At 40.7% G+C, this 72,089-nt stretch overlaps 2 protein-coding genes across 13 annotated transcripts in view; one reads left to right on the top strand and one right to left on the bottom strand.

The window, feature by feature from the left end:
* Positions 1-28,075, bottom strand: part of zranb3 (zinc finger, RAN-binding domain containing 3) — a 77,234-nt gene extending 49,159 nt beyond the window's left edge. For 4 of the 7 annotated variants that reach the window (XR_015842414.1, XM_088289116.1, XM_088289112.1 and 1 more), the window contains exons 1-8: positions 27,228-27,342; positions 26,075-26,247; positions 20,019-20,037; positions 19,605-19,783; positions 17,230-17,461; positions 14,069-14,154; positions 9,970-10,141; positions 3,095-3,229 (exon numbers count right to left, since the gene is read on the bottom strand). Coding sequence is in view for 6 of the 7 variants with exons in the window: in XM_088289116.1 (XP_088145242.1) it covers positions 3,095-3,229; positions 9,970-10,141; positions 14,069-14,154; positions 17,230-17,461; positions 19,605-19,783; positions 20,019-20,037; positions 26,075-26,223 (972 nt within the window). In the remaining variant the exon portion in view is untranslated. Of the gene's footprint in view, positions 1-3,094; positions 3,230-9,969; positions 10,142-14,068; positions 14,155-17,229; positions 17,462-19,604; positions 19,784-20,018; positions 20,038-26,074; positions 26,248-27,227; positions 27,343-27,558; positions 27,830-28,011 lie in introns of those variants that run through there. The other 3 variants (XM_088289115.1, XM_088289113.1, XM_088289114.1) reach the window with 3 other exon arrangements.
* A 1,709-nt stretch (positions 28,076-29,784) lies between these two features.
* On the top strand, positions 29,785-71,524 carry LOC148340694 (R3H domain-containing protein 1-like). Of its 6 annotated transcripts, none has more exons than XM_088289121.1 (27): positions 29,785-30,246; positions 34,146-34,302; positions 37,624-37,815; positions 41,013-41,030; positions 41,469-41,558; positions 45,694-45,817; positions 46,288-46,366; positions 46,433-46,492; positions 47,270-47,410; positions 47,565-47,673; positions 47,825-47,920; positions 48,223-48,248; positions 48,477-48,530; positions 48,991-49,223; positions 50,525-50,794; positions 55,800-55,954; positions 57,832-57,948; positions 58,568-58,918; positions 58,992-59,118; positions 60,827-60,981; positions 61,347-61,477; positions 63,034-63,122; positions 64,819-65,000; positions 65,905-66,052; positions 69,513-69,595; positions 69,721-69,792; positions 70,481-70,664. In XM_088289121.1, exons 3-27 carry the CDS (start codon positions 37,663-37,665, stop codon positions 70,490-70,492), a joined length of 3,075 nt encoding a protein of 1,024 aa, XP_088145247.1. In that variant the 5' UTR covers positions 29,785-30,246; positions 34,146-34,302; positions 37,624-37,662; the 3' UTR covers positions 70,493-70,664. The 6 variants fall into 6 exon arrangements, 5 of the variants coding, with proteins under 5 accessions (XP_088145247.1, XP_088145244.1, XP_088145248.1 ...); XM_088289118.1 differs by having other exon boundaries at positions 29,786-30,246; positions 69,721-69,805; positions 70,513-71,524; XM_088289122.1 differs by having other exon boundaries at positions 29,786-30,246; positions 70,516-70,665.
* Positions 71,525-72,089: the final 565 nt, after the last annotated feature.

Below are 72,089 nucleotides of genomic sequence, written 5' to 3'. Positions count from 1 at the left end.
TATGTTAGGAGGCTCATTAAACATTCCTTGCACCACGGACGAGGTGAGTTGGACATATTTTGGTGAGCAGAATAAAAACTAATAATTGAAGTTCCAACTAAACATTGCGCCATTAAAATGACAGTATTTCTTGTAACAGCAGGAGGTCTGTACTTTCAGAAAACTCCCAAGGCTTGATTTCAATGCCCGCAGCAGCACCATGTTTTAAGAAGAATAGCTCTTTGCAGTTGGAGGTGAAATCAAGTCAGATGGTGCTAATAAATATCACAGCTAAAATGCTGCAGTAGGTGACTCAAAGCGCCTCTTTGATCAGCAAAAAAATAAATAAAAAATACCACTTGATCGGTCTCTTCCCATATATTTGATCACTTTCTGCAAGTTGCTTACAACGTGTGGCACTGGAACAGAATTTAAATTCAAAAAGTGGAATATTGGAATTTGTAATGTTCACCGACACGCGGTTCTAGACTTACGACAGTCTCTGGAGCATGTAAGAGAAAAAGTACCCAGTGTGTGTATCTGTCATGAACGTGCAGCAATGACAGACTTAAAGTTGATGGGAGAATCTGCGCGGCCAGAAAAGTATACAACTGTATGCCTTTCTAATTTGAGCACAAGGGAGAGCATGGCTCTAAGCCACACAAAAAACACAAATAGACTATATAAACAACAATGCGGAAGCACTTGAGAGCCAACAAGCAAATTCCCTGAATCCTAAAAAAACAGGAGCGAAAAGAGCACTGGGGCAGACTCGCCACCAATGATAACAAACAGACAAGACAAAACAAAAACCATTAACTAAATACACGCAGACTAATGACATTATGAATCCCACATGGAGGATAATATATTATAATATAAAATATAAATATTTGGGCCTCGGCAGATGAAGGATGAGTCTGAGGTGAAGACACAGGTAAAACTATCGAGGGGAATGATGAGGAAAAAACACAAGAAGCAGAAGCTAAGTGAATCACGTTAGGGATAAAAAAAAAAAAATTACAGTCCAAATGAAAACAGCCCAAACAACAGATTCAACACAGTATCCTGCTTGCTTCTGCTCAATCTGTGACCTTGACTGACAGCTTGAAGTTTATAGTCTAAGGAAAGGTGTATTGCTGAGTTAACTGTAGCCTGCAGGTATCTTGTATCATTTCACTGCAAGATGCGGCCCCGCCATCACCCGTGGTGATGACTGCGGCTGTAGCTGGGATGTAGAAGTGCAGTGCAAGTGTATCATCGTCAGCATCTGGGCTCGGCTCATTTCACTGTTGCGGGGCAGGAGGCCTCTAAGAATAGTGCCAACTAGTAAGAATATTAAGCTTTTTATTTGAGTCAAACATAGCCCATACCGGACAGTTAAGAAGATGTTTCAGTGATGTAAAATCCCACCTCTGTAAGGAACCTCCTGCGACCTGACATCTTCGGCAGCCGTGACACCGGCTCTGGCAGGAGAACCTCTGCTTTGACTTGCTGATATAATTAGTTGGTGCTCCAAATAATAACTCACTTCACCAGGTCTGCTGACCCTTTTCTGATCGGGGGGTCCTCATTACTGACAGCTTATTTATGCTAGATCCTTTCCGCTGAGTTTAATTAGTGCACAAACTTCCCAACTGTCTGAAGCGGGCCGTTAGCTTGCTTTAAAGTCCGGCATCAGAGCTGTCCTCTCTAGGTAATTGGGAGCAGATGCTTGGCGGGTAAAGCAATAAAAATACCCCAAAGAGTTTTCGGCACCATCGTGGCCAGGCCGACTGGCAGGCAGGCAGGCAGGGGCCATGTTGCTCGTCAGAGTGACATAAATGTGATATTTCACTGTTCTTCCCCCACCCGAGGATAAAAAAAAATCCCCTAAAGTATAGAAAGTGTGTCACGTTGTAACAGCAATAGAGGACACCAAGATGGCACTCGGTCAAGCACAGACCGCTGCCAAAGCAAACAATCCGAATGTGGATTGGAATCAAACAGTACACCTTAATAGATACCCACCTTCTGCATATGCATATATATTCACAGATAAATTTAAAAAAAATGGAAAAAATATTTTATGGCCCTGTCAAACTAACAAACAAACAACAGCTTAAATGCATCTGCTTTGAGATGGCTTTTGTCATGTAAGGAGCACCAGCACTGGGCTAAATTGAGCAGAATCCAATCAGCAAACAACATGAGGTCCAAAACAAGATACAAACTCAGGGTCGTCGAGTAGCGACGATGATTGCATTTGGTGGTTATCTCCGGAGTTTGTAAACCTTGGGGCCATGCGTCTCACGGCTCAGGTCAATGAGCTAATTAAGAGAAACACCACTCTCAAACGTGGCAGATGCTATGCTTGCTGCAATGTTTACTTCGCAACAAGGGAGGTCGACAGGCTGCCATAGCAAGAGGATCACCACAAACCGGGAGTACAGGAATGGAACGCTGCGTGTATCCAGCCGCCCTCACCCATTGTTTATTTCCTCCTCACTTCAAACTGAAAACCATTGTTTCCATAGCAACACCATTACAGAGGTGTAATGGTGTTGGTGCAGGGTGTAATCACGCCAGGTTGGACGTGACTAAATAATCCTATAGTTAGAACCTCCGGCTTTGTCTAAGTGCTTTTCACCGGCAATCATTAAGTTCTGTTTCCATGGCGATGCTCTGTCATGAGATCTCACCAAGACGGAGCATGAAGTCACCCTTTTTCTTTAAGATATTCTTCCACTGATTTCAAGTGATATTCTTTGCAAACTCTCAGCTTTCAGATGGTTGGCATAGTTGGAAGGCGCATTTTGATGAATCTAGTTGGGGAGGTGTTGGTTTGTTGACCTCTGTGCTTCAGATGGCACTAATGATGTGATGGCGCAATTTTCACAGCATGTTCCAGTATTTAAAACCACAAGTTCTACTTTTGTGTCAGTGAAGTTTTAGCCTGATTTGATTGCACAAATAATAAAGTATTTGAAAAACAGATGCAAAGATGGTCAAAAAAAGAAAAAAGTGTAGTTCATTAACATCAATTAAAAAGCTGAAAAAAAATCTCAAGCCAATCAACACTAAAGCTCTAACCAGATAAAATGGAAGGATGTCTTCCAAGCAGGTCTCCCATTACCTTGGCAATTGCTGTTTGCTTGTACATCTGCGTGATAAGGCTCATGACCTCAATGAAGGGGTTGCTGGTGGCGACAACCTCCGACCCACATCCCTTCATCAGGCTCTCCCACTTGGCGAAGCTGGCTGTGGCCTCCTGCGAAACAAGGAGAGGGCAAATTCTTGAGTTCTTCAACATCTTTCGCTTTCTATCTTTTGGAGCGATAAAGGGCAAAACAATTAATGGTGCTGCTGGATGTCCTAGTTTTCCTGGAAGGGAAGAGAAAGACGGAGGGGGAAAAAGGCAGAGAATTCCCAAGGATGCCTCCCCCTCCCGACTGGGCTAACGTGTTAGGTGGGTCAGGAGCATCTCCCAATTATAGCGGCAATGTGACAAGCCGGGGTCGAAGATAGAGAAGCAGCCAGGCTACAATAAATCAAAGATGCCTCGTGTGCTCTCAAGGTGATTGGCGAGGAGTATTTAAAGCAAGAGAGGAGTGTGTAGCAGTGGGAGCGGCTGCCAGCAGCATATGTGACCTGCTATTCATAAACAGGTTCTGTTTATCATAACAACAGGGCAATGTGTGGTTGCTTAACAGCAGGGTGTCCTACATTATATTGTTGCACTATCTGGGATTATAATGCGCCACATGATGTAGAAGCCTGACAAAAAATTAGCATGGCGTATTGAATCACTGCAATTTCATTACATGTCTATGCAGCATAGTTTTTGTTGGGTATTGTGTTAGTAATTCTCAGTTGAATCGCAAAGATCACGCAAAACTATGAACGCGGTCCGAAAGTGCTGCATGTCAACTATAAGGCGAGCTCGGGGAGGAAGAACAAATTGGCGGTGGATAAATGCAGCACAGACTTATTAATGTGCACATCCTGTGAGATTTCGAAGCAGCATTTTTGCACTGTGTTTTCAAGACAATAAACAAGTTTTGTTTGGAACATGAAAGTATTTCCACTTAGTGAAATCATTAGCATTTCAGTAGAACTTTGTCAAAGTCAAGGACGACTGAATGAATAAATGGGATCGTGTTGCACGAGAACAAAGCAGCGTTCCGTTTATATTTTCTTGCTCAGATGATCTACTCTGCAGCACCTGCATAAACAAGGGTTTGACAGTCTGCAAATGAGTTTTTATTCTAATTATAAATGTTACATTCAAGCTTAACAACCTGCTGTTTGAAAAATGAGTGGCTAAACACTCCGCCCATGATGATAGTCACTTGACCAGCACAGACAAAAAGGCCAGGACTAAAAATGTAAAGGGCAGGCGGGGCATAAAAAGTGTCTGGCAGTGGAAGATAAAAGCCATCATTAGGGAGTAAAATGAGATAGGAGGGCCAGGGCCTGGCTCGTAAGTGGCCCTGGAGTACACATTTTTTAAAGGGTATTGGGGCCGGTGGGTGGCAGTCTTGGGTTGCGGGGTCTATCACGTATTTGTTTTTGTTTTTTTTTAATTTTTACATGCTAGTAAGCCTACGTCATCCTTTTCCATCATTAGCTGGAAAATTCTATTTTGTTATTTTTGTATTGAAAAACACGCTGAGATTCATCTAATAACCAAAGGGGGGGGGGGGGGGGTTGGCGGGGGGCAGCTGCAGCCACTGAGACAAATGATCTGCTTCAGACAATTTTCAATAAGGGAGCCGCTCAAGAAAAGCTACAAAACACAACAATAGCTTCTCAGCGTCTACCTAATTGGCACCTCTATGGAGAAGCATTGACCACATTTAGCCACAAAATAAGCATTCAGGGAGATTCAGGAGTAAAAATGCAGCATAGTCACTTTTATGGGTAGCGTTCTTATTGTTGTGTCACTCCAAGAAAAGGGGCTGAGCACATAATTGGCACCAAAAGCGCTCATTTTGTGTTTCTGTACACTACTGCAGAGGGGATGTGAAAAAACTAAGAACGCTGGTGGGAATTCAATCGCCGGCCTCCAATATACAAAATTCAAAACTGATCTCAAATAATGACATTAAATTCAGTCAGGGTGTGATTCATCTCTTAATTCATACTGAAAACTTTGATGTCATCTACCATGATATTAAAAGTAGGGATGTCCCAAAACAATCACGGAATTCAAGTCAGATTATGTGGTTTTCACCTGATGCTGGCAAAACCATCAGTTTTCTTTTCCTGTCTTTTTCATTTTCTGAAATGTTATAGGTAAAAAAATAACCACCTCACCAAAATATATAAATATCTTGTCAAATCAGATGAGTAAAATTTTACATTACACAATGTGAGGTTTTGTTTTGTTTTTTTTTGCTGGGGAGGTAGTGGTCAGGATGACAGGAAAAGCCACACGCACACGCACACACGCACCCCCGCACGCGGACTCTCACACTCATGCACACGCACTCGCACGCACACAAAGAAACAGGCACACACACATATCCATGTGCACAGCTCTCCCTCTGCGCTACATCAAAATGGTGTTTAGAGCAACAAGGAGACACAATCAATGTTTAAAGACTGAGAGTAAGACAAAATCTACTTCTAAAATAGCCTTAAGTCTGCCTTGCCTGCTAAAGCTGCCTCTAAGAGGTCAGAGAGCGATGTACAGGTAGGTTAGCAATTGTGGCACGTCCAAACGCCGAAACTTCAAATAATAGTTCAACAAGTGTAAACGGTTGACAAGAAAGTTTGTTCTCCACTGGTTGAATTTAATGAGGTCATGAATAGTGACAGAAATATCGGCCCAGATAATTTTAGTGTCCTTTGGCATCGGCTTGATTTATTAATCCAAGGGCCGATACACGATCAACTGACATTTGGCTGCGTAGACTTAACAATAAATAACCATTCTGATGTTTTGTTAAAGGAACATGCATAGGAATTAGTGCCTTTTAGTGGTGAACCAATAGAATGCAACGACCTAAGTTCAAAGTGTATGCATTTTGAAGCATGCACACTAGAGTGCCTCAGTGACTGCTAAGTTCTTCAGTAGAGATGAAAGCAAAATAGCGTCACAAACAACTTCTAGTATTCTCTCAAGTGACAAAGTAAGTGCATTGCATTTGTTACACATGCTGTAGACAATGATCCAGCAAATTTGTTATCGGGTTATTGTCTCCTGCTCGTCTCCGTAGCAGAAAAATGGCGCCGTCCCGTACGGGGAGCTGCAAGATTATTTAAAAACGTGTACGTTGATGTGGACATATATTATTATTATTTTTTACTTTTGGGTGGGAGTGCAGCGTGTGAGGCAAGCCACACCAACTGTCTGGGTTCGAACTCATTGCGCGGCTTGGGGCAGCTTCATTCTTGAAAGACAACTGAACAAGGATGAATCTAAAACTAATAGAATTACTTGTCTTTGTTCTTTGAATTACTGTTTAACTTTGTTCCTTGTGTTGTTCACTGTAAGGAACTTTGCTTCACTCTAGTTTGTAATATTAATTTATTTTTATTAATTGTAAGATGTTATACCTATATAAATACGCCATACTCTGGCTGATTTTGTTTAAATGATTGATGTTGTTGTTTTGTTATTACTCAAATGTCATATAGTGATTTTGTTGTCAAATAAATTAACATTTATTACCAAAAATAACTGAAAAGTACTGAAAGTTTTGAGGTAATTAAGCAGCTTTTGAGCATGGAGTCGCTGAAGGGGAAAATGCAAGGAGAGGACTTGAAGGAACAGGTGCGTAAACGCCACATCTGACATATTAATTGACACAAACATAGTACCTGATGAGAACCATTTTCCAAATTTGGAAAGCGCAGTCTGCTGTGCACACTGTTAAAAATTGGGTTCATCATTATTTCTGTGTGCTCACTGTGCAAAAATGTTTGCACACTACATACAACGCTTTAGTATATCAGGCCCAAAAATTCTATCCAAATATTCCTGCCCCAGCCCTTATATCAAATTTTAGATCCCACTGTGACTGCAAGTCAATAAATTTGCTCACCCCTGGTCTAGCCCCTCCTTCAGCCGCCCACCCAGCAAAGTTTAAAAGTTCACAAGTGAGTAGCCCTTCTGTTCCAACACAATTCCTGCTCCCGTGTTTGTGCTGCAGCTGTAACGTGTGTGATTGTGAGGGCAGGGAAGCGTGGGGAGAGTCTTTCAGCTGCTTGCGCATTACGGGTGTTTTTGGAAATAATCACTGGTTCACTGCGACCGTTCGGAAATTTATAGCTTTGCTCAAATTTGTCGTTCGACTATTCAGAGTACACAAAAAAAAAAAAAAGTGCTAGGCACTAGGCGTTCAGACTGCGGACATGCTGCGCCAGTGATAGCTGCATTTGGATATTAATGAGAGCGGAGGGCACTCGACATCACCGAACACACCCACTCTCAAGAATAGTGCACGGTTGTTAGAGTGGATTTCCGAACATGCCTTAGGTTAGGGTTAGTTAGTTTGTAGTCCATATTAGAAATAGATCACTTTGTATCATTATTATTATTTTTTTTTAAAAGACCGACATTTCCCCCCCAAAAAACCTCCCAATCGACAATTGTGAATGTTTTCGAAGGTGGTGAATGATGCGTCAGAGTTTGTCAGGGTTCGTTCAGCGTTGCAAATGTTCCCCAAACATTTACCAGATGTTCGTCAACAATTTTTGTGATTTTTCTTGTCGCAAAGAAATTTTGGACATGTTCTAAAATTCCCTTGCGACAAGAAAAGTATGCCGACCATTTGGCGAACATTAGCGACCTTGATCTAAGCCTGACAAACCCTGACGTGAACGAGCATTTTTCTACCTTCAGCTGCAGTCGGAAATGTTCAACCCTCAGTTGGGATAGGGGTTTAAGTATGGAGGCTTTAAAATAGTGTGCAACAACATTCATCAATAACAACAAGGGGGCCGTACAATTTGGGCATTTTTGGCACACTGAGCAATGCACATGTTACACATATTACAAAGACATAATCAATTGTCCACAATTGGACCGTGGAGTCAAGATCGCTCTATAAGGGCAAATATATTGAATATGCCTGCTGCGCACCATTAGTATGGTTGATACTTTTATTGAAAAAGCAGAGGAAACCTCACAAGTAAGTGTAGTAGTAAAAATGTATTTTTTTTTCTCAGCTCCCCCACATATTGGACAAGCTCCTCCTTAGCCTGCGGAGAGAATAAATCCCAGCACCGTTCCTGGGCCCAGGAAATAAAAGATACACAATGCACTATACAACTATATGAAAACACATTTTTGTAAGGCATCCTGCACATTGATTTGTATTGCGCTTAATGTTAATATTCTATTAGTATAGATGTCATGGCTATAGTTTAACCATTTGCTGATAGAATGCTAAAAACCCAAGATTTCAGCAAAAAAATGACCTAAAATATAACATGTTTGAGATTGACCAATACACATTTTGAATTGTTCAATAGGTGTGGCATCAAATTTAGAGCAAACAGAAAGAAACAGAAAATAGATTGATTTGTTTATTTCTAGTGTTACAAAAAGCAATTGTTAGTGAATTGGTAGACTGGCCCATATTTCATGTACATTTTTCTATTAACTTGAGACTTTCTTTTTTATGCATTTCCCAAGGTATCGGATGAGGACTTGGTGTCAGCAGATCTTTAAAACCCGGATGCCAAAAAAGTGCCAGGCCAATCAGATCTATCATATTGTAAGTGATTTCTGGCCTTACAAATGTTCTTCTTAGGGGGAACATTGGCACTTATATAATATTATGGAATGTAAAAATTCCAACAGTACTAAAATTCACCCCCGAAAAGACTGTGAAATGATTTAAAGGCTTATTTGTGATAAGCATCATGACAACCCCGGTTGGTGAAATTTCAAAGATGGACTTTGAAAAATCCAGCACACCAGCGCATGACCCAAGTGAAGATATGTCGTGTAGAAAAGGGATGGATGGACAGACTACATCAAAGCTCCAGTGAGGAGGCTGACTCTAAATAGCCAAGTGTGGCCACGTTTGTCGCGTCATTTTCAAATGAGTGGTGTAGGCATACCCCCTTAATGGCATTGGTGAAAAAAATTAATAAAGCTAAAGCTTATGGCTGAAATTGTAAGATATAACGACCTTCTAAAAATTGGCAAAAATGTAATCGGAATGCATTGCGTTTGAGAACCTTGGTGAATTATTAAAGAAAACAGACATGACAGAAACTGCACATAAGCTGCTCATTACCTCATTCTCTTTTAAGTCAGCCATGGAAAGGCTAATCGTTTTGCAATGTTTTTAGAGGTTGAAGTGGGACTAAGTAGAGCACTCAAAATACATTTTGGAGTTATTTGGAAATTATTAGCGATTATTTACAATGACTTTGAATGGACAAAATGTGCGTGGTCCCTCGCGTGATTCCCCCCAAGAAATGGAGGGAGCGGAGGGGGGCATTGCTATACTGCTCATTACGAGGGGGCATTTTTGAACTCCTGAGTTTTGTATTGATTTCCCCCAAATCAAATTGAAAATGCATCCTGTTATTCTACTGTTAAAAAGCCCCCACATCATTTAACTTGTTATTGAAAAATTTACCATCCTGACTGGACCATTAATGAAAAGAAAACTCCAACACCATATTCACTTGATGGTCCGATGTCCCAATAATTTTGTCAAAATTGTCAATGTTTGTCAGGGACAGAATGCAGTGGTTTAGGTGACGAAATGATTTTGGCAAAGCTAAAATGGTGCCATCATAAATCAACACAAGCAACACTGCACTAAATGCGTTATGTTGAACGGGTAGCGCCCGCGCGCGCACACACGCACACACACACACAAAATTTTATTTCATTTCATTTTAGTATGACAGTGATCCTTTTGAGCTACTCCTAATCCATAATCTTGATATATTAGTGGACTGGCGCTGGACAGCTCGAAAAATGCACGGACGGACATCCCTTGAGGGAAAGGAGCACTGGAATATCTAATGCAAATTTACCTTTGCAGCCTCCTTTGGAAGGTCGAACGGGATACGCTGGCGGATTTTGGGGGGAAGCTGACTAAGCACCTCAGCCTTAAGGCGACGGATCATGATCTGGCTCAGCCGCTGGTGCAGCTCCTCTAGGTTGGATGCCCCCCTACAATCCCACTGCCTGCGGGGACCGAAGTACCTGCAGGAGAGGAATTAAGAGTTAAAAACCCATTACGAACTGAAGAAAACTTCCTTGAATATACTTATTTACAGAAGTACCCTCAAGGAGTAGTTAAACACATTTAAAAATTCCCACCTGGGAGCTGCCTGGCACTACAACAGTCTTGCATTGTTAACAGCAAAAAAGCTCCACTCACACAGTTGGGGATCCGTATTTTTGCGTCAGGGCAATTTGCAGAGCAGCAAAGTAATTTGTCTCGAGGCCACAGCAAACTTTCACAACTCATCTGCCAAATGGGGTTTGAGAATAAAAGTGGCCTTGTAGACAAAGGCTGGTTATCTGCCATGCATGTTGGCTGGACAAAATGTACAAGGGGTTGCCAAAATGTGCTCCTCTTTAGTGTTTTTCGGACTTTCAGCTGAGGAAAGGGAATTAAAAAAATGTGTACTGGCAGTTTTAGATACTTTTACCAGTGTGAAAGAATAGATGCCGATAAGTCGCTATTTCATACCTCTCCACCATATGGGCACGAGACCATTGTAGTGAGGACTGAAGTGACTTTTGTTGGACGGGAAGACCTGGCCCAAAATCTATTTTCTAGTTTAGGGTGACTTCCATCTTATCATTTGAGGCACAGATTTCTAAAAATCACGCAGTTATTTTGCCGTTCTGAAATACTTATGTTGAGTTGATCACTAAAATATTAAAATATAAAGAAAAAGTCTTGTGAATGTTGTTTTATTGATGGCCAGTTAGTGCCTCTATGAAGAGGAAAATGCCCTAAAATACGTAATAATACAATCATTCTAATATTTTCAGAGTTAATGCGAGCATGAATATCAATATCGACATAAATTTTGGCGATGTTTGATTGCAATTAATTAAGGGCCATTAATATATGGAGAAAAAAAAGTGCTGTCATTAGGGTATTCCTAAAAATTAGCCCCCCATGCATTTCATGTGCGCTCCTTACGGCTGGGCTATGGTGACGGGTCTACTGTTAACGCTGACGGGCCCTGGAAAGCACAGTCTAAATGGGCGCATGGCAGAGAAGGGCACTTTACCCTATTTTGCTGGTCCGTCCTCCATCTGTAACCTAGGCACCCTTCCGTCATCATCCCTCCGTCCTTATTCATAAAAATAATCATCCTACGTCCACGTTGTTTTAAAACACTTCCTTCCTTACTTTTCACCAATACATCCCGCCAGTACACTGCGCAAAAAAAAAAAAACAAGAGACGCTAATGGCAGAGGTTACTTCATTCCTGCTCGGGCTTCCAGTCTCTGAAGCATACAACACAACCAGCTTTCTTCAGCGGCAAGGAGTGGATTGAAATGTTCGCAACTGTTTAAGTATCAACAAAGATTGGATTTATCTCTAGCTATGCTCAAACCAACTTCTAAAAATATTAGAACAATTGGTGAAGTATTACGGATTTCAGGGCGGTCTCCTCTAGAGAAATCCATCATTCCTTCCATTACCTGAGCTGGATCGCCTAACACGGGTCACGGGTGTGCAGGCGTCTACGGGCAGTAGGCAGGGTACACCCTGGACTGGTTGCCAGCCAATCGGCGGGCACACATAGACAAACAACCACCCGTACTCACAAACACACCTAATTTAGAGTATCCAATCAACCTGCCATGCATGTTTTTGGAATGTGGAAGGAAACCGGAGTACCCGGAGAAAACCCATGCAGGCACAGGGAGAACAAGCAAATTCCACACAGAAAGACTGGAGCTGGAACCCAACCCCGCACCTCTGAACTGTGAGGCGGACGCGCTAACTAGTCTTCTACCTTGCCGCCCAAAAATTTAACTACTCAGATAAAATTAAATGATAATAATAAAAAATGATATTTAAAAATCCGTGCCTCAAGCATCCTGGTGGGGACCTCGACCTCCTATGGCCCGGTGCCTCGTGATATTTCACATTCCGTCTGAAGTAGAGTATTGGTGGATTACACTCGCAAGACAGCCTGGGAAAGTTTTTGTCAGTGAAATAAGTGTCCGTGGGTTCTTAACTTTGATGGCCAACCAAATCAATGTATTTGATGTATTTGTATATAATATAATAATAATCCTGAATTCCCAATTTTTTTTTGATAGATATTGAAATCATGATTAATAAACATGAATATTCATTGCTTTCAAAACAGTATTTACTTAACTTCAAAGACTCAATTTTAAAAATAGTGGAACGTTGAGTTATGAGTGGTCCCTTTTATGTGAAATTCGAGTTATGTACAACATTTTAGAAGACAAATTACCTCTATTTATGTACTATTTTTGATATACAAACACTCTTGGCATGGATGAGCAGATGGATCTATGTTGTGTATTACCATGACCTGAAAACTCGTGATATCTTTCCATGGCTTAAGGCGGAAGCCGTTGCACATGTAGGCGGGAGTTTCAATGACAAATCCCCCAAAAATATGACATCTGAAAATCATTTAAGTTTTCGTTGGAAAATAATCTATTTAAAGTGTGTATTTTATTTATTAAATGTACTGTCCTTCTTAATGAAGAGAATGGATGATTAATGTCAGCATAATCACATCAAATAGCCGTTCCCGCACCCTGTCAAGTGGCTACAGTGGACAGACAGGTTGAACTTAGAAAATTAAAAAGTTGCAATAGAATGTAGGATGAATATATGCCTTTTAGTATTGTTACATTACCTGTCAGTTTGTATTCCAACCGTGTTTGTGTGTGAATATTTGAAGGACTATCACTACCAGAAATCTGCAAATTTGCGATTAGCATGTCCATGGGGAGAGGTGGGCATTTCATCAGACTGTGACGGGTAGGTCAGTCCGTCAGTGATGGACAGCCATTTTGTTGACGAGCAATGTTAGATGGCAAACTCAAAAAAAAAAAGAGACAGACTAAGCAATTATGGAAGTGGATTTTCGTCAGACAAGTGTAATCTCACTAACTGGGTCAAGTACGAATGGACCTCTCAGTCCGTCACAGACGGATGCCTATTTTGCTGACAATTTACAGAAACACGTCTCTTGTGCTTTGTTAGTGAGGACTGCATTGACTATATATGTGTGAGAGTAAGCGCTCCTGTTGTAAATAGGACGTGCGGAAACTGTGATGGCCATCTATAATTGGCTAAAGTGGCGGAACCAAAAGATGTCACTTAACTTTGCTATGACAACACAAATCTGTGATTATTTCTTTGAGTCATGCATATAATTTATACATGAGAATTTATTTGCACATAAACTTTTGTTTGTGGTTTTCTGTTAAACCTTGGTGAAATTATTCATCTATAAGACCATATGGAAAGCGCTTTGTTATAACTCCAGGTGTTGTGAAATGCGCTATATAAATAAAGTTGTATTGGATTGTATTTTATATTCAAGGCTGTCTTTTGTGTGTGTGTGTGTGTGAGGGGGGCCGTGCGCGTGTGTGTGTGGCTGAATAGTAGCCTGCTTCCATTGACTACACATGGAAACATTTTGCACTTCATGTACAGTAGGTGGCGGTATGCACCAAAGTGCAGTAATCCGCCTATAAATAAAAAAAAAAGAAGAGGAAGAGTTGGAATGCAATACTTGGATTCTTTTTTATTTTATTTAATGAGATCTGCATATAATCGACGCCTACTGAAACACAATGAGAATTTTTTTAACCCCCCCCAAATTGTTCTTAGAAAATAATAATAAACCAAAAAATATGTGTTTTTCAGGTAAAAAGAGTGTCGGCTCCTCCAGAAAAAAACTAAATCACCCACATGGACAAAACATACAAAAATTAAAATACAATAAAACACAATGTTAAACAATATTTGTTGGGGAGGCTATTACGCTGAATCACAATATTGAAAAAGAAAAATCTGCAAAAAGGTGAATCTGCAGGTGCCGAACCGGGAACATGCAGGGGTCTGCTGTACATGTATTTAATGCTAATTTGTGTCTGACCCACTCTCACCTGAAATGGGCATTGCAGTATTTCTTGGCGTAATCACTCCAGGTTCCAAACATTTTGGGGTAAAGCGCGTCAATTTGCATGAAAAGCTGTGAAAAAGACAAAACAGGAAACAACTCTTCACATCTCTGTGCAATCTGCTGACAGCTTGGCGCTGTAACATGTTCAATCAGTCATAATGTGGCACATTCAGCACTGCATCATCAACATTATTTACATCCCACTGCAAGCATTTTTTTTCCGCTATGAAGTTAATTAGTCAAGTGACACATCCCGTTCAAGAGTAGGACTTTAATGCCTTGAGTTGGAGTAATTACTGAAAGTAACATGTGAAAAACAATGCAGTTATTCATGCTTTTCCATTTGTATACTCTGGTTCAAAGAAAGAAAAAAAGTTAAAAGTTTTAGAGCATTTGCCAAAAATGTTTTTCTTCTAAATTCATGCAGTTCAATGTTTCATTGTTCTCTGAAAATCAAAGCACAGAGAAAAGACACATTTCAAGTTACAAATGACATCATTGAATGATATAAACCAAAATATATTTTATAATTTTGACTAAAAAATGTAGTCAATGTAGCAGACACAGTGTCAAACATTGGTGGCATTCGTTCTATGATGTAAATCAGATATTTTTCCAACTCAAATTGCCACAAATGTGTAGCAGGTTGGAATGTTTTGCTTTCACTCATCCATTCAGTTTGTCCAAAACCAGTGGAATGGAATTTAAGCCTTTTTGCATATATAATTCTAGAATGTGCATTATTTTTCATAGGATTTGAAGTGCTTCAATTTCAATTTAAAAAGAAATTGGGCTGTTCTAAGACTTTGGACCGGTAGTTTAATTCCAGACATATCGTTAATACTGATACATCAGAAGCATTGCGACAGCATACAAGAACGTAATCCAAACGCTGTTGATAAAATTATGACCGCATTGCTTGAATAAGAAGCTCATCTATCTATATATTTTATATAATACACTATGCATACATGAGCAATAGTATAGACCTCCGCATCTGTGAATCAAGCTCAACTGAGACCAAACAGGAAAAGCAATGGAGGATTTTTTTTTTTTTTTTTTTTTTTTTTTTTAGGTGGGGGGGGCATATTTTTTTTTTATTATAATTGTAAACTTTAGCAGTTATTCACTATTCTGGAATGTGACTGAAAGAGAGAGAAAAAAAATCAGGAATTTGGAGTACTTGAGTTGACAAAAAGTCATGGAAAAGCTTGAAAACGGCCAACTTCAATACATGAGTTGGAACCTTGGAAATAGCATCAGCTAAAAATGCAGTTCAAAGTCATAACGCTAAAATTTGTTTGCGTGGCATCATAGAGGAAAATAAACACTTCTGCCTCAAAGTCAGGAAATCCGGGTACTATTCAGCAGTGGAACATCTCTGTAAAGTTCTCCACGTTGTTTTTCCACTGGGTCCTCCCATATCCTCCATACATTGCTAATTAGATTAATTTGAAGATTCCAAATTGCCCATTGGTGTGAATGTTGATTTGTCTACAATAAGTAACTCTGCCTCTTGCTCAAAGTCAGCAGAAGTAGTCTTCAGTTAACCGTAGCCCAAATAAGCAAAAGCGGTATACACAATGAATGAATGAATGCTTATACTTATATTTAAAAGGATTTTTTAAAAAAGTACCTCAACTAATACATGTAAATTGAAGATGAATACTTATATGTGTGCATCCATGCACACACACGTGCTTTCACGCAAACACATGGACACACTTCATGTGAATTTTTTTTATATTTGCAGCAGTTTCTGAGCTAATGGCAGGTAATCAGCAGCACTGTGAGAGCTCTATTCAGAATTCAGCACTTGTTCATCATAGGCTTTACAGACATCCCTCCACCCTCAATCCTTCTTCACACTGTTGATATAATAGGTGGGTGGAATGAGGGCACATCATGAACGGTGCAGCATGCCCTGAGCTGTGCACTAACCTGATGTCAGCCACAGTGAGTAATGATGGCAGTGCAATGAAGACTGGCAGAGAGGAAAGGGACCGAGCTTATCAGATTTATACTACGGATGATAAAATGTTATATGCAGTTTCCGATTCTAGCAGTAGAGAACTAAAATCTAACCTTACCAATGCAGTCAAGACTTGATAGCTCAATGACAGGCCTGGTTCTTCTCTGAACTAATGAGGCGGACAATTGCTGGTTCTGATTTTTTCATTTCACTAAATGATAATTTATAAAAATTATCCAGAAGGGAAAAAAGTACATCCATGTCGCAATTATTTTATAATGTGAACGGTGAGATAAGTGAAACCCTTCAGGTGTTGAATAATTTCAAAAGCATGTGTGCTCATTTGCAAAATGTGCCCTGCTAAAGGTAATTATGAAAAACAATCACAAGAAAGTTTGAAGTTTAGAAATTGAATAGCCAGGTTGGAATTACTCTACATTGAATACCGACTAATACGAATGATTACAATGACAATTGAAACCATACAAATGTATAAAAGCCAAAAGAGATGAAGTGTGTTGTGATTAGCCGACAATGAATGGGCAGACACTGAGAGTAGTTCTTACAGGAATCCATTGTGCCGTATTGCGACTTACTGGGAAAGCTTTTGCAGTTGGCGTAATAGAATATGGCTACAATCTAGTATCTCAATATAACACATAAAAATAATATCATAAATCATTATGGAAAAAGAATGACTGCGTTGCTCACCAAACAACATTGCCCTGTGAACAGCCCTTCTTATTGTCTCTAAATTCAATAGTTTCCGTCCCTGTGTGCTTTGTTATTACTTGTCTCATTTATTGCGGTGCATTCATCTCTCCATATTGAGCTTTGCAAATGAACTTTTTTTTTCCCACAAAGGCTATTGGAATATACAAGATCCTCCAGGATACGAAACGCTGCAATGAATTAAGTGGTATTTGTGGGCACTCTGGCAAGTTCCAGGGGCCATCAGTGGAGTTCATTTTGTGGCCTGCTAAGATGAGAATCCCTTTTCAAATCCAATATCATATAATCTGTTGGAGTTATCTTCAGCATATTTCTCAAGCACCGAGTTTAAAGGAGTTTTGCATGAGAAACCTGCAAAATTAATCTCTATGAAGACAACAAAGTTGCTTGGGACCGACTGGAAATCATTAAATATACATTAAAATTTGTATCTGAATTACCTCTTCTGGGCGACCCAGCGCAGGTGTACCGGTGAGGAGGATGGCTCGCTTGGCACTCTGAATGAGAGGCACCAGAAGCTTAGTTCGAGCTGCATTCCTAGATTTAAGGTAGTGTGATTCATCCACCACAACCACTGAGAAGCCCGGCCTGCTCAGGGCCTCCATCAGGGGGCGTGCGTCTGTAGTGAGGAGGCCGTAGCCCAGCACGGTCACCTTACTGCTGCTAATACCCCTGCAAGGACAAGGACAAATATGCATGATGTAGGCCTTCATCTATAATTGAGGAAAACGCAAACGGTTACAAATGTATGACTGACGTGTTAATACAAAAACAAAATAAGAAAAGTCAACAAATACTTTAATCGGATTCAGTTAATTGCAAAGCTGCAACATTTAAGCTCGAGGTTGTAACCAGAACTCTGAAACCAGCGTGGATTAATGAGGATGTAAGTAAAGTAAACACCCATTCTTTCCTCATGAAATTAATTGAGTATGAGTGACAAAAACAAACGACCAAAAGTGTCTTGTAACTTGTTTAAGATCTGCGAGGGGGCGGATGCTAGCGGTGGTAGCGAGCATTAGTGAGTTAGCACTTCTGTTGTAATCCTAGAATGGATAAAAATGCAAATGTGTCGATTTGCGCACAAAAATCCATCTATATTGCCCGCGAGCAGCATAAAACAACTTTGAATTAACCCTTTCCCGTGTTGAACAAAAAAAAAAAAAAAACACAAAAACAAATTTAGACAGTGGATGAACGAAATAATTATGATACAAATGCTCAAATCAAATCTTGGTTGTTTGATAACATCTCTGGCTTTAACACATCAGGGAGTACAATAAGCTTTTCCTTACTTCATTCTGTAGTTGAATACATTAATGCAGTAATCATGAGATAATGTCACTTTTGTATTATAATAAAATTGCATTTTTTTTTAAAATATAGGAGTAACTACCTACATCCAGATATCAAATTGTATAAGCACATGAATGCGTAATAATAGTAGCATAAATAGAATATATACCAATCATTCTTCTTAGGCAATGCTTCTGCAACTGCTTGGAGCAAGTACCACCTAGAAAAATTACCACCAATTGGCTCATCATCATAATACAATAACATAGTGGGCCAAACGTTTTCTAAAAAACAAGGCTGAGGTTATATTCTTCAAACGCACTTTTATTTCCAGTATTAATATAAGACACTATGCACAGTTCAAACATAAAGACTGCGCATGATTGAAAATGATGAACAGAAATCAGACTCCAATAAATGTTTACAAAAACAGTTCTGAAACATTTCAGAAATTGTAAAGCCAATTGACCATGTTTTTTTTTATATGTTAAATATGTTGGAAGTGTTGAAAACATGTGAGAACACCAAGATAATTTAGTACTGAATTGCTGAGATATAGCATAAAACTATTTTCCATCCTCGGAGGTGTGCTGATTTTTTTGGGTGGAGCTAAAACAGGGATGAGCTGATGCAACCGAGGAACAGAATGAGTCGCCTCTCATTGTAATATGCGTAAGTGCTCTCATTTCATCAGTGCAGATTCTGCGCAATTGCCACTTCCTTATTCATAATAAATTGGCCTATTTTTACCACTTGAACGTGCTATGCAAATACATCTTCCTTAAAGTGTTATTGACCCATACACTTATGTCATGTGTATTTCGGGCTACAACGTCTCGGCCGTGTCCATGTATGAGTTGCACACGTAGCAAAATAGTAGCAAAACAGGCGGCACCGCCTCCACATAAACATTTGATATTGTGGCTAACTAGACTCAAATGTGGCAACAAGATTTTGAGATTAGCCACATTGGCTAAAAGGTTTCATGACCCAGTGCCAACCTTGTTTTTGGTGATATTCTTTGTCAGCTGTAAGACATTTTTAAATAATGTCTGAATAAATGAAAAGAGTTGATTCAAGTTACTCAAATTAAAATGTACGATAACCATCTCAATGATGATCAAAAGCAGGGGTGCCCAAATCCAGTCCACGAGAGCCCCTATGCAACCAGTTTTAGATGTCTCCCTCCTCCAACACACCTGATTCAAATGATCGGACATGGGTACCCCTGTGCAAGAGAAACGGAACGACCCGTGCTAAATACCTTGAAAAAAACTGAATAATTTCTGATTCTCTTTTTACTAAAACATTTTATGCAGTTTTGGGCATATTAGCTTTTTGAGAAGAACAATATTTGAGTGATAATTGCGTTCAAGGGATGTAACATACTGAAACAAATTGAAGTGAGTCAGAATGATGCAATGCACTGTGGATAGCCAAGGCAAAAATTACACAATTTTACCGTACTTCCAAGTTTAAGTGTCGCAATGAGGAGTGGGATTTTGGGGGGTTGACCTACATGGTGTCGCTCTTGCTCTCCACCAGGTTGATGTCGCCAGGCTGCAGCTCGGGGATCCAGCGCTCCAGCTCCTCAATCCAAGGGTATTTGAGTGATGACGGCACCACCACGAGGAGGGGCCACTCCTTCCTGAAAGTGTATGCCACAGCAATGGCCTGCACCGTCTTGCCAAGACCCATCTGGCCCAGCCAAATGAGCACACGGTGAAGGGGGAGAAAAACAAGTCAATTGTGCACCAGCTATTCGGCAAATTGTATATGACGGCTGAGATGATATGAGGCTCATGTGTAATAAGGTATAAGAATGATTCTACTGTCAAAAACGATTAGGCAAGTGGCAGTGCAGCACTAAGATGACAAATTCATTTGGAAGGTTGGAAAATAGATTTTCCGAGCCAGGTTTGTGTTTACTTACCTCATCAGCAATCATACATCTGTAAAACAAAAGAAAACAGAAATCTTGATAAGAAGGACTGTAAAACCTGAAATTCTGCTGTTTTACTTCAACATGTTAAGGTTTATACATTTGTAACGTTTGTCTCCACTTTGCAACTTTCACAAAAAGGCACGCTCGGGTGAATTTCAAGTAGGAAAATGTAAGCATGAAGCATAATGTAATCAAACATTGATATGAACTAAAATAGAGATGCCAGGGCCTCTCATCCCACATGTGTGACCTCTGACCTCACTAACCCGCTTTTGGAGTGAAAAGTACCGAAAGTGCAACCTGGCAACCACCTCCATTTTTTCTTCCCAGATTTTTTCAGTTGCTGTAGGTGTAACTTTGGTCCGTGCGGTGTACAGTAAATATACCTGTTAAAGTAAAGCTGAACTCATAAAACATGCACCACGGCATTGCTTTGTTGTGGTAGAAGCAAACTTTAAATAACGTATGAAGTATAAATCACAACAGCACATTCTGTTGAGCAAGCACCTCATCTGTGCCCAAGTGGCTTTGGTTCTATTGTAATGACCCTTCATAATCATGAATGCCTCCCAATATTCTGTCAGTCCAAACAGAGCACCAGAACAGCTGAGTTCCTCAGACATGCTCTCTCATTATTCTTCTTCCCTCCCCTTCACTTCTCCCCCTTCTCCCTATCTCCGCCCCATTTCTCTCTTTCAGCTGCGGAACATGATTAATGTGCACCTTGCCACTGGTGGTTTTTCTAATTGCCAGCACACTGGCTCAGTCAGCGCATTGTCCACACACATTTGCACACGCACACGATCAAGAACAGGAGGTGTGCACAAAAGTGTGAACAGATTTAAATGAACATATTTATGTGTGTGTGTGTGCACATTCTACACGCACACGCACACACACTGGGGAGGGTGCGTGGCTGGGGCAGGTGTTTGCCATTTCCCAACACATTAATCATCCTCCTTTAAATAACCTGAGTGTCGTCTTGACGGTTTGAGACCATGAGGATGCTGCAGTGCTGTTGCATGACGACAGCACGGCCACCGTCACTGCATCTTTCTAATGTTATCTCAGGAACCCACAAACCCCAAAATGTCAGGAAAAGGCTCGCGTTGGCTCCCAGGCCATTTGTAACCATTTGATGGCTTTGACCTCTGCACAGTGATGTGTTGCGTGGTCTTGTGACTAACCCCAATCATTCAGCCGTGTTAAGGTTCTGAATGTGCGGAGCATTTTGGTAAGTGAAAAGCTGCTCGGTGGCTGGGCGCTGCACAAATGGTCGACTCACAGGGTGCCAAAGTTTGACCTAGTGGGCTCCCACACACATTAGGAGGTTCAGAGTGTAATATTGCTGCGTACTGCGAATTAAGTGGAGATCAAAACAAAATTGAGAAACTGCTTCACTGTATCTAGCAAAGGACAGCAAAACATTTACCTCCGCAAGCATTTCAATACAGCGTATACTAATACACAAAATCACTATTCAATAAAGCACATCTATGCTCATTTTAGAATATGTCGCAAAGCGGAAATGAGAATAGCATTTATTGAAGAGAGCAACCATGAGTTGAATTTGACATTATTTCAAGGTTTCGTTTCCTCTGAAGAGAAGGCTGAAGAATTGCAATTATGAAGCTAGGATTGTCAGGGGAATTTTGACTTTTGGTAAAAAAAGGCATAGGTGAAAGACAAAAAAATCTGCCATCCTTTCGATGCAAACTGAGTAAGACTACAATAAAAAAAAAAGTCAGCGTGTGGGTGTTTTGTGACTACACGTTACCGTCTTGGATGACTTTAATTATAATCATAGCCCTTGTTCCCTGTAATAATCATTACAGTATGTAAATGATATTACAGGTATAGGAATAACTTCCCTACTGAGGAACAAAGCTAACCTAGTTTCTATTCAATGACTCATTTAGATCATTTCTTGTTTGGTTTTACCAAAGGTTTGCTATACATCATTTCAATTAAAGTATGGATGTTATATTTATTTGTGGTGATGTTTGTGCAGGAGAACAAATGCAGAGGAAAACATGTGCACAGAAAACTAAGTGATGTACTATAACCAGCCGAGAGTTGTGAAGGAACAATAAAGTCTGTTTATCGATCCCCTCTTGCATGAGTGCAGTAGACCTCATTCGATAAAAGCACAGGCTGTCACTTGAAGTAATATTTTGGACAGCTCACACCAGGAAAGGCAAGCACATGCGACATCACTGTCAGTATCTTAATGGAAGTGACAAAGAGTTCTTCGTGGATGCACTTTTACTTCAAATTGAACATGTATTCCCTCCAATATCTTGGTAGTCACACTCAAGTGCTGACCAAGTGCACTCTGGGAAAAATGTGTTTCAGCATTACTGATTACAGGCGGCCCACTTTGCAAACAACACATCTAGCTACATTCGATGACATTTTATGAGATTTTATTGTTGCATTATATTATACCATAACTTCCTCCCAATATCTGTCATCTAAATCCATAAAAATTCCCTCGTCCTCCTACACTGCCCATGCAGCATGCTGCATCAGCATATGAATTGCAGCAACATCTGAGGTTTTGGTTCGGTACTCCCGATGCTCAAAATGTGAAAAGACATGATTGTGGGACTTAAAATAAAAACCTGCCCACGAATCCTCCCACTTCTGAGACATCTGACATCAAGGATGTTCACTGTCTTCCAGGAAGTAATAAAGGGCTGCTATTTCATTTTTCCCTACCTTGACAGTCTGCCTCATCTACTTCCATTTCAGGGATAGTGACACCCCAAATGTCCCAGAAATTCGGAAAAATACACTAAGTCAGCAACTGTATTCTAAGTGGTAGATATAAATATCTCTGAGGTGATGTAAAACATCCGACCAATTAATTTCATTTCTGGATCTTGAGCTTGAATATTGATACAGCAAGATGGATTCTTCAAATTATTCCATTTTCAAAATTTCAAAATCTTTCACAACAAACATCAAAAGCTGCATCGTAACCAAAGTGAAAAGAATGTAACAACGTAGGAAACCAACCCATTATAACGTGAGGTCTCTGTACTTGCAGAATAAATGGACCTAATCTCACCGAGTGTCATTAACAGCACAGCAGAGCTTCGAATTTAAAACAATAACGCATAGCGAATAACCCCAGCCTATATATTTTACCATGCTTTCAGTCTCGCTGAGTCTAGTCTCCACTCCATGTCCGATGTTCTGCCAAATTGTCCTGCCCGTGCAAATCGTCCTATCGGAGGGTGATTTGACAGCCGCACAATATTTTCTTTCTCCTGAGGATCTGTTTCGTTCATGTATGGTCCAATGAACATAATTCCAACAAGCTCGTCTTCCTCCAACTTTTCAAATACGTGGATCCCCTCAGCTATGTTTGAGACTTCAAGTGGTATAATAAATGAATGTATGGATAAATTATCTTTTGGCTGTCCTGTTCTGCTGAATGGTCATGCACAATGGTGGATGTATACCTTTTAACTAGGAAGTATTAATGTGCAACAGTGGAATTTGAAATAACTCCCGGTGTGGTTGTTTGTGGTGCGATATTTATTGGAAAAGTAGCCAGTGAGTACAAGGTTTATGAGGGGACTAGGAGAAAAGAGAGAACAGAAAAAAAATGGGGAAAAAAAAAAACAAGAATAATGTGGTATAATGTATGACTACTATAACATTACACATATATATATATATATATATATATATATATATATATAATCTTTCCTGTAATGTACTCCATTTATGTCTTACTTTATCCAAGTGTTGTATTTCTAGGTGTGTTTTTATCCAATCAGAATTCAGCTAGCTTGTGTTGCCAGGGAGATTTCACAATATCAGGAGCACGCACTATTCGCCCGATTCAGATATAATTGTGCGGGCGTCTTTCTGTCAAAGTCAATCAGCTTTCAGAGTTGATAGACAGTGAAACCTTCTCGCTGGCCTTACGCAGAAAGTGATGAACGCGTTTTCTGACTCGTGAGGGGGCAGCGCTATGCAGAATCAACACACCGTCAGTCGTAACTGGCGAGCATTTGAAAATATAAAATATATTCTTGATTTTTCAAACCACCATTGCCGAAGTAGGGAAATTGCAGACACACTTGCGAGGCCATTTTCAAGACAGACCTTTCAAGAAGAAGCTAGGTCATGCAACACTCAGTAGTATGTAATTGTAATTCCGTACATTATTCTTCCAGCTTTAGTGTCATAAATGATGGCAATATGAGGGGGATTTATTCAAGTCGGACGAACTACGAATTCACTGTAGGCCTACGTGTGAAATGCACGGCCCGCGGGCCAATGCACCGAATGAATTGCTTTTACTCTCAAAATAAATTCAAGTTCTTGATTTTTTTAGCTCTAAATTTGTCTTTATGAGGTTTTAGCATAAAATTAGCAAACACATGGACTCCAGCCATGACATTTATATTACTAACATTCTCACTGAATAACTGTAATTACTGCATGAAACAATCACGTCTGCTTGTCTTCCAGACGGAACAGCACCCAAACAATTCTAGCTGTCACACTGATGCCATTTGACAGCGCTGTTCACATAATGCAGCAAAAGTCAATTGACTTCTGACCTGCCCGTGCGCATAAGCAGCGCTTTTCCGTGTTCCTGAATCAATATGGCCACCGCATCACAGTGAAGCTACTCAGATTGGCTGCCCCACTGTTGACCTCCCCGAGAACCCGAGCATGCATCAACTGGACGGGTTAGGATTTGGTCAAATCCTGGTATACTCACGCAGCCGATACTTGAGAGAGGCCAAGAAACTTTCTTTGGACAAGAAAAAATACTTAAGAAAATTCCACCTTGGCCAAATAACCTTCTAAATCGAGTTGGGTGATATGGCTGAAAAGTGTATCATGACATAAGTATTTGATAGCCCACTCCTCATAGTTTCCTATTCCCTCTGAGTTGTTTTGTAAATACCTAATTTTCTTCTGCCCTATATACATTATCTTTGTAACAATACCATCTTCTGAATTCTGTTTCCATTTTTTACTTCAATGGATACTTATGTTCTACAATAATACTTATCGTTTACAAGTCAAGCTGACAACCAGATTCTACACATGTAGGCTTATGCATGAAGAAATGCCATAATGAAGGGGTACACAAAGAGTACTGCATTTCTTCAGCTCGGTGTAGAGCATACCTGGGCAAACTACGGCCCGGGGGCCACATCTGGCCCACCCACAGTTTTTGACCGGCCCTCACAGTAACCAGGGAGTAAAAGTAAAACGTAAAATATGCTGTGCTTTTATTTTATGAACAAATGTGTGGACGCTAGTACAAGTAAGGTAGCGAGCACGAGATACAACTTATACCAGCGGCTTTACCAACTTAGCAATGTTTTCGCTACATTTAGTGAATTTTTTCACCCCTGGGTTAAGAGGATTTGCTCGCGGATACTATACGCACATGTAGAGTTACCGTACTTATTGGCTGTATTATAAGTCATCACTATATTATTGTACATCACTGTCAATAATATTATGCTTCCCACTTATCTATTATTTGGGAGTCCTGACTAGAAACAGCTAATATGAGTTGGCAGTTGGTGTGCAAATTGAATGTTCTCATTTTTAAAGGGTAGTCAGGTCTTGACCCTCTGGTTCCATAACCAAAGTCCTTATTATCCTTAAAGTTGATATTGTAACGCAGATTATATTAAGATACTAAACAAATAAGGAAATGTCCACTAGACATTCAGCATATACCATAAATGAAGTATCATTTAGTTTTAGTTTTACTACATTGGAAATACAATGAAATTGTGAGGCTAAAAACATTCTTACATAGTCTCATATCAGGTTGTATGCGGCCGCAGTATTCTGCACTGCTAAATTTTACATTACAGCTTGTGGAGGTTGCATATGTTCACGGCATTTATCTCCATAACTGTACACAGCGTCAGTCTTGTCGTGTGCATACCTATGCAAGTGATAGTGGTCAAATGAGATAAAAGATTGACTTGATTTACATTTTCCACAAATAACAGAATTGGAATGATCTCACTGACGGGCGTGCTGCTTACCTTCCATTCTTAGATAGGGCAAATTGCACTCCTTCCCGTTGGAAAGGCATCAAGCGCTGCAGGAGCTTGTGAGGGAGGCCTGACATCTGCTGTGACCATCTTGTGTCACAGTGAGAGGGCTGCGGCGGGCCACGACCATCCACAGGCATTATGTCCTCACCAGTAGCTTAGATCTGAATTTCAGATGTAAACAAAAACATTACCTGTAAACACTTACAATCTCACAAAATTACAATGAAGTCAATATTGGATAACAATTGCTGTCTTATCAATTTATCAGGCTCTTAGGACATATGACTTCTAGCGGAATACTCGTTCCTCCAAAATTATCAGGAGATCCCAAAAACGTCACATTTGTTCAAACATTAACATTGCATCATCAAAGACAGACAACCATTTTCTACATTATATTGGCCAATAATTTCATAAATAACTATAGACATAAATAAATAAAAAACCAGCACGCCCACGACCCTCGTGGGGATAAGCGGCTCAGATAATGGATGGATAAATAAATAAATAATAACACCCACATGTGTCAACTGATTATAGTATAGATTTGAGAAAAAATGACATTTAACAAATATATACGGAGGTTTGGGCCTGACACCATTGGCTATATTACGCCGCCGTCTCTGTGTGACTTATATCTTTGCTGCTGTAACACTGCAAATTTCCTCACTGATAAAGGCCATCTTTAACTTTATCTTTACCAACGATGTTAATCAAATAACAATACCAGTACAGTCAAACAAGCTTATGAATAATGCTACTGGTTTTGCTTAGAATGAAAAAGAGAAACGAGAAGATTGTTTCAAGTGAAATAAGAGCTTTTCGACTTCCATTATTGTATTTCAATTAAAAAATAAAAATCAACACAAAGAGCTATTTAATTTGGGTGAAAAATTAAACCACCTAAATAACATTGAGGTATCAACGGTTGAGAACTTCATGCAAGCAGAAGTCTGCAGTGATCTGATAATAATGTAAAGTTACACTGTCCCCAAACAAAAATCTGACATGCCAAATCCATCGTAGCTTTTAATCATGGAACGATGCGCGACTTGTCGCATCGCGTACGTCATAGTTTTGGTCTGTGTAACTAGGGAAGATCCCAGTCGTCATTTTGTCTTGCGTATGTGTTTGGTCCTACCATATGTGAAAGAAGAAAGTAATACGCGAAACGTGTTCCGGAAACAAGCAGCTTGAACTGCAACAGGGGAGGCTATATCCCGGCAAAATATGGAGGTGCACTCGGTTTATGTCCCCTACCACCCTTCAAGTCACGTTACCAAGTCCGTCAACTTTATATTACATGTGATTCATGGTAGCCACACGCACAAAAGACACCCAAAGACTAAACAATAACAGTAGCAATCATTTACACGTATTTCAAAAAGACATTTCTGAACGTAAATAAGTGCATGTTGGCACCCACTAACACCGGAAGACGGCGAGCCGTAACATATTTCCAACGCCCTCACGTCGAGAGTGAGCAGCCCAGTAGTCTAAGCTCCCCAGCAGCTTGTTGGGATGGCCGATGACCGTTAGCTGACGCCGTCCCATGGCTCTTAATGTACATTTGGGTGCTAACAACGCAAGGGCACGTCAACGGCTGCGTACCAAATTGTCAAGCCAAGTGGTAAGGCAACACTCGATGCCCTTACAGAAGTTGCAAGTTAGCTTGTTAGCTTTACGGGAGCAAGGCGGGTTGTGTCGCACTTTGTAGCTAGCAGCTGCAAACAGCAGTCTCGCGAGTGCGGGTGTGCGCGTGTGCGTGTGCGTGTGTGTGACAGCTTCAAGCCGGCCCGGTCGGTGTAAGCGCTCAACACTGGCAGGTAGCTTAGCCCCAAATCGACGTCACTTCTGACATTGTACTGGAGACAACGCGACCCGAAAGCAAACAATTCTGCAAGATAAGCAACAGTGTTACCTACCGGCGTGCGCTGAATCAAGCAAGATGCACTTGTTTAATTACTCTAAAACGAATCACTTTCGGCCTGTTCGTCTCACAAACCAAGTATTTCAATGTTTGTGAAGTTGTGTTTACATGAGCGAAAAAAAACCCAAAAGAGCAAGATTGCAGTCTTCAAAATCTGGGAATAATTCAATCAATCCTGTTGAAGTTGCAATGTTTCAATTCACAAATTGCGATGTCTAGGGTTGAATTTGGTGAAAATGTTAAAATGAGAAGCGCCCCCTTTTTAGTGTCATCTGAAATCAAATGTTGACGTAACTGTTGCAAAACCTTCATCTGTATTTGCTTGTTACTTAACCCAATAATGCGAATTAATCATTGGACTTGTCTAATCAGTGGCCCATTAATTTTCATGCATCAACGCAGGCAATTATTGCATCATGGTCGAAATGCACAAAGCTAAAGTTACAACATGGATGGATTGCCTTATGGATGACTGAGCATACTGATACAGTGATGTCATTTTCATGAAGCAAGCAGCATAACCTGGTGCAACTGGGTTGATGTATTCTCCCACAGGAAATTCAAAAATCCAAAGTTATTTCCGGTGCATGAATGAGTTCCCTCTAGAGACATTGTGTTTTGTCTTGTCTGCAATCCAAGGTTGAAAATGGCCAAATATGTATTATCATAAATGTATGAATCGTTGTGTGGTAATGACCTAATTCAATGTTGCTTGCGCAGATTAAGGGTCCTTTTGGACCTGGTGTCGCCCGATATTGAGGTTGAGAATATTGTGTCTTTCTGTCAAAAAGATGTGGCTCAGTGACTAAATAATTAATCACCTTCCAGGGAGAAATCGTTTTTTTTTTTTGCTGTATTATTTGGTCCAACAGCCTATTAAATAATTCAGTTGTCAATCAATAAATTGTTACAGTTTAATCAGTGACCTTTTCGTAGGATAAAGGAAGCGCAATAATCCATTTGTCGGAGAAAGCTCTAAGGAAGGATTGGTTGTCACCGCCTGATGCTAGTTGCTAAGTGACAGTGGGAACTTCACCGCCCACTGTGTTTGCTGTTAAATGTCTGAGAAATGTTCAGAAACAATAACATAATGGCAGTCTAGACATTGGCTGTTGCGCGGGGCACATTAGTGACTTTGCCTAGTGATGAAAGTGCTGTTTTTAGGATGGTTTTAACCTTTTCCTCTCCATCTTCTCACAATATTTGATATTTTAATGAAATTAACACCCCATGATCCCAAATTATTTCTCCAAATGAAATTCTCCAAAGTGATTAAAGGCACTTTTGATGAAACAGAGGAGGTCAGTAGTCTGGTCTCATTATGTACAGGCAGAAAATTGTTTCCAGCAGATCCATTAAGCTTGTAATTTGCTTCAAGTAGATTGCTTTCTTTACCGAATGTCTTCTTTCGGCCCGTGTGTTAGGCGGCATTTCAGGTTCTCTGAGTCAAGTAGGATTAGCCGTAGCCTCGTCGACTTGTGTGAGAAGCAGGGTGCCAGCTTTATTGGGACACTCGCCCAGTGAACAGCTCGGCCTCTCAGCAGCCAGCGCCTCCCCATCGACTCTCCACCTGGTGTTTGAGCACCTAGCAGGCTGCAGTCGTGCCGTTACTGTCCGCTCTCCTCTTCTCCTCTCTGCTTGCCAACCTCCTCCTCTCCTTCAATGCAGGTTTGCTTCCCTCTCTTCCTCTCTCTCACTCACTCCCTTCGTCTATGCCGCCGCCTTCCACCCTCCTTCCATCTCATTCTATCTCTTCCATGTCCCCACATGCCCTTTCCTCCTTCTCCGACTCCCCCGCCTCCATCCGAAAGCAGAGTAGCTAATGAAGAGACCCATTTAGGCGCTGACTTTGGTTCATACAGCCCTCCGTAGCGCCGGCCGGCCTCGGCTGCTGCGACTGGCTGTTTGGGCTCTGACATCACACGGGAGCCAGCTGTTGATTTGGCGCTGTCTCCAAGGCTGGCTGGCTTGATGGGTTGTGGCAGGTAGACTTGTGCTTGCGCAGCATCCTCCCCTCCCTCTTTGTGACACCCACTCCCCTTCAGCCTCTTCTTTTAGACCCCCTTCTCCCCATCTCACACGCTCACTCTTTCGCGTGAGTGTGCAGGAGGCAGCCGGCAGCTGCTGGAGATGCGAGCTGGGAGGCGACTCCAGCCTCTTCTCCAGCAAATATTGCCTCCTGTGCACAATGGAAGCTAAAGAGCTGAGTTGCAATGGGGATGGAGGGCAGGTAGGTCCTGCAGCTTCCGCTCTCTCAATATTGTCTTGCATTTTTACCAATGTGCTTCTTTTTTCTTTTTTTCCATTAACGCGCTTACTTAAGGTTGAGTTCATTCTGTTGGAAATCCAACTCAGAGTCAAACAGAGAAGATACGCGTGTGTATTTTCTTTTGCTTTTGTGATGGCTGTGCTGTAGGTCGCTAAGCAAGCGTGCCATCTTTCCCTTGGGTTTGTTAAAGTAAGATTTGGTATGCTCCATGTGCATGGCACAGTGCTGCCAGTCTCCTCAAGAGTTACTCGAGCTCGGCTTTTCATGACAGATGAGCCACTAAGAGGTTTGACTCGTCCTTATTTTCCAGCCTCTTGTCGTTCTGCAGGTGCACATGGGCTTTTAATGACTACGGCAGACTTTTTTTTTTTTAATTTTAAACTTGGGTTCTTACGAGGCACCGTTGAGTAAAACGACAAAGACTTGCATGTGCGTTTTCTCAGTTTTATTGTGTCTCCTTTAATTACCCAGATTGATATTCCCAAGAAGTTCTCCTCTGGGCCTGGTAATGGATTACCTACATGCTCTGCTGCAAATGTAATTTATTAATGCTGCCTGCCCGCGCCTCTACCGCAGCGTCCCGTGCTCGCATCACCATATGCAACCTGGAGGCAGCGCACGGCACGCAATTAGCGGCTCATTTATGCTTTTTCAGTTAATTTAACCGTCCGTTTGCTGGCAGTTCCTTAAGATGACATGAGCTTCGTTGCCCTGAAATTAAGGGAAGCAGGGGATGAAAGTGCTATCATTTCATTGGCTTTACACTAATGGCTTTCCAGCTCCCCTGTCAATGCTCTCCTGGCTTTGCAATTAGAAGAAATAGCTAGGAAATGGTAGATTAGTTACTCAGCCGAGCGAAAGGAAAAATCTATTTTGTTGCAGTGCCATGAGTGTAAAGCGGCATTAGTATCCTAATTAGCTGTTTATTGGGTGTTTTATTTTATTAGCCAGGTTGTGTGTGCTGTGCCAAATAGAAAGTGGCTTTTGGCATGCCGTGCGCAACTCGTTTAATTGTCCTGCCTCGATGTGTGGCTAATTGGTTGCATTTGATTTCTGTCTTAAAATAAAAATGTCTCTTTTGCGGGATATTTTTTGCAAGTTTTTTTAATTATTTTTTTTAAACAACTAAAAAATGAAAAGGTGTTAAGTTATCACCCACAGAGCTTAGTCTTTGTGTTGGTGCATTTGTTTCACAATGCCTCACAAGTAGTGGACACTTAAAGCTCTTTGCTTTCTTTTTTATGTGAAAATCATCAGAAAATGTATTTTTTTTCCCCCCCGATGTGAGGACTCATCCATTTTTCTCTCAACATTTGACTCGTCTTTGTCCTCTCTCCACATTTGAGCTGCAGGCAGAGTTGAACTTGGAGGATGGAATTGAGGGTCCTTTTCCTCCACTCGAGCTGGTTTTAGCCCAGGCAATTGTCCTGCCCCACGCAGCACGCAGTGGAGGTGTGGGAGTGAAAGGTCAGAATTTGGGAGAGAGGCAGGTGTGTGTGTGCCTTGATGTGAAGAGGAAGGAAAATAACTGTCAAAATGTGACTATCCACCTCCACCACCACGAAGCTCCCGCGCGTGTCATCACTTGCAGCCTCTTATGTCTCTTACAGAAATTTCTCATTAGCCAGCTGTCTACGTAATTGTCTGTGAGAGTTGTCCGCTAAGAGCCTGGAGTATGATTAACACGGCCACCCTCATGACATTGGTCTTGTACCTCCCGTCAATTTTCTTTTGAGGGGATATAAATGCCATGCTTGCATAATGAAGTCATTCCAAAAAAGACCGGAATGTCTTTGCTTATTTATTCATTATTTAGCTCTGTCCTCCTGTGTTTTCTAATTAGTCTCTTATTCAAAGTTGATCAATTTTGGCTCTGTGCATTGTGTGAGGCAGCTATTATGGCACTTTTATGCGGTGTGAAGAAGCGAGATGACAACGAACGGCGCCGGAGGAAGCCACTTTAGGGTTGCTGTGCTCTTTTGTGATTGCGATACCAGCGAACCACTCCCTGTCAGCGACGGCGCGTTGCCGAGAACGCACGGATGGATGAATTTCACCAGTGAAAGGCAACTTGAATGCTGCGTGCGAGCTGCGACATAGCAATGAAATATAGCACCGTTTGCTCATATTTCTGCCTGCGTGCGTACAAATTTCACAAATGTCTCCATCTGAGGTTGTCAAGGTAAATGCCTACGCTGTGGCTGCAATGTCCGCTCTCCCGGAGCGTCCACAGTCTGGCTGAGCTGCATTGGTGTTAGAGCAGCTTTTACCTCGCGTGTCATGTTGAGTTTACCGCGACAGAAGTAGTTTCTCAGGTTCTCTTGAATAAGAGAAGCTGTGTTTTGTGTAAATGGGTGCACCAAAAGGCCTTGGACCATATTGCTGCCACTATAGATGGCACAGTATGAAGAGTTCCCATCAGATAATAGTGACCAAAATGATCACGGTTATCGGAATTATCACCATTTAGTATTTATTGAAATGTAAATAAAAAAAAAAAAGAAAAAACAAATACCTGCGCCTAAAGCACTGCGACTTTTATTTTGGAAAATAAAAAAAAAAAAGAATCAGTCACACTATTCATGTTGTTGCATTTAAAATTGGTAATAGCAACAACAAGAATTGAATTGAAAGCATACAAGATCCTAAAAAAAAAAAAATCGCAGCAATCAGAAAAGATTTGACGTCCTCCTGCAGTGGCTTTCGTTTCATTCTCTGTATGCACGTAAAGCATCTTGAATTAATTTTTCCGTTCATGTGAAAATACTCCCACACTTCTCTCCCACTCCTTTTATTAAGTGAGCATTTTGCGGGCAGCTTTTCGCCATGTTTCCACGCACCTTAATATGCGTTTTGACGTTTTTGCTGTTTTCGTCTTCTCCTCGGGTTTGTCTCATTTTCATTCATGTGCCGTAACGCCGCACACTGCATCGGACAACTCAAAAGACTGCTAATACTACTCATAGAAACCAAATAGGAACAATAATTAAAATTTGAAACAGTAGTAATACTCGGGTGAAATTTTACTACTTGACTGCTAAAGCGTAAACCATTTCATCCTTTGCTGCCACCCATTATCGTCTCACATTGCTGACGGCTACGGCGTCATGTGAAGGAAGATTATAGAGTTAGCAGGGATTCCACCTGACCTTTTGGGGCTCTGAAAGGGGGAGGGTGAAACAAAAGACCATGTTATGAGCAGCAGCCAGTCCTTGGCATCGTTGGGTGCCAGCCTTGGCACCGTGCCACACCCATTCAGTGTGATGGAGATAAAAGAAAGGGAAGGATGTGATGAGAAATGTCTAGCATTGAGTAATCTGATGTTTATCTGCCTCATTTGGAAACCGAGTAGTTGCATTCATTTCACATTCTTGAAGATGGGTCCTTACTAATTTATAAAAGTGTAAAAAAAAAAATATATATATATGTATATATACACACACAAGTCACTTTTTCTGTACTATTTTCCGTCATTTGCTTTGGTTTGTCTTCTTTTGCTCATCTTTCCTCGACTAGTTTTACATTGTAGTCGTGCTAGAAAGGAGTTGCCTTTGTAATATACGCCAGGCATTTTGATAAGCGTGTGACCAAATATGGCAAAGGCTTTTCAGCACAGAAATGCTCTTTCCTCGCTTCTTTCTGAATATCTAATGTTGCTGTTGCCTCAGCTGCATTCCCATCTCGGTGTGCGTTCATTATTTATGGCGCGCAGGCACGAATGGAGCCCAAAAATACGCACTTGCCACACTGTTCGCCATGTTGAAAATCTGCTGACTCTTCTGTCCTCTCACTGCTGCCACTTCTCACCCCTGACCTGAAAAACACTAGAGGGCTAACCCCCGTGCCTCTCTCCGTGGCAGGTCAGCAGGGGTCATGAGGGTGTCGGGGCCCCCGGTTGCCATGCAGAGCGGCTGAAGCAGGCATGGACAAGAAGTCTCAGGCACCATCGGTAGACCTTGTTGACTGGCCTAGCCACTTCATCCTTTGCCAAGACCTTCACCACTGGGTTCACATCAAGTAGGTCTCCTGTTTGGTTTTAATCTCATAAGACTAGTCAGTGAATAAGTACTGACTATGTAACAAGTCAGTTATTACTCTTTTTACATATCACAGACAATGTTTTAGATTATTTGTATTGTTATAAACTAGTGGGTGAGAAATATTTGGCTAATGAACTGCTGATTGTTGTGAAATTTGCAATTTGCTGTCAAGTCATATGTATCTTGTGTCTTGAGGTTTCCTGTCTCGCAGACTGTGTGAATGAATGCAAATACATAGCTGCTTTTGCACCAAGTGCATCAGCTGCCGTTCCATCTGCCCATCCATCCATTGTACAAGCCGCTTATCCTCACGAATGTATGCAGTAATATTTCTATATTAGTGGAGCCATAATTCTCTTCAAGCACATAAAAGGCCATTTTTCTTTTCAGCATCGCATACAAGATAACAGATTTGCCTCCAATCGAATTTGTAAATGTTCCCTTAATGAAAAACTAAGGATGATGTGATGAGCCATAAAACAAAGGAGGCATAATGCATTTATCCTCACTGTAGGAAGCGAGGCATCAACATTAAAATGCATCAAAGTCTGGAACCCCCAAAAGTCTGACACTTTCCGTCCCAAGGCAAAAATGTGTCTGGTGGAATGAATGATGCTGAGAGGGACAGAATACTGATTTACTGGCTCTTGAAAATATCTGTCCAGTAATGCAAATCTTTGAACAGGGCAACTCAGGAGATTTCACCCATCAAAATGTCAGTAAAAGACACTAAATATTCAAAGGAATGTGCTACACTCTGGAGTATTAAGCTGTTTTCTCTCAGAATGTAAAAATAATGTAAAGCAGCAGCAAGCGATGCTTTTGTCAAACAACTGGCAGGTCATTGAAATTCAGCAACCAACTCTGCAGTTGCCAGCTGTGTTTTCGTGTGCCTCTCAGCCTAGCACAACATTTGTTCCATAGAACAACACTGTGGAACAGTGGCCTACAAGTCAATTACTTTGATGTGAATGAGTTGATTGTCACATTTTAGCATAAATAGTCAGTTACACGCTTAGCTACACCACCATCGGATAAGAAAATTACTGCGATCACTCACCTGATTGGTTGAGACCCACTTTAGAAGCATCTTCTACTGCTGAATGATTTTGGAGAATGATCTAATTGCAATTTTTTGGGGGGGCGATTTTATCTACTTAAATTATAGTTAATGGAGCTGGGCAATTATATATACAAAATTTCAAGTACAAAGTTTTGCTGATCCGTCATTCGCCAGTGGCGTGGGCACCCATCTAACATCGTCAGTTGGTCGTTTTTTTTCAAAGTGAACAAAACTGTAATCGTCAGCCTGTAAGTCCGTCGGGTTATTTTAACTGCACTTCCGTCATGGCTTCCGTCAGTTAATGGAACCTGGCCATCAATCATCAACCCGTTAAAAAAAACAAGAAAAAACAATTATATTCCAATTTTTATTTGGGCTAAATGGAGTGTACTATTGACATCAGACGGTTTCTGCTCAAAAAGCTTTCCACACACATACACTCTCATAGCCTGCACTTGTTTGAAAATCTATTGAACTGTTAAGTGGGAGCCTGCTGCCGCTTTGACTCCTCAAATTTTTACTGTAAAGTTTTGATTACCTTAAGCAGAATCCTGTGTCGGCTTGTTGCCTGAGGTACAATTTTGGTGGATTAAAATACTTCCTAGTCGGTACACAAACCGAAATAAACCGCAACAATCACATCCAACACACACATATCACACACAAAAATCAAATTGACCATAATCACATTACACCACCTGCACTGCTTATTAGACCCGCTATCCAATGCTGTAAAGTTTAGTCTACTTTCAAATCAAACTGTAAAAAAAAAAAGTGGAGTGTCCTTCTACTTTGTAATTATGACTGCATTTTTCGGTGGTCTATCTTTGAAAAATAATTCAAAAACCGACGTGGTGCCCAGCAAGGTGCTTGCTCGGTTAATTAAATAATGAACTGACATGACTTAAGCTACAATCTAAATAACAGCTCTGGGAAGGTGTTCTGACTTCCTGGAAAAGAAATTCAAACTGAAGCCATCTAAAAATGACCGAGTTTAATGAATGCAATACTTGCAAAGATGCTTGACCTGATAAGATTGAAATAGCTTTTGATTTGACCTCCGTCCATCCCCAATGCTGCAAATTAGACAAATTATTATTTTCAATTCTTTCTGTAAACTGTTTGAAACTCTTGCTGTGCTTATTTTGGAACAGTGCGTTTTAACATTTTCTTTTAAGAAATGCTGTTATCATTGGTGGGTTTATATAAAAATATTCAAATCCGTAACAGTTGATTACTTGAAAATTATGCTGAGGGCCATTTGCATAGACTATAAAAATCTGAGGAATAAGTTTACATTTGCATAATCATTTGGAACACTATGTAGGGCCCAAAAAAACATAAATGAGACAACAACAATAATGCAAAAAAAAAAAAGTGTTTTTTTCATCTTTGTTTCTTGAAACAATTATACATAACACCTGGGCTATACTTTACAACAACGTATTTATTGTAGATAAAGCAATCATTATTTTTGATCATCAATAATTGTTTGTATACCTTTTACTACAAAATTCTCCTAAACCTCAGAATGTCAGGTTCTCTACTGTAAATATTTTCTGACTTCCGTCGTCTGCCATGAAAGCCGACCAATTTTGTTGAATCAAAATAAGACATTTGTGATTATCTGCTATAAATCTGATGACAATGATCAACATTTTTCGCCAGTTTTCTGGCATGCTACAGACAGAAGCAGTGACTGACTCCTAATTAATTTGTTTGCGCATTTTCTGAAATAAGATCCTGTTCTTGAGTAAAGCGATGGAAACCCAAACATCCATCTATCTATTATCTGATCCGCTCAGCCTCACGAGGGTGTCATGTTTTTTAAAAATCCGAGTTAGCGCTTAATTGGCAAAATAATAATTGACATATTAAACACTGAATTTGTCCCGACACCATGTAATAGATCAATAAAACATATTTATTACTAGAAAATACAGATTAGCGAACCACAGAAATGAAGCATGTTTTTTTTCACCCCCAAATTGCAGCGTTTGCGATTTGAAAATTGCATTCTACTACATAATTGCCATGTCGATTTGAATTTGATGATTTGTTCAGCCTGAGTACCTTACCTAACACTGTTTGCCTTTTTGTGTCTTTTGATTTTAATACATTTGGATTTTCTGGATTATTATTGTTTAAATGAATTCCAAATGCTTTGCTTTTTCCCAAAGGAAGAAAGGATCTGTCCCTTATCGTTTGAATCTTGTCTTCATACATTTCTTTCAGGTGCTTTCTGTTTGTCGACATTGCCAGTAAGACTTTGCCATGAGAATGTCCGATAAAGTAGACTTTGAAACATCGAAGGTTTCCGAAGCCGCAGATGCCGAAGCGTTTCTAAACGATAATGCCACCCAGTCTGAAGTTTCTGATGATGGCGGCAAAGAAAACTCTGCCAGCGTCCCTGCAATGGAAGCCAAGGTAAATGTGGCCATTAAGAATGGTAGTCTCGGCTTCTTCTTCATTGTCTTATTTACAGTGCATGATAGGAGGTGTCCTCGAGCCACATTTGAAAAGCTAAATCAGTAATTTTTTGATGGGACAGCAGCAGAACAAACTGAGTGGGCTGAGTGCATATCACAAGTAACATTTTCCCTCTTTTCTCTGCACGTGACCCCATGAAAATTCTGTAACAGTCAGCATCAAACACAAACTGCCCAGGAGGCGCCATCTCCCAAGTTGGTGTTTGAGGTCACAAAACACAGAACTATATATTCTGAAAAATGTCATTTGTCCCGACTGGAATAATACCACGGGGCTCAGCTCTACCGTTGCGCTTACCGCCGTGAATATTTAAAGCAACTAAGGAGATGCTGTAGGTTGTGAATTGATGTGGCAATCGAAATATGCCTCCCCATTATGATTTGTAGGGCGACAAATTCATTCAATTAAAGATTATCAATGCAGCTTGAATTCCTGTACATTTCTTGTTTTCTTCCACTATGACTAATTAAAACTGCATGAAACAGTATCCGTAATGACGCGTATTGCTGTGATTTTTAAATAAACTGCATATACTTCCACTTTTGAAAATTAAAGGATGTATGATTTCGAAGGATTCTCGTCATTCCAGAATGAAATTTGTTCTTATTCATTTCAAACATGACTCACATCAATAATGAAGTGATCAATTCGGTCGCATGCTGAATTGTCTTGTAAATGACAAACTGTTCTCAACTGCCCCAGTTAAATCAAGGAAATTATTATTAGGATTATTATTATTCCAGCATATGTGAGGTTGTCATGTTCCTTCGAATCATTGATAGAACAAGCGTGAGATAATTTATATTTCCCATTTGAGCGAGGCTGGATTTTGCGTCACATGATTTAGTTGACTGGCTTCAATGCGGTGTGTCTCGCATTCATTATGCTCACGAGAGGAGCTGTACACACCCGAACGTGTGCCGAGATAGGAGTGAGTGACTTGCCTTCCATACCAGTTTGAGATTTACTCTCCACATTTCAAATTTATAAATGAGCGTTTGTCTTTCATTTCAGACGTCTTATGTTGGTGCCGTGCAGTGGGTCGCAACCTTTTTTTTTTTTTACCCTAGGATCTTTTTGTCATACCATGACTAACGCCTTACTAAAAAGAACATAACACAATTGATTATTAAATGGAAAAAAAAATGTATCTCTTGAATTTGAACATTGAATGCTCAGGCATTGTCTTCTTTTTAACTCAAATTACTCAAAAGAATAAATGTTGCCTTTAAAATAATATAAATCTAAAATCAAAATAAATGATAAACCTGCCGATCTTACTCTTGTATAATGTTTTCCACCCAAAAACAGAGCTCCTTTGGATAAGTCCCCTTCAAACCGACCAAAACAGGGAACAAAAATAATATTCAGACCCACTGCTGCAGTCGTGATTCTCTCGTCTGTCATGTGACCTTTGAAACACTTGAGCCGACACGCGGCTGTTATGATTTTGTCGTGGCTGTGTCACAGGTTAGTATTATTATTTTTTTTTTGGGAGCCCACAGTGCTTATTAAATCAGTCTCCTTTTCAGCCCAAAATCATCATCTGACATGCTATCTCAACAACAAAACAACCTGTCATTAAGATTAAGAAACATTTTACTCTTACAAACATTTTCCACATTTGACTCTGCATTTCAAGCGCAGACCGCCTACTAATTTCGATCAGTACCAAATTGTTACTCTTTCTAGCCACCTCCTGGACAAGCCGGAATGTTATTCTTTTAGATGCATTTATTATTCACGGAGCGAAAAATTAGCAGTGTTGACCCTGCTATGTTGGTAATCGGCAACCAAAAAAACAAAAATGTAACGGAGATGGAAATTCCTTGGTGGAGGTAAAAATGCTCAAAACTATGTGATAGATAATAAAATGATATCTTGCCTTTGTGGTGCCTATTTAAAGTTTTGCGTGACCAACCGTGTTCAATGTAGGATGTATAAAGCCAACTTTCATGATATACTCATCCTGAAATTAAATTAAATTAAAAATGAATGAATTTTTCAAACTATAAATTCAAAATGTAACAAAAGGTGGCCAATTCTGTCATTCCCTGCAAGGGCAGGTGAAATTGTGGAAGTGGTGGAGACAAAATGGGATGAGGACCAAATCTGTGTAGGGGGTGATTGCGCGCATGATAGAGAAGAGAGAGAGAACATTGAGAAGTGAGCACCGTGTGACTTTGCCACCATCTGCCTCCAGCTCTGCAGCTCCATCCTCTGCTGGTGGCCGCCCTACTTTTGCTGACTTCAGCCCTTTCCCTCTTCCCCATTTCCATTCCTTTATCTCCTGCTGGCATTGTTCATTCCCCACCGGCCCCGTGCCGCTCAATTAGCTGGTGTAGCGGTGCGCCCGCAGTCCCAGCCCTCTCCCACCTTAGCCACCAGCCCTCCCTTTCCATATTAGCTGATATAGAAAGGGGTGCTGTAGGTCACAGGCAGCGTCCCATTTCAATTTTTATGTGACTTTTAGGCCCTCGAGCGCAATAAGAGTGAGGTTGTCCTCTTGATTCTTAGAGGACAGACAAGAAGGACAGATTCATGTTGGGATTAGCAGGCGCAGTACAGGCTTCTGGTACAATTTATACCGTGGAACGACTCCTGCTAGGTCACCTGCTCCCTTCCTCACCCTGTCTCCTCTGTAAATGCTACGATGAGTCTTTCCAACATGCATAACTGCCGCGCACTCTAGCTTTAAACGAAGAGGCTCTGAACCTTAGGCAGTATATTGAGTGTGTGCGTTTTTTTTTCTTTTGTTTTAATGACTTGTCTGAATGAAGTGCGGGAACACTGCGAGTTTCATTTAAAGTCACAATTGTCATAAAACGAGATTGACAAGGTTGATTGTCAGACAGCGATGCTTTTATGTACTCTGCAAAAATGAATGCAGGTTCCAAATAAATGTTTTACTACTTTCAATCAGTGCTCCTAAATTTTGGATATGCAAGGCTATGTCTTCCTTTTTCTGTAGAGTCCCGGAAGCACAAAATGTTGGCCAATTAAATTCCATTTAAAATCTCTCGGCAACAGTCCTCTTGACTCCCAAAGCTCAGTCGTTTTTCTGACGATGTTAACTTCCTGTGTACTTTCCTCCACATACCTCCCTCCAACCAAACGCCTTCTTTCACGTGCAGCCTGTGAAGTACTTGAAGGTATGGACCACTTGACTCGCATGTTTTGAAATGAAGCATGTGAATTGCTTGCTTGGAAAACGTTTGAAGCTGCACCTGTGTTTACTGTCAGGAATATTGTCGACGCTCATATTGTGCAGGTGACGCAATTTGTGTTGAGAGGCTTCAATGTGCACACAGTGGAGGCTGTGCTTCTTTTTTTGTTGCATTGTTGTCACGCCCCCTCCAGCATCAGTAAATGGATGCATCAGTCTGTGGGATGATGGCTTTCCATTTTGATCAAATAATTTTGTCCATTTTGGCAGCCAAAACTTAAGTCACTTATCACCCCCGACCGTCACCAGGGAAAAAGTTTGCTTGCAACCTGTGTTTGTTCTGATGGCTTGCGGGTGTCAATGGCTGCAATTGATTTGTATGTATGGTTTTAACTGTCTGCTCCTGCACTCCCCCCCTCGACAGCCTAAGAGCAGGCTAAAGCTTGTTCGGAGCCTGGCAATATGTGAGGAGTCCTTCCCTTGCCCAATTGTTGAGCCTTCAGCTGCACCTCAGGTAAAAACTCCCTGAGCGTATCTGTTCCCTCTTTGAATCCATTTCTCATCCCATCAGCTGGACGCACGTGTGCTCTCGCACGTGACCTGATACTTTGCGCCCCAAGTCACACATACGGTAGCCATGTTGGAAATGCTGACCGGGGATGACTTCTTCATTTCAGCTCATTAAAATTAAGATGGAGGACCTCCAGTGAACTATTAGCAGTGTGATGGAAAACCTGACCAGCACAGCCTGGTGAATGCATCACATCATCAAAACGCGAACAGCGAGCTTGACATTAATTTGTTAATTCAACTATTTCACCAGGCAAAGACTCCCCCCGCCCACACCTCCAGATCAAACTTAAACTCCACTAAATGCCACTCTGCACTGCTAATGATATATTTATGCGCGCACACGCACACACACTCAGGTGTGTTCGTCCTACGATTTAGCCAGTCAGCACCGTGCCCCATAACCGGAGGGCAATGTTATTCCCACTGCGCGCTCTCATTGCCTGCACTCCCACGACGTCTTGTATTACTGCCATCAATCATGTTGAGGAAATTGCAATTTCCGCACATCACCTAGCGAGTGCTATGTAGTGCCCTAATTGAATACTCCTGATATTTCCCCCGCTGCAGTTATTGGTGGAGGTGCCTCTGAGCAGGGCTGTTTTTGGCAAGCTACCCTGGAGGGGAGCGCTAGCACAATAGGGAATGAAGAAAAACATTATTTAGATGAATATCAGACATTGCTTTTGAATTGTGGTTCATTGGAATTCTTTAAAAAAAAACTCATAAAACAGTGCTGGGGAAAAAAATGATGGTGCCCTTGGAAAAGATTTGTAATCAGTCAACGTTTTTAAAGGGTGATGAGTGAACATAGACCGGAGGATGCGAAAGAGCGAGTTGTCTCAGGAAATTGGAAACAAAATAGCGGAAACAACAGACCAGCACTTTGGAGGTAAAAGCTGAAATGTTGATGTTGCTGTAGCTATAGTATAGTTGCCCATATTATTCAGACATTTAAGATCCACTGGTCTTGAGGTGGAGGAGGAAAATTGATGATGCATTAAAGAGGGGGTTAAAAGAGCAGCCCAGAACAACCCCCAATGCAGTTAAAAATGAACTTCAAGATCAAGCTATGTCATTGTCACATTGCACACCAAGGAGGATACCAGAGTTGAAAATGGATCATAAAAAAGTCCGATCAGAATTTGCCCAACTGCATGTTGACAACCTTGCAAAGATGAAGCATACTATGAAAAGAACACTGTTGTTACTGTGAAAATGCGGGGAGTTTATCTCCTCTACCTACTGAAGAGGCAGCATCAGGAGCAGCTGAGGGTGCAATATCTTGCTTGAAAACACTAAACATGGACACACTGGGCGGGGATTGAGCCCCAACCTCTGAGTTGGGAGACGACCACTCTGTCACTGAGCCATGCCTTCCCAACATTAATATTAACAAAAATGTGCACATGTTTCATCAAAGGTCAGTTTGGATGAAACACAGTTTACTTGATTCCAAATCATGAAGACAATATTGGTTGGGGTTATGCAGTCATTGTGTGCACCCCGTCGTTAAGTCAAATGCATCATGGGAAATTTTAATTTTGAACTTCTACTTGCATAACTTTTAATACCTCTACCAATTAGGCTAGGGATGGGCAATTAATATGCTGGAAGGGGCCACAATTGTAATGTATTGCAAATCTACTATTTTACAGAAAATATGGACAAAATTCATGCTCACATGCAAAATACAGGCTCTTGATATATTTTATTTTTGATAACTACATTTCTCAATGCAAGTAAAAAAGATCCACTATCTTAACCCAACAGCAGTGCAAAGAGACCTCTTGCACAAAAATAACCACTCAAGGAGTGGCATAAAACTGCTAAACCAGAAATCACCATTAAGTGCAAGAACTCATTTACAACATTTTCTCACCAAAAATCAACTTTTTATTATTTAGGTACCGTCTTTGTTCTGCATATCATTCCAAATTAGCAAATAACTATTAGGCCTAATTGTGGCATCGGGCAGCATCGCTCAGCCAAGTTTGACATTTAAATACAGCTTCAGACTACAGTCGACCCCAACAGGGTCTTTTTCCCCTTTTTTTTCATAATTTGCTTTTTCTAATTTTTGTTTCTCGGATCGGTTCCCCTATTTACCCACATTTTTTGTGGCAAACATATATTCTGTTTATCAGCACATTAGCAAGATTTTTTTTTGGGGGGGGTAGTTTGTACAAAATAAAAAAAAAAAAAGAAAAGAGAGAAATTGGCCCTTTCATTCACTTGGAAGAAAAAAAAGCAATCAATGTGATGCATACCGCCAGTTGCCGTCCCTGAGTTAGGCCATGTTATTATTCTTATTATTGCAATTTGTTGGTGGGGAGGATTCTGTCAAAACTGCTCAACTGGTTTCCACTGTTTGAAGAACGAACCTAATAAAGCTTGTTGCAAATCCAGATCTGAAGTCTTGAGGACAAAATGAAGTCACCTACAAGATAAAGTCATACTGTACGAGTTGGTGGTCAGCCAAATTACACTTGGTGCATTTCTGAGCTCCTCTCAGATTCTTCTAACGTCTGAATAAGTTACATCTCATCTGCTTTCAATTGGCATATGAATTCAACTTGAAGCACTGGAACATGAGTTACACCCTTGTCGCAATTTTTCTTTATTTTTGTTTTATTTTATTTTGCATCTGAGCGTTGTGAAACTGTAGCTCATGATGATTAAATTGACCATTGTCACTACTCAACATTACTGGTACTCCCTCACTGTCAAACTGTAAGCGTTAACAAAAGGCTGTGTAGATCCAAAGGCTGTCCAAATTTGAAAAACATCTGTCCTGACATCGTATGCCTGCCTGTCAATTCAAATCAATGCCTGATAGTCAAGGGCTTTTGAATACATGCCGCACTTTTTGTTTTAGACTGACAGCATGTTCATTACACATTCCGAAGGCCATCATTTTCCTGCTGCTTTCTCTTTTTTTTTTTCTTAAAGTAAATGGGTGTCAGAAAACAAATGAGGCAATTCATAACAGCTGCACATCAACCAGGCGCTTTCCTTGTGATACACGGTAACCGCCACTGCTTCTTGCCAGAATTATTTTTTTTGTATTGTTATTGTTGCTTTGACAGGGACACACAGGAACATGCTGTCGCTCAAACGGCACTCAATCACTGACTTGTCATCTCTCGCGCAGTTGCACTTGGGCAATTTGTCCAGCAGCTCTCATTAGCTCTCATTCCATTTCCACCACCTTAAATTGAAGCACTCAATGCAACATTATCATCAGTTTGAGGGATCAATTACTTCAGCTTTTTATTTTAATTGTCTTTGGGCCCATGTTCACCCTCCTCTCACTCCCGTTTTAAAAGCAAATGTCACCTAAATTGATGGTGCACTGGTAAGCCTTTCAATACATTTTAAAATTGCCTGAAAAGCAAATCCGATTCTGCTGTTACTCCTTCTGTTACTCTGCGGATCTGTGGCAAAGAGGAAGCAATGCTTGGGTTCACCAAGGCTGCCTTTTATTCATTCTCACAAAGGAAGCAAAAAAGAAAAAAAGAGAAAGACCCACCGCAGGCTTGCAGTCAGATTGCAGCAGTTGGCGTTAGAACTTTTACTGCTAGAGAGGAATTACTGCTAACTCTTCCCGCTCTTGAATTTTAAGTAATGAAATGTGCTGTGTTGTTTAATTTGGGGACGGAATTCATGTATTATTCAGATGGTTTAATAAAAACAAGCTAATCTGGATGATTAATTGCTCTCGTCATTGAAATTCATGGATGCAGGACGCATCATTACCATCAAGGAGACTAGACAGGTTTGGGTGTTAAAACAGAAGGCTTTTTGAAGTGTGTTCAACATTTGCCTCTTTAGTGCACGATACTCTTGAATTAACCTTGAACTTCTGGTAAGATGAAAAGAAAATTGAAAGCTTAATTTACCTTCCCAAATTATTATTGTGCCTGTTTGATATTGAGCCTCCTTCCAAAATGTCAACAACAAGCTGTATTGGTCGTGTGTGTGTGTGTGTGTGTTCTGCTTGAAGATTCAATGACTGAATCAAGGCCACGTTCATATAGAATGACAATGAGTTGATGTGTTGTTTTCGCCCTCTTAAGGATGAATTCCTCCTTCGGATGTTAGAAAAGGATGAGGGAGGCGCACAAAACCAGGCTCAGAAAGAAGTCATCAGCGACAAGGTCAACAAAGCGGACAAAGCGCAGAGAAAAATGCTGTGCAGAGGTGAGAAACTTGAAACATCCTCCAATTCGGGTTGCTCGGTGTACTTTTACACCCTTCACATTTTCTTGTTTGGTGTGTGTGCGGCTAGGCCGAAGTATCCCCCCGTTTGTTCAAAAGCGCGTCTCCATTTTCAATTATATCTTGTGATGGGCAGATAATTAGTGTGATTCCGTTAATTGCGGTGGGCTGAAAAGTGTAAAGCAATTATATGGATTCCCACAAGGCTGTCGTTGCCACCCTCTTGTGGAGGAATAACCACTGATGAGGCAAGGCCCCAATTATACGTCCTAGACGCTTTCTCGGTCACCACTACTCTATTGTTTGCTGAGTTTTCTCTTTTGAAGGCCTGCTGAGATAGCCGCACAATTAAATTTCCATTTAAAGAAAATGATATGGAAAACAATATTGATTGATTCACTTTTTTTTAACATGTTCTTGCAAGACTCGTGACCTGATTCTTATTTCATTAGATTCCAGTCAAGACTACACTGATTCAACAGGCATAGATCTTCATCAGTTTTTGGTGAACACGTTAAAGAGCAACCCCAGGTAAGTCCACATTTGAGTAAAGTTTGGTGGTGAAAGTCTTGAAAATAATTTTTATTAATTTCTTAGGGACCGAATTATGCTGCTGAAGCTTGAGCAAGACATCTTGGATTTCATCAGCAATAATGAGTAAGTTCTGTTTCTGATTTCATTACAGGGATGTAACGATTGATCGCAAATCAATTTCACCTGCTTAAAATGTGCGTCGATTAAAAAATTAAAAAATAATCGATATGGAAATTTTGACAACAAAAGGATTTTTAATGATAACAGTCAAATCCATTGTACATATATTTATTTTCATATTTAGCTCTTGCACTTACAAAACTCCACAAGCCAAAAATGTAATTAAACAGTCAAAATTATTAGTTCATTTTCAAGGTTCTGTAACAAAAACAAAATGCCGACGTTAAAATAAAAACATATTTTTGTTATCAAATGAATCATTCAAGTCATTATTAAAAAATGTAAAAAAATCAAAGTAAATCTAATTGGGGATTAAATGAATCGTTGCTTCTCTGCACTTGAGTGTTTGGTGCATATGTAAGAACCGGGTTTGATGTATGAACCCGGGCTGCTTTTTTAGAAAATTTCTAGAGGGTGATAGAGAGCCATTTAAAAAAAAAAAAAAAACGCACGGGATACTAATAAAATATGAGTGCTCCAACACAGAAGGATGTTTTTACTTTCTCATCCCTGATGCGCAGGCTTGCTGCATGTTTTTTTTTTTTTTTTTTTGAGTGTATCCTGGAGAATTTTCGAACTGTTGCTTTGCAACATTTTGGAAGCAGTTCAGCTCTGCTCTTAACTGTACATATCTGGTCGGATAACTTGTTTTTTTTCTAAAGTGTTATCAGAGATGAGCATATCTTCTTAAGACCCGTCATCCCCTTTGTCTTCTTGTAGAAGTCAAAAGCGAACGTTCCCGCCTATGACGTCCTACCACAGGATGTTGTTGCACCGTGTGGCCGCCTACTTTGGCATGGACCACAACGTGGACCTCACTGGAAAGTCGGTTGTCATCAACAAAACCACCAACACACGAATGTGAGCATCTTTGCAGATTGCCGCACATGTCACAAACACGCGGGGCTTTTTTTTTTTTTTTTTTTGCCCTCATGTTGATTAACATATGTTGCTGTCAGCATCTGCCTGAAATGAAGCTCTCCTCCTTAACTGTTAAAAAATTCCCTCCTGACAGCCCCGATCAGAAATTCTCCGAGCACATCAAGGATGACAGGGCAGACGATTTCCAGAAACGCTACATTCTTAAACGAGACAACTCCAGCTTTGATCGCGACGACAGCACGGTAGGTGTCCCCGCCCTGTTGCCTCCACCAAGCTGTCACTTTTATTTCTGACATGGCGGTACGAGTGGGACAATCTGGCATCCCTGGTATTGCTGCTAAAAAGCCGTGTGCCCGTGGGTGTGGGTGTGCGCGTGTGCTGTGTCCTTGCCAGATCCGGATGCGTTTGAAAGCAGACAAGAAAAGCAAATCGATGGAGGAGCGGGAGGAGGAGTACCAGCGAGCCAGAGAAAGAATATTTGCACATGATGTGAGCTCTCCTTGTGTGGGCGTGATGGGGGAGGGGGCCGTGCTGCACATATCTGCACACAAATCTATTCTTGTGCAAATTCTGCCCGTTTTTACCAGCAATTACACTGCTGGATTACGTATTTATTGATATGAATTCTCCAATAATAGTGTTGATTTGATATTTTTGAAAGACTTACATTTGACACCACATATAAATGACTTTACTCCATTTATTATGACATGAGAGAGCTGAATAATAGTATTGAGCTCATTACACAATTTTCTTAGTTGAAATCATCTAATGTCCTTTTTCGCTCACAGGGCGATCACTTCGTACTGGATCAAAGGTAAGTTGCAAAAAATGTGTTATCATGACTAATATCTTTGCTGAGTGTCACCAAAATCATTTTCACTGTCAGTGCATCCTTAATATGGAAATGCAACTAGAACGTGCATTTTTATTTTGGAGTATGCTTAATGGCGCTTTTTCTGTCAGAGCAGCCATTGAAGTCTTGATTGGTGCCTATCAGTTGTCAGCGTTCTGCTACTAATACTTTTACCACCCCCCTTCTCAGTGCTCAAGATGAAGACGCATGTACACGCACCCAGCACAGGCGGCAAATTTTCAGGTGAGGTAAAAGAAATCCGACAGACATCTTGCTCAGGTGGCAGGTCAAGAGGATTTTTTTATCGCTGCCTGGACCAAGTCACAGCCAATCAGATCGTGAAACATGTCGTTTTGCTTTTCATACAATAGATGAAGCTGAAGTGATTCATTAATGTTACTAACGAGGGAGAATTAAGCCGAGAGATTCAATGTCTTTGTGTAACTTTGGATTCAAATTGGAAGGAAAAATCACAATTGTAATGGAAGAGCCCTGCAAATGGGCAAGCACAAAACGGAAGAAAAAAAATAAAGCAAGAATAGTATTTACAATAAGTCGGTTGTGCATCTGCTATGAAGATAATGATCAAATCTAGATGCAAACGTTATTCTTGCCAAGCCGAGGTCATTTGAAAGCCGACATGAGCAAGTGTGAGCGCAGGACTTTTGATGCTGACTGAAAGAATGACTTTAACCCTGACCAGGTCACGGGCTGGACCCTCAGACGCCAGCTGGCAGAGCAGCTCAGAGACAGAGACGCTGGCGCGATACGGCGAGCCGCGACCCTGGAGCAGCACCGACAGCTCGGACAGCTCCAACCGCCTCGTCCCGCGGCCTGCCATCACCAAGGCCAGCAGCTTCAGTGGAATTTCGCCCGTCCTGGCACGAGGGGACAGCACCGCCAGCAGTAAGAGCACCGGGAGGCTTTCCAAAACAGGCAAGAGTTAAGACGCTCAAGTCGTTGTTGTTCATCAGCTGATATCAATGATTCACTGATGAGCGAGAGAAAACAAAATCTGACTAAACAAGAGGCTCTTTCAGATAAATGGGAAATAATTATTAGCTTGCACTCAACTTTTACATTTTTGGGACAGTGAGGCAAATTCAATGGATCACTACATCTCACTACACTTCATTTTTGTTATTGGAACGTGGCTTTGTGTGTTTTGTTGTTTCCTATTACAATGATTACTCAAACAGTAAACAATGCCATGCATGAATTTCAGATTTTGTTTTCATGTGAACTACGCTTATACTAGTTGGTGATCCATCCGAGTTTAAAAAAAAATACATCTTTCTGTGGGCAAAAAGACAATTGGAAACCTGAAGATGGACAATCAAGCATAGTTTCTACGGCTAGGGTCTTAGCAATCTTCATTGATGAACAACATGATGGCCTTAGCAAAATAAACTCAGTTTAAAGTATTTTTTGTCTGCCAGTTTAAATAAAGCCACGATAAAAGTGATTTGGAGAGCATCAAGTAGTGGACATTCTGGACTGGCCAAGTCATTTTTCAGGTCTAAACCCTATAGAGCATGCAGGTTGCCTGTTGAAGAGGAATAACTGCAAGAGTCTTATTCATTATTCTATTTTAAATCTATCTGTTCCAATACTTTTGCTCACCTAAAGATTTGGTATTCTTATGCTTCTAGCGCTGTCATTATTGATTATGTTTAGAAGTGTTTATTTGACAATCAATGGGGGAAAAAAATCTGATTTTTGTTCATTAAATGATTATTTATATTATTTTTATTTTTGCATACATATATATATATACTGTGCTGTGCTGTGATTTATTTGGATTTGTTTGATAATCAAACAAAACCAAATAAAGAAAAAAACAAAGGCTCGAGAGACTGCAGCAGTACGAGAATATTTACTTTTGAGAGACAGAGACGATGCAATGCAAGCAAATGCCTGTTCCACCTCCCAGATTACCAATGGCTGCTCTGAAGCTCCTTCTTTTTTATTTTGCTCAGCATTTTGTAATTACACTGGGACAAATCAAGCACAGATGGTGCCATCTACCAATTCCTTCTTCAACGCTTCCCTCAAGTGTCCAAGCATCCGCTGCTATTTTATTAGACTGTGAATTAGCTCAACTGCTTAATTATCACCATCAGCCCTTATCAGCCCCATCGATATTTAATTCTCACGTCAAGCTGCTTGAAGGATAAAAAAGATGGAATTGTTTTCGTTTGAGATTGTGGTTCACCCTTTGTTTGTTTTTTTTCCAGGTTCAGAATCATGCAGTAGCATTGGTTCTTCATCCAGTTCACTCTCACGTCCCCGCTGTCCTTTCACCGTGTCAGTCTCTTTACGGCCCAAAATCCCTGGCACACCTTTAATCCACTCAGCTGCAGGCGGCAAAGGCTCAGCACTTCCCGACATGATCAAGAGTGTCCCGACACAGCCAACGCATTCTGCTGATGCAACAAATTATTACGTGATGTCACTGGAGGCGTCGGGGATACCACATGGCAGCATTCTGGTGAATCCACACACAGGTACCCATGCTCATTTAATGTGCAATACGTTGTGGTTAAAATTTGAAATTTGTGTTGCTATGTTGCTGTGCGTTTGTGTTTAACTTTACATTCTATTTTACTTTTTGTATTGGACAATAGTCATTGTGTAAGGGCAGAATTATAGCTCAGCATGTACTGCACACAGTTGGTTTTAGGGCTGCAGCTAAAGATTATTTTTGAATAATTAATCGGTCAATTCGTTTTTTTTTCGATAAATCAGTGAATCGGAAAGAAAACAAAAATCATTTACTTTTTATTCAACATTGCAATTTGACAGTGCACGTTTTTTTAAATTTAATTAATTAATTTATTTATTTTATTAAGGGCACAGTAGCCCATAACTTGAAATGATGGGCGCGCAAGTACTGAACTGAAGGGCACACACTGTAATTGACTTACGAGGTAAATATTCACATTTCCGCTCATTTTCAGGGTATTTTTAATAAATGGGCTGAAGCGTGGAACAAATGTTAGTCCACAATATTATAAAGAATATTAAAGAATAAAAACTTTACAATTTCACTGGTTGCACATGCGTGAGTAGATAAAAAATATAAACTGTCTCATTATTTTGTGTCAAAGTGTGTGCGTGTGTTGTATGCGTGTATGTTGCATTCAGTATATGTATGTGCTATATAACACAAAGATATATGTACAATTACCCTAAAGATTACTTTGTCATGAGTTATTTACAGTATACTAAAATATTTGTTACATTGTTAGTAGTATAGTAAGTGCAAGTCATGATTATTTAAACAACCTCTTTTACATTTCACGTGCTATACATTAAAAAGAAATGACAAAAAAGTGTAACACAGGGTTGCTTGATAATGGGAAAAAAATTCCATTCCAAGATTAATTAAGTTTTATTTTAGATAATATAACAATATTGTCAGACATACATACAGACCAAATTGTTGGTACCCCTCTGTGTTTGTAAAGGTGGCGGATCAAGGTGAAACGAAAAGTGTTTTTGACTGATGATATGCATCGAAATAAGGCTTAATGATTCATCACAAAGCCATTTTTAATTTTTTTGTATATCTATAATATATTTTCATGAAGATGAAATTCGACAGGAGAGAGGCAAATTTGAGCATAGCAATGCCTAGTCTGTCAATAAATTAAAGGCATCTCCAAATGAACACAATGGGATGCCATTTTATTGGATTTCTTTTTCTTTAGTTTTGAAAACCAACTCCGTTTTGACGATTTCAAAATGTAAAAATAAATATATAAATAGACCCTGTTCCTTGACATCTTTTTTCCCCACAATGCTTAGTTTCCGGCCGACATATTCAAGGGCACGTGTGCAGAAGAAAAGACTGAAGTGGGTTGGATGGAAAAATCCGTCTGTACTTCCAAAATCAGCCAGGTCAAATGAAGCCAGTTTGTTCCTCGACGTGAGGTATTAGAGCATTGTGAATTACTTGAAACCTTTCAAGCTAGCACCTAGCTTGCTAGCTGCTAACATAGAGATACACTTGTTTGCAACACATCGCTCAGCAGACATTAAGTCTGGGTTTAAAGTGTTGAGATTATCATGTGAAAATGGACACAAGACAGACAAAAATGTTCTATGAAATTCCATCCAATGTATGGAATTTGTGTTCCTACAGAATTAACAGATTTATTTTGAACCGCAATGCGAACAAAAATGTGCATGGGTTTGCAAAAAAAAAAATGTCTTTCCCATACCTGCTTTGTTTTTTTCTCTCTGGTTTACAAATCACTGCCGTTATTGGAACAATTTAATATCTCTATTTGAGCGACTGTAGCAATCAATCTCGTTGTTCACTCAGCACAATGACAATAAAGGGCATTCTGATTCTGATTAACTACACAGGCGTTCACCATTGTTTTGGCTTCAAAAGGACTTCGCCACTAATTTTGCTTCTGTTGTCTCACTCATTCGACTGCGTGCCCTCGAACATGGGCACCTTTTGCACATGGCGCAAATGTGACGTCATGGTTAAAGGGTCTATGAGATGGTTCTCTTAATATTATAGCATAGACAAAGTGCAACCAAACAAGCAAGTTCTCGTCTTAAAGCCCTTATCAGAATAAGATGATTCTTTTTACGCATTCAAACATCAATTTAAATAAACCTTTTTGGTAGAGTGCTTCATATATTTGAACAATAACATTTTTTGTTCCACTAAAGATGTATACAAGTATTAAACTTGTATATTTCCACATTATAATGAATCTCCAAATGTGATTATTCTGTAATAAGAACAACTGTATGGAGCAGTAAACAATTTTGCCCAAGGCTTACATATTCTATTTCAAAAGTATCAGCTAGTCTGGCGGCACAACACTTCTCCGCGTACGCCGCAATAATAAGTAATTATTTGAGCATGTGGAGATTTATGATTGAGTTTTTGAATAAGGCAGCAGGTCGAGGTGCGTTACCGAAACGCGACAACCATTTTGTCAAGACGATCTTGCAAAATCCAACGCGTTTCCACGTAAACATGCACATTCCTTCGTCTTACAAATCGACTCTGCCTTGCTGACATGGTCTGTGTTTATATCATTTAAATAGATCAATAACTTGTCTCTGTGGCCAGCACCGATCAATATCGCTGGATCACACGGCAGACACTTTGAGACATCACTTAAATAGATGTATCGTTAACATAGCATCAGTCCGATCATCTCTACTCTGTAGTCACCCCCGTGAACAAACAAGACTCACGGCGTGGCGCAACATTTCGTGTTTGGTCTTCACAAAGCATTATAGTCCTTGTTTTCATCAGGATTCGTTCAAGAGATGTTTTTAGTGTCGCAAGGGAAATTTGAACATATTCAAAACACCTGCAAACCTTCGTCACTAATTGAGATACAACCTTGGATGAAAGAAAATTCCGCAGTGCTCACAGAAATAACTTGAATAAGACAAAAGTAATGATAAAATTAAAAAAAGAAAATTAACTAATGAAAATCTGACATTGTTATCGAATTGTGGTACAACAGGAAAAAAAAAACTCATATAACTGTTGGTACCCATAACTGGATAGTTTATTGCATAACCTTTTGAGGCAATGCTATCAATAGATTGTAACTTTTAGTGAGACTTCTGCGCCTCTCAGCTGGTAATTTTGATCCCCCCACATGTCCAAATTGCTCTGGTTTTCTCAGGTTTTCTCCAGGCGGCATCTTTCCAATCCATTCAATTAGATCAAGATAAAGACTCATAGAAGCCGCTAATATACCTTGATAGACTTGAGATTTCATTGTACAGATTCAAGACACCTTGTACCAGATGTTCTCCCTCGACTGCTCAGTTCTATAGAATAGACGGCGAGTTCTGGAACGAGTCCTGGTGATTCCGAACGCCTTCAATTTACGGTTGATGGAAGCCATTGAGGTCATTGGAAGCTTCGAAGCAAAATATTTTTTTCCTTTCCCCTCCCCCACATATGTGCGGCAAGACAGACAATCGTGTCTCTGAAGTCTACAGACAATTCCTTTGCTTTCATGCTTGCTTTGTGCGCTGACATGTACTGTCACCTGTGGGAGCGTTTGGAGAGAGGTGTGTGCCTTTCCAAATCATGTCCTCAATTTTGAGCTTCGTTGCAAAGGCTGTGGAGAGTTATGCGCTTGTGATTTCAATACACTTTTTTTTTTGCAATGGCATTATGAGGTTTTATGTAGAATTGTGAGGGGGAAAAGGGATTAATTCTATTTTGGAATGAGGCTGTAATATAAAATGTGAAGAAAGTAAAAGCGTTTTGAATACTTTCCAGATGCACGCTATCTATATCACAGAGTTTTGTTTATGATAGCTCACAGAAATATGTGTATTTCATAAATGAAAAAAACAGCATTGTTGGAAATCTGACAATAACGGCTGACTGAGCCATCCTGGTGGGTTGGGGTCACTCCAGTACTTGGATTTCACTCCATTGATTTTGCAGTCAAAAGCCATTGCTAAATGTTAAATCAGTTGATTTATATAATGAAACCACTGTAAAGATTTTAGAAGTGTCACAAAAGCAAATATATTTTCATCAAATTCAGTTTCGCTTGACATGTCTGCTTACACAATTCAATACAATTGTTAGAAAGGTTCCCGAAGTTGAATGTTGTCATGGTTTTGTGTGCTTGTTGTGTGATTTGAGTCGCGTCGGTGCCGAGCTCTCGCGAGAAGCGCCCGCATACGGGTTACTGACAACTGCCTGTTGCGCCGCTGTTGTTAGCCGACCGCCACTAGCAAGTGATGTGTTTTGATGCCTCTGTGGTCTTGTGCGTTCCTGACCTCAAGTGAGTACACTGGTGTAGTTATTTGTTTACATTGTTTATTCATCGCGCCGCGTCATGTCTACTCCTGTTTAGTCCGGTTTGCCGCTGTGCGTCGCCGCTGTGCTTCTTGCCGTGCTCCGTCGCGGAGCTCCCATTGAAGTTCGCCGTCACTGAATGTGTGTCTTTAGCTCGGTGTGTGAATGTCTTAATGTTCCCCTCGGTGTGCTAGTTATATAAAGGAGGTTGTGCTCCACTAAGGCGCACTCCTTTGTATAGTTTTTGTATAGTTTTATACACCTATGTGCGTCAGGTCTGCCGTTAACTAGGTAGTGTGCAAGAAGTTTGTACTAATTGCAGCATTCGTTCTTCTGTGAATGAAAATTGGTAATGCGTCAAATCTTTGATTGAATGGAAAATCAATCAAAGTAAATAAAAAATCTAATTGAATCAGGCCCTTGTGTATCAAATTGAATCGATTTGGGAAATTGAATCGATACCCTGCCCTACTTTTAATTACATTGTTCTATCCATTCATTTTTGTGGCCCACATTGTTAGCGATTAAATGTTGCAATTTGGTTTCCATCCATAACCCATCTTGATTTTGATTCTTTGATTGTTGGCACCATGATGGTCTGGCTGTTGTAGGCACATTTTTCTTCAATGTTTGTGTTTACTTTGCAGGCTCAAGTGGGTTTATTCACCCGTTTCTTTTCTCTCTTTAATTTCTTACGACAGGAAAACCTTTCATTCATTCTAATAGCAGTGCTGTAGCCTATAGTCCGGCCAGCGTCGCAGCCCCTGCTGGCAGGGGCCCACATCAAGGGAAGGTGCTGCAACAGGAAACCTCTGCTACAAGCCAGCAACAGCACGTCAATCCTCTCCACTCGCAGGTCAGCAAAAATATATATGTAAAAAAAAAAAAATCCCAGTGTATCAATGCGTGCTGTCATCCTCATGTTAAGATGACTTCCTCACAGCGGTTGTCACGGGTCAGTTGCTTACCTCAATTTAGTTAATGACTCACATCCATCCATTCATCCAGCATCCATTTTCTTCCCCTGATCTGGGGTTCGAGCTTATCAAAAAAAAAACTTCCCAAACCCCAGCCATTTCATCCAACTCTTTCAGGGCTACCCCGACACTTTCCCAGCCAGCCGGAAGTCTCTCCAGTGTCCTTCCCTGCGACCTCCTCCAAATGGAACATGCCCAGAACACCTGAAGAGTGAAGCATCCAGGAGGCATCCTAATCAAATACTTGTGCAACAAAAAAAATTGTCAACTTGATTTTAGGCCCCATCTTCACCACGTGTGAAGGAGTGCACATCGCTGTAGATGCTGCACCAATCCATCTATCGATCCTGCACTCCATTCTTCCCTCACTGGTTAACAAGAGGCCACCAAAATATTTCAACTCCTCCACTTTTGGCAGGATCCCAACCGGACCCAGTGAGGGTCTCTCCACCCTTTTTTGACCGATGACCTTGTCTGCAGAGTTTGAGGTACAGATTCTCATCCCAACCACTTCACAAACACTCCAGCCAAAGTTGATTTTTGCGGTGTTATATTGCTAACGGAACCACAACATCTGCAATAAGCAAAGACCCAATACTGAAGTCACCAAAGCACACATCCTTCATTGCCTTGACTGCACATAGAAATTCTGTCCAGAAAGGAGCACCTCCTAAAAGACCCGAGGGAACGTCTTCTCCATGTCCGCCAAGGTCATGTGGATTGGGTGGATGAATTCCCATGCACCCTCCAGGACTCTGCTGAGGGAGAAAACAAGCTTGGTCCTCTGTTTAATGACCAAAAAGAAAACCATATTGCTCACCCTGAATCTGAGCTTTTGACTTCCTATCGGACCCTTCTTTCCGGAATCCCTCATTGGAGCTTTGTAAGAAGGCTAAAAAGTGCATGAACACACCCTCTGATCCCCCCCTTCTCAAGATGGGCGACCACCTTCCTGGTCTCCCAATCCAGAAGCCCCGCCCCCCTGATGTCCTCACTGTGTTGCAGTGACGTGTCAGCCAATAGAGTCCCACCACATCCAGAACTCTGCTGGCCAGCTCACAACTCACTTTGCCTTTTCGGGTTGTGCCAGGCCAATCCTTAAAGGTCCAGTCCAGGCCAATCTGACATTTGAAATTGATTCGGCCATTTTGCCACTTGCTGTTGACGACGACATCACAGTTTGTCTGGGCTCAGGTCATGACCAATCCCGGCTCACCTGTCTTCTGAATTTGGTCATGTGGTATTTGCAAGCTTAGCAGTTGGAGTTTGTTTCTTAATTCATATTCCACAAATGCAATGTTAATCACAATTCCATGTTTAGGCTAGTAGAAGATATTGTAAAGAAAAATTTTGACTTGGCTTTCACTTCAAATTCTCTTGTGCGAGTAGCAAGTGTGAAATTAACCAAGCCAATTTAACAGCCAGCTTTATAGAGCAGGCCAAAATAGTGAGCTCCATTTTCATTAGAATGAACCGCCATCTCAAAACTTTCAAAATTCAGTGAGGCTTCAATTGTGTGGTCTAAAGTGTGCTATAATTCTTCATCCCTGTTATTTTGACACTTGAGAACTGTTTCACTTGGTGAAAAAATGCATCAGATTTCTCCACTAAGTTTGCTGCTGTGGTCATTATGAATTGAATTTGCAACTTAACAGTGGAGAGCTAAACAGGGGGCAGACCTTAGGCAAGTGGTCTAAAGACATCAAACTTGCCTTCACCTGGTCTCAACCATTTTCGTCTTTCCTTGTCTCCTCAGCCGATGTGTCATCCATTCCAGCCGTCCTCAGAGCCTGTTCACAATCCAGCAGTCTCTTACCATCTTCCTCTTCCTCCTCAGTTCCCACCCGTCTGCGACAACCAACAGTACAATGTGGTATGCAACTAATTTCACAATTCATTATTCATTCTCTGCTGATTACTAATCAGTCATGTTTTTGTTTATTGTATCATAAATAAAGCAGTTTGGTTTCATACACCTTGAACATTTTTGAAAACCGAAAACCTGTAAAAAAAAAATAAAACTGATGGCCTCATTTGTGACCTGGTTTTAGTTAACTCTGAGGCTCCTGCGACTAATTATTCCTGTAGAAAGCTACATTAATATTTAATTCATCACCAGATGTTAGCGATGAATAATGTATGACTAAAAACATTCCTTTTACAACAACATGTCTGAAAAAACTTAAGTTGTAATGTGCTATTGGTACAGATGGATAAAAGTCACTTTTCTAGTTTCTGCAGTCATATTTAAACTCTGCATCGAAAACTATTTAACCCTTCTTGATTCAGCGCTTAACTTGTAAGTTAAAGTCTTAATTGGTCAAACTGTATTGATCCATAAGAATGATAAAAGTAAAAATGTGTTTTTACCCAGGATCTTCCCAATAATTGACCTTGGGTTGGCATGTGCTGCATTTAATGACCTTTACTCACACTTCTTGATTATTCCTGTGGATGTGCGCATCAGTTAATTTTTAAATCTCTTTTTTCAGCCTGAAACTCTCAACACCCAATTCAGTCACATGACCCTGACGCAGCAGTCCCCCGGCAACAGTGGGGCACCGGCTGCAGACGCCCGCCATTATGCAGCAGTGTACCACCATCCCGCCCCGGTGGTGTTACACGGAACACCCCAGCAGGTTTCGAATTACGTGGTTGCGGGACCCCCAGGGGGACACCCAGGGATGCTCCAAGGCCAGCCTGTAACGCTTCCCACTCCAGGACCTCACCATACCTATCCCAGCAACATGACTGGTCATGCGGCTTTTCCTGGGTCCATTTTGAACCAGCAACACACCAGTGTGCTCCAGCAACACACGTACATTCATCAACCGGTCCAGCAGGTCGGCATCAGTCAATTAACATGGATTACATTTGTTCGTTTCATTTGATGTGTGTGTTTTGTGCTTCTCCCAGATATCCGCATGCTACTGTTCATCAAGCCACCATCCTCACTGCTCCAGCCAGCAGCAGCACTACCGTCCGCCTGTAAACCATTTGCCGCACAACGGCCCTCCCAGCCAAACCCTGACCCAACAGCAAGGTACAACTCTCACATTCAATGTGTGGATTCAAAAACAGTTTGTTGACCTTGACGTTATTGTAGAGCTTGCAATATAACAGACTGGTATTCATTGCTTTGAAGACATTTAAAAAGGACTAGGTGTGCAGGTTTTGATGAGAAGCGACCTTGATTCTTTTGGCGTCATGCAATCAAGCGCAAAGAGATGTTTTAAGACTCTCTTTTGCAGCTTCAAAGTCATTCTTCATAAGGAAACAGGATCCTCCACAGCCCTCGGGTGATTTTGGAAAAGGGCACATAATTGCTCCATCATTCTGTCTTTTGTGTATATTTGAGTCCAGATTACTCTGCAGGTTTGCTCGAACACACTTACTTGTTTGCTCCTGTGCCTGCTCTAGAGGCGGATTTTCTGTCACCTCCTCACTGCTGCCACACACACTCATGCACAATTGTGCACGCACGTTCTGTATGTGACTCCAGCACTGTTTCCCAATGTGGGTTCAGCAATTGGGCAAATTCAGATCCCATTCAACATCAAATTACATTAATTATTTCTAAGTGAAAAATAATTTGTGGCCCTGATTTCGTTACTTAAGGGAAAAGCATGCACTGCAAGATGTTGGTGCGAAAGCCTGAAAAGTACAGTCACAGTACCCTTAGTTGCACATTGGTTAGAATAAAATCCCCTTGAATATCTTTTGTTTGAAATTCATTTTATTACATCCCGTCTGGGTGTCGTTATTAGATCTCAGAGGAATTTTGATGAGAGGCGGGATGCGGGGCCGGGACGCTGTCTGAGAGGCCTCTATGAATCTCACAGTGAACCGGTCTCTTTTTCAGCCCCTCAGTCCTCACCTGCAGGCCATGCCGCTAATGATACCGTATAAATCGACAATGGGAAGGTGAAATCAATCTTAAACTCAGATTAGTGGAAGGATTCATTCCCCTCTGCAAACTGGCATCGCTCAAAAAACAGTGAGGAGACAGTCAGCCATTATCTGCGTCTGAGGAATCACAATCGTCCACCGCCTGCTGAAATGGAATCAATCTGGTGCATTTAAAATTGCACTCATTTCATGCTCGGTTTGTGTGGGAAAGTGGGAGACGTGGCTGGTTAAAAATAGCCATCTCCTTGCTCCTCACGGGGTGCTTTCATTGTACTTTCCTCCCAGGAGTCACACTGCAGACACCTTCACAAAAGGATGTCCTCTCTTTTGTCGCTCGCAGCACCTCACGTGCGTCACTGGAGACCACATTTTCAAATGTCTTGCCTTGTCACCTTGACATTGTCCCCCTCTGGCCAGGACCCAGCGCCACCACACATTTCTCGCCATTTGGGAATATGGCCTGCTAGTCTGATTGTCTGGGTGGTTTTGGCACTAATAAGAAATTGATGTTTTTTTTTTCCCCTCGCAACCTTTATTTGGTCACTCATGTTGCTGTTTCAAGCCACTGCAGGCTAAATCAGATATATTGACTTTTTCATTTACCCCAAGTGCCTCCACCTTGCTTTGCTGTACCAGCTCAACTCACTGCAAAGTCTCAGACTGTTTTCCAACTGATGCACTGCATGTTTCTTATTGGTGATTGTTTATCCTGAAAAGACCCTATTAACCGCAACTCAGTCTTTGTGGCCGAGCATTTCATTCCACAATTCAATTCCACTGCTCAACCCTCGCCACTTCTTGTAGTGTGGCCTGAGTGCTTTGCCTTTTTTTTTGTTTGTCAGTGCACCAGCCTGTGATGTCGAGCCCAGCATCGTACCAGACTATAGTGGGCATGCAGCCAACACTCAACTTTGCTCTCACCGGTGTCCAGCAAAGCAATATTAGCAGCCAGATGCAAGGCATGATGGTCCAGTACTCCCCAATGCAGTCTTACCAGGTTTGCAATTCCATTGGTCACTGACCACTTACAATGCAAGAGCTATATAAAAGATTCTGCCTTTACAAAGACATTAATGCTCAGTTGTTATATATTGTCAGAGAGTTTTTAATCAAATTTTATTCTGGCAATATAATTTTGTTGCCAGTCATTGTTGATCAGTTTCGGTATGGGTATTGTTTGGTGCAAACGAAAGTGTCTAAAAGGAAGATCATGGATTCACCTGTAAATTCACAGAAAATGAACCAAGTTTTGATTTTAGAAAATATGACGGAAATATTTGTTCTCAACATCAAGAATCTACACACAGCAATGTGGAGTGAGTCTTTGTTGCTGTTCTAATTTGGTTCCTCGGTCCATCGCAGGTTTCCTTGCCACAACATACGGGGCATATGTTGGTGTCATCTTGCCCACCAGGACAAGGTGCAGTGGCAGTCGCTGGCGTTCAACCCTGCTACAGCCTTCTCCCTCCCCCGAACCAGCACACTACCATGAGGTGCCACCTAAACACGGATACTAATGCACATGAACTCACTCATTTCCAAGCAACCGCCCTAATGTGCAGTATGTACATAAAACCTGGAACGAAGGAAATCGGGATGTGCTTACCAAGGGAAGAAATTGTACCTTTTAGTTGATTTATTGGAAAGAGGATAAGCGGATCAGATAATGGATGGATGGACTTTCCAGAATCATGCACATCAAAATGAATTGTGTTCTTTTATTAAGATTGCGTGTTATTTGCTAATCTGAAATGCAATTTTGCTAATGCCAATTTGCACCAATCATGGTGGTACTTTTTTTTTTTTTGTTTGCTTTCAGTATTTTAGAAATGAATATATCCGTATGTTTGTAGCATTTTAAACAGCCTATGGTAATTATGTGCTATAATTGACTAAATACCATGTTGACCCTCACTCCTCATTTGTTATACTTGCCCCACATTGTGCATTATTAACTCCCCCCAATAGCGGGGAGTAGTTTTTAATTTAATTAAATTGAATTGACTAACACAATATTCGTTCATTTCGATGCACAAATCGTTAATGCATTTTCTGGTACATCTTTTAGATAGACAAAGTCACTTGGGTCAAATTGAGCGCCTTGATTTATGCTCATTATTTCAAAACCGGCAGCATTTGCTGTCCAAAAAATAATTGCAGGTAACACTGCCCCTCACTCTTCAAGGGACTTCTTATTTGTAGATGTACCATTCCTAATGAGTGAATCCCCAAAGCATCCTGTGAGCACAGGTCTTCAAGATAGCATTACCCCAATAATTAAAGTTTGCCGCGTCTTGTGCAACTGATAATTGTCGACTGAAAGACCCTTTCCAATTGCTTTTTGGCCACTGGCTCCGCTCTCGTGAAGTCGTGCGATGAGCCGGGTTCTCGTTATAACAGATTGATAGAACTAGTTCACTGAAACCACGTAATTAGTTTCTGCCTCCACGGATCCAATCAGTCTGGAAATTGGCAATTGTAGCACCTCTGGGACCATTACACATGGCCGTAGTATCTGTGGCAAAACCAAAGACGGCGGGGCGACGAAGCTTGCACATTCTTGGATAGGTCACGTTGTCATTGTTTCAGGTGTGAAATGAGGCTGTTTTTAACAGGACAGTCTGTGCTGGGATGATTTATGCAGCAGCATCGGAACCGCTCGGCGGCTTCTCCCACAAGGGCCGCCTGTCCACCTGCAGTCTGTGTATCGCCAGCTGTACAGGAGTCCCCACAGACAGGCCGCTTTCAGAGCCCAGCGCCTGCTTTGCAAAGAGATTTACGTTCACTTTCAAATTTAATACACCAGCTGTAGTGTTGAGCTCGCACAACTCCTCCTTATGGGTGCCAGGTTGCTTCAACGCATTTACTACTTTGCCTCTGAACTGTCTTGCCGTGATGAGATCAATTCTCTATTAGAATTTTTGAAGACATTTTTAAGTGAATAGCTCACCCTTCATTACAAATCCAGCATGTCCTCAACATATAGTACATATCAGTTAAGTTTATATGATGCTGATGTGATGTTTACTGTGAACGTCTTCCTTCACAGTTCCACTGTGAGTTTCCTGCCCTCCCCAATGATGGAGCAGCTCAATTTCCCTCAGAACTCATCCACCTGTGTTGCTCAGCAGAACACAGGTTAGTAGTGCACAGGTACAACTTTCAGCTAACTGGTCTTTAGTGCTATTAAGCCCAATGCCATTTACACTATGTCCCTTCTGGAGTATTGGTGCAAAGCATTTTGGGGAAAAAAAAATACTTTTGAACTACATTCATAGCGGTATCTCTAGAATTATTTGGAAATAAAAAGATAAAATTGTAAATAAAAAAGAGAATTTACTTATATAATAATAAATAAATAATTATTTGGGACCCTCATACAGATTTGTTGTTTAAAAAAAACATTTTTAAAAGGAAAAATTGCTAAAAGAAAATATTTAATATTTAATAATTCAAGACTGTCAACACGTAATATTGTTGCACTGAACTGAATGTTTTTAGAATTTAGTGATTTTGGGCTTCACAGACAAACTGCTGTCATCAAGCGCTTTTTTGTATTGATGCTACTTTTTTGATGGATTTTAAAATCTCACCTGCCTCCTGAAGTGCCTCCACATACCCCCATGTCAGTGGTTCACTGATCTAAACACTTTTAATGAAATCATCCGAAATGGTTTTGTTTAATGTATGCGGGATTTAATTGAAACGTCACACATTAATGAAAAATGCAGAAGCGCTCTTGTTTGAGTTCATGACAATGACACTGTAGAAAGGAGGAAAGAAGCCCCCAGTAAGTCTGACTCTGTAAATTTGATGACACCGCCATGAAATCATCAGCTAATTTAATTCTCACACTGTGTTTTATGTTTGTAATAAAATACAAGTTCACAAACAAGAACACCCATTTAATGTGTTCATCATAAATGTGCAAATTGTAGGTCATACAAGAAGTCTTAATATAAAGGTGTTTGCATGTGGCCCACAGAGGCTCAGGTGCGTATGTCTCCTCTCAAATGCCGCTTATTATTCATGTGCGAATGTTGAGGGGCGCAATGGTGGGAGCCATCATTTCAATCCATCAGTAATGAGGTCAGTTGAAGGTCACGTGGCAGCCTCACCTCAAGTATCTCGGGGAAACACTTTTAATTGGCTCGTTCAGGGATGGGAATAATCTGTGTTTTAAGTCTGTAATCTGTCTGCTCTCTCTATTTTTGTTATTAGTTGATGAATTAAAAAATATCAACATTGTCGTTTGAAAATGAGATTTCACCTGTTGTTAACAGTGTAAAGAGAATTTTATAAGTATTGAATGGAAGTATTCAGTGCTTTTGATGTCAGACCAGCAGAAGGAGCCTCCTCTTATTTTAATTGCCCCCCAACCCCACCCTCTCCAGTCCCATCAGTCACATTCACGCAGCACAAACTAATTAGGTAATTGGATCTTCCGGATCATCACAGAAGATTTAGCAGGAAGAGAACAACTCAATTATAGCCCCTATGGATGTGCCTTTATAATCGAGGCACTTAAAATCTAATTGCCGAGAAGCTAATAGTGCCGTTTTCACGGATGGGGTGTGTAGGTGAACCAAACTGCCGGAAAGGAGCTTTTGAGCAAACACGCATTTGAACAAACAAATACACTCAGTCTGAATGCCTTAATGAGGTTGTGTGATGGGCTGTGTTAATAAAAAATGGTAAACATTATGCTGAAAATCTGCTTACCAGCCTCGCAGAATTAAATCGTATCATGACTTCTTGAGCCGATTTGCATTTTTTTCCAAGCGCAAATTTCTACCAACCGCCTGTTTTTCCTTTTCCTTTTAATCGTGTGCAGGGTTGTTGCCCCCAGCCCCCGGCAGCGGTATGTTGATGCTGCAAATGGCAGCTCCCCCCTGCCAGCAGCCCCAGGCGTCCTCCCCCTGCCAACAAAAGCAACCCAGCCACAAACACCTGGGCCCCGAGCACCAGCGCACCCGCCGACCGACTGATCACCCGCTGCCTCCCGACAACATACAGGTACAAACGCTGCGTGAGTTCATCAGTACCAGGAAAATGCACTTCGTTAAAAATAAAGAAATATATACATTTTAAAAATGCTGTTGGATAAGATGCAAAATTAATTTTGGCTCGATGACCCAGACTTACGTTGTTTCTAAACGAGTGTTTGAAACGTGTATGTTTTAAGCGTTTTGGAAAAACAGCTGACAGTTATATCAGTGGTTGGGTTGAATTTCGGACATGGGGACTTAATTGACCGAATCCGCCTCTTGATAAAGCAATCACTTTGCAAAATAATTTACAATAAGACTTGATAACAATGTGTGGCATTAAAGAAGAGACAGATGCTTTTCCCTTATTTGACATGAATCCCATTATTACTAAAGCAAGAAACCTAGTTATACCTTTAACTTCTGACTTACACTCACAATGAATAATCATCTGCACATATGAAAACTTTAAATAAAATTCATCGTACTTAACACAGATACTAATGCAAATGTACCCGACATCCTTTTCTTTGCTCCCGTCTAGCTTTGTCAGACAACTGTACAGACTTCTCTGAAAGTGCCCAAAAAAATCTATCTCTGGGTTGAAACAAGCCAGCCAGCAATATAATAATAATAATAATACATGTATATATAAATGCGTGTGTATGCGTATATATATATTATATTAGATTAGATTATAAATTTGTAAATCAAGATACCACTGTATTTTCTAATTTGTTGGATTGGGCTGAAAATAAGGAAAATATAAAAGTAGCAGTAGAATAGAAAAGTAGTAGTAGTTTACCTTTCAATAGTGTAGAGTGGCTGATGCGGTTGGTGCTGCATTTTTTCCATTTTTGAATGAAAATGTTTTGTCACCCCCACTCTCCTCCCAATTGTTCTTGACTGCACCACTGGTGTGTTGCGTGTAGAGCAGCCTGCCTTTGTCCCCGGCGCTCACACCCTCGTCGGGACCGTCGCCCAACATCAAGGGTCTCCCAACAGGCCTCTCGTCCATCCCTATCATGACCCACCAGCACCAACTGCAGCTTCCTACAGACTTCTGCCACCGTGGACCAGGTCAGCAAGTGTTTCGAGATCCTCCAGGGTATTGACAAACCAAATGTGGTTGGGGTAACTTTGAAAGAAGTAGGGACTATTTCTTTCAAGTGAGGGGGGCAACTTAACATCTCTGTAAAAGGCACACCATGCTCAACATTTTGAAAGCCTGTACTGATTTCATTATTTAATTTATCCTTCAGAAGTCTGCGCTCACTGAGTATTATCTAATGCTTGTGATGTTGAATACCGTGGATTTTCTTTCCACTCAAATACTGAGTGAAATTCAAGGTAGTATTGGCGATACCCATACTTTGTGCAAATACACTTGATTTGTCTGTTAAATCTCAATTTGCTAACTGTGTGAATAGTTTCTTATAGAACAGACGACATTAGAGTAATTAATTTATTTACTTTAAACTCTGAAGTATATTGAGGTAGCCGTCTGACACTTGCTGTTTTATAATACTGGGGGACTCAAATTTGACATTTCCAGTGACTATTGAATTAAATAAATTAATGCTACAGTGATTGCAGACATTTGTCAAGACCCCCACTATCAGAGATTCAACTGTGAAAGCAAGTTAGATTGATTGTAAATAATGAATGTATTTTAGGGCGGCACAGCACGGCGGATGAACAATCCGTCTCATAGTTCTGAGTTCATGAGTTCAAATCTGGGCGGCGCGCTTCCTGTCTAGAGTTTCCATATTCCCCCCGTGCCTGACTGGCTTTTACAATGCACCTACTGTAATTTATTATCACAGTATTGTACTGTATTTTGAATTATAGTAAGATAACAGTGGCTGGTGTGGCAATTTTACGCCACGTCTTCTGATATTTATTTGAATAGTATTTTAGTTTACACTACATGACAGTAGGATAACTGTGTTCTGATATGTTTATAGTACACACCCGTTTAGATAATAAATCTGCTATATAATACTACTACTAATAGTAGTAATAATAATAATGATGATGCAGATTTACATAGCATGTTTCTGTAACACACTTAAAGTACCCACAATGGCCCCTTCCACCACCGCCAAGCATTCACACCCATCCATACATCGATGTGAGGGGCACTGGAGGCCAGGTCGGTGAAATGTCTTGCCCAAGGATACAACGGCACACGAGCTGGGTTTGAACAGGGGACCCTTCAGTTATTGGACGACCCACTCTACCTTCTAACCCACGACCGCCCCGTTTTGCATTTAATTCCTATAAATCCCCCCAAATAAAAAAAAAACATGAGAACATTCTACAGGGATTTTAAAATCATCTTATCTTATCATCTCATCTTAAATTCTGGACTGACCAGCAAGTCAATCTGGACCCGTGTCCTCTCATACCACATGTTTATCATGACAGTAGATAACATCCGCAAGTCCGACTATTAACATGCGAGACGTTTCTTTTCATGTGTTTTGTGTACCTGCTTGCTACCTTAAGCCTATCACATAGACATCCAGCAACATGCAAACAAACATCAGCAGACTGTAATACTAAGAACATTTAGAACATTTGTATTACAAAAAGAAAAGGTATTCTGTTATTTATTTGGAAGAAACTGTTGATATTAGTTAAGCTCAGTCGTTGAAAATTTAATTTCGCAAAACTTCAGACACATGATTGCAATCACATCAATAACAGTATAAGATTGAATTAAAATAGTGAACGATAACAATGAAAGTGGAGAAAGAGAAGGAGAAAAACAGCAAACAGTGGAATATGTCAAATATAATAATGAGTGGGTGATGAGATGCAAGCCCACCTTACAAAGGTCAGAAACACCACCAGGTGCCCACGTTAGCTAACTGAGTTTAAGCTTCCTAAGTTACAGAGCTTGCTTTGCCAATTTTAGCAGCCAAACCAAACAAAATAAGATATTATTTATGATGGCAAATGTTAATTAATTATGCTGCCAAAACTACAATGGGCACTGACAGATTTTGGAGATAAAAATAACTTTACCTCTTTGGTTAAAGTCCACCATTGCTGTGTAGAATTAAATGACACTGAATAACATGTAATCTTATTCAAAGGATCAATTCTTTGAGAATCCTTATCTGAATAAATCCAAGCTGTTTTGCCTACGTGAGATTACTGTCTCTCTGATAAAGGTTGACCAATTTTGAAAAATAAACTAATTTCAAATTCCCCCAATTAACAATCGCATGATTAAGAATAACATTCAAACCTGAATTTTTAAAAAATAAACGAGTATAACATGAGTTTCGGTACAGTCGATCAATAACTTGTAACTGTGTTGGTGTTGTGCCGATGTGTGGTTGCGTCAATGTCCATAGTTCACTGCCTATCGATGGAGTGAGACCACGGGGGAGAAACAGAGATGCGTACATTGATTAAATAGATGTATCGTTACACCCCAAGTATAGAGTGGACTATGAAAAATTGTTTTCAAACACTACTCGGACACACTGTTAATTTATGTCGTTGCTTTCACGTATTTACAAGGTGAATATTGAACAAATACTGTGTTGAAACGAGTGTCTTTTACTAAATCAGTACAAACAAATCCCTTTTGTGATATTTTGACTCTACTTAGATTTAAAGGGGAAGTCAAGTCAAAAACTGTCTTTACCATAAAATGTTCTATGTGCCCCCACTCGTCTAAACACGGTTTTCTGATTAATATTGCGTTTGTGGAATTTGACTCAAGCAGAAATTCTACCCTTTGTTAGCCAATTTTGTCTTTTACTGCCGCTTGCTGTTTACTGAAAATGACATCACAGTTGCTCAGGGCTCAGCTTGCGAATGTCACAGGACCAAATCCAGAAAAGAGTTGAGCTGTGAAGGTCATTCAGGTTCTTCATATTCCACACGCACAATATTAATCAGAATGCCATATTTTGACGAGTGGGGACACGGAGGACATATTATTGGAAAGAACATTTTTGACTTGACTTCTCCTTTAAGACTTTCACGTTCCAACTTGTGAATTTGTCTCATGCCGAAAACCCTGGAAGAAGAAACTAATTTTTGCATCATTAGGTTCTAGTGAGCATTTATTGATGCTCGATAAAGTGGCGAGGGAGTGAGTCTGATCACAAGTAGAGGTCTGAGCCACAACTCAAACCTAAACTGACTGAAAAGTAGACGTTCTGGCCACAAGCACCACTTTGCCACCCCACTGACTATTTATTTCTGTAGAAACAACAAGTGTTTCATATTATTAGAGTAAAAGTCCTCCCTACACATAATAAACAATTTAATCCTGCTGTTAAGTAAATAAATACTCACAGACTCACAAAAGGATATGCTATAGAGACTCTACGAGACATTATACTCACGCCTTGTTGTTTTCATTCATCCAAGCGTGGTCAAATGTGTAACATATCGACTGTCATTTAAATTTTGTGTATTGTACATGGCAAATGATGTGACTTATGAAAGTGGGGTTTAATTGAAAAATGTCATCAAAGCTCATGTCTTGTCTAAATGTTGTTGGTTTGTCTAGGTGAAGCCCCCTACTCTCTCCTGGGCCAGCCTCTGCAGTACAAGCCGCTCATCCACACTGCACACATGGTGACCAAACATCAAGTACGTACAAATTGACTCTTACTATTTTTTTTACTGGACAATGTCTGAGCTGCACTGGCAGTCAGACAGTTGTCGTCATGTATCTGAGCTGTTGCCTCCATTAACAATAACCCCTTTCTCGTCAGGGTCCGATGGGCGTTTGGCGTGGTGGTCATGGAAGGAAGGCCAGCAGAAAATCTTTACCTTCAGATCAAAGTGTAGGTGAAGCAGGTAATATGAAATCCAGAGGGAGGCTTCGCTTAATTTAACGCAGCGGTTATTTTGGCGTACTTGCAGGTAGTTGGCCGTGAGGCAAGAATAGGTCAACTATTTTTACTTGAAACCTAAAGTCAAGGACACAATACTCAAAATAGAAAATTACACTTGTTGGGTGTCATTACAAATGAACAGCATGAAGTGAAATCAGCCTTTTTTTCTTCTCGTCTTTCTTGTATACCTGTTGAGAAAGTAGATGCACGTAAGCAGTAGAAATGACAACCAAGGCAAAATTTGCACCTGGCAGTAGAACCGGCAGCCCCCATGGATTTGCGCTCAATGAATTTGTGCTGAGCATTTCAAATGGCATGTCAATTTTTTTTCACTCCCCAATGCAATTTGTACACTTTGCAGGTGTGCTTGTCAAAAATCTCACCAATGCAATCAAGGAGACTGCCTGCTTGCAGCTCGGTGGGCTGCACATTAATGCTTGGAGCGGTGCAGTGGCTTTTTTTTTTCTTTTTTTTGGGGGGGGGGGACTGTCATTTGTGCCCCTTTTTGAATACGTAATCAAGTACTGCGATTGCTCATTCTGCACGCATTTGAAGCTGACATCGGCAGTTTATTGAAGCCTCCCCTGGTGCGCATCTGCTCCATCTCGCCATCCATGACAGTTGTTTTCTTTTCTAGCCGTGTTGCTGATTCTGTTGCGTGTTTGTCAGCAGTGAGCCGTCCTCAAGAGGGGACGGGCAAGGCAGACTCTGAAAATCTCCTGGTACAAGTGTGCAAGATGGGTGAATTGATGCAGCATCAGCCCTGGATGTGCTACAGCACAGACACGCCCAGCCAAAATGTGTCCTCGCTCTACTCTACCTGTGCCGTGGCACAACCTGACACTATGCGTTACCACAGCAGCCCACAAGGCCCTTTTAAACCCAGAACTCACTCAGCCAGACTGAAGGGGCAACTGTATGACCAAACCAGCACGTAGCTGTGGTTGAACCTCCAGCCTCTGCTGCCTCAGTTTGGACTGTTTCAGCACCTCACGTCCCAGACTGGCCAAACCCAAATAAGAATAATTGTTTGAAAAGTGAATATTTTCTTGTATATCTTTATTTTTGTTTTGTTTTTCTCAATCAAGCCAACAATGCCCGTTGGAGATTGAGCACCGTGTTATTTGTTAAGCATATTCTCACTTCATCTCAATTTATGACATGATTAGGTATTTGCTTTTCACAATTGCAGATTCTCTGAGGAATTTGGGCTTTAGCCACCAATTTGAAAAAAACAGCACTTTTTTTTATTAATGAGCAGGTTTATTAGTATGACAAAATAATATCAAGCCAAATTCAGCGAATTGTGAAAAATACGATTTAACACTCGTGATTGGAGTTGTCACCCAGCAATTATCGACTAGCAATGTGAGCCCGAACAATCAACACTGGGTTGATAGCCAGCTTTAAATAAGTGTTGCATTTGCACTGAAGTGATGAGCAAGATCCGATTGGTGTTGAATGGCTGTAGCCAACATTTATATTTTATTGATGACCTTTGTTGCACTAGGCCAGGCCACTTTGTTTTAATTCAGTTCAAATTATATGCACACAAAAAATGCAAGCATTTTTTTGTACCTGGCTTTTTTTTGCAAGGTTTAGGGGGGATTCCTGTTTCGTGTGACTCACGGGAGTAACTTGTGTTTTGTGGTTGTTTAAACTAATAAACGTTTTCAATACACATTGACTTTTTTTTTTTATTCCAGGACCTGAAAGTTTCTTCAATTATAGATTCATATTTGACAAATCCACAGAACCTGTAAAAATGACTACATGTCCTAATGATGTTTACAGAAACGCTTTGTGTAAACAATGCATCAAATAATTGCCACCCATTTGAAAGATGATGCTCCTCACAGCAAATACTTTTGCATTCGTTAAAGTCCCTCGAAGATGAAAATGCCTTCCATTTTGCAAATAGTTCCCTGCTGTACTCAGCAATTCACTCCCTCCCACTGGAGAGTCAAGATAAAGTATCAGTTCTTGTTTATCGTTATTCAATGGAAATTGCTATCTGCGCAAAAAGCACAAAGCAGCATTCGCGTGTTGTGGTGCAACAGTGTACATTTCGGAGACTAATTGGTACTCTTGGGAACAATTTGGAGGATATGCTTTGAGGGACTAGGGAATATTTACTGTATTTACAATTGATATTTACATGGCGTGGAGCTTGCCCGCAGACATAACAAGCACATCAACGCGAACCAGGTAGGTAATGAGCGAAGGATTGGCTTATTTTAAAAACA

This window comes from Idiotropiscis lumnitzeri, chromosome 3, assembly GCF_059441095.1.
Source record: "Idiotropiscis lumnitzeri isolate Australia: NSW breed Sydney's pygmy pipehorse chromosome 3, RoL_Ilum_1.0, whole genome shotgun sequence".
Taxonomy (NCBI): Eukaryota; Metazoa; Chordata; class Actinopteri; order Syngnathiformes; family Syngnathidae; genus Idiotropiscis; species Idiotropiscis lumnitzeri.
This window is presented reverse-complemented; position numbering and strand designations above follow the sequence as displayed.

Excerpts from the sequence above, each read along its gene's own strand:
- LOC148340694 (XM_088289118.1), top strand. The coding sequence starts at position 37,663 with ATGAGAATGTCCGATAAAGTAGACTTTGAAACATCGAAGGTTTCCGAA. Across the intron at positions 41,559-45,693 it reads AGCCTTCAGCTGCACCTCAG|GATGAATTCCTCCTTCGGAT; the intron begins GTAAAAACTCCC and ends CGCCCTCTTAAG. Across the intron at positions 46,493-47,269 it reads GATTTCATCAGCAATAATGA|AAGTCAAAAGCGAACGTTCC; the intron begins GTAAGTTCTGTT and ends GTCTTCTTGTAG.